Source organism: Melanaphis sacchari, unplaced genomic scaffold (assembly GCF_002803265.2).
Source record: "Melanaphis sacchari strain LSU unplaced genomic scaffold, SCAv2.0 Contig27_pilon_pilon, whole genome shotgun sequence".
Lineage (NCBI taxonomy): Eukaryota > Metazoa > Arthropoda > Insecta > Hemiptera > Aphididae > Melanaphis > Melanaphis sacchari.
Window position 1 is genome coordinate 2,876,674 of NW_020271152.1, and position 72,089 is coordinate 2,948,762.

The 72,089-nt window shown below is 24.3% G+C and overlaps 2 protein-coding genes across 4 annotated transcripts; both read right to left on the reverse strand.

The window, feature by feature from the left end:
- Positions 1–2,927: 2,927 nt before the first annotated feature.
- Positions 2,928–8,825, reverse strand: LOC112595504. Its single transcript, XM_025340751.1, has 7 exons — positions 8,692–8,825; positions 6,768–6,870; positions 6,604–6,668; positions 4,569–4,604; positions 4,356–4,470; positions 3,260–3,324; positions 2,928–3,138 (listed from the first exon to the last, which is right to left on the reverse strand). Exons 1-7 carry the CDS (start codon positions 8,725–8,727, stop codon positions 3,046–3,048), a joined length of 513 nt encoding a protein of 170 aa, XP_025196536.1. The 5' UTR covers positions 8,728–8,825; the 3' UTR covers positions 2,928–3,045.
- A 7,851-nt stretch (positions 8,826–16,676) lies between these two features.
- LOC112595467 lies at positions 16,677–48,963 on the reverse strand. Of its 3 annotated transcripts, XM_025340695.1 has the most exons (9): positions 47,924–48,963; positions 37,779–37,974; positions 36,662–36,779; positions 35,845–35,933; positions 33,314–33,384; positions 33,103–33,205; positions 32,694–33,024; positions 31,855–31,974; positions 25,773–30,741 (listed from the first exon to the last, which is right to left on the reverse strand). In XM_025340695.1, exons 1-9 carry the CDS (start codon positions 48,033–48,035, stop codon positions 25,789–25,791), a joined length of 6,093 nt encoding a protein of 2,030 aa, XP_025196480.1. In that variant the 5' UTR covers positions 48,036–48,963; the 3' UTR covers positions 25,773–25,788. The 3 variants fall into 3 exon arrangements, 1 of the variants encoding a protein (XP_025196480.1); XR_003114724.1 differs by lacking the exons at positions 25,773–30,741; positions 31,855–31,974; positions 32,694–33,024; ... (3 more) ...; positions 36,662–36,779; positions 37,779–37,974 and adding exons at positions 16,677–17,190; positions 18,234–18,372; positions 21,208–21,402 and having other exon boundaries at positions 47,924–48,001; XR_003114723.1 differs by lacking the exons at positions 25,773–30,741; positions 31,855–31,974; positions 32,694–33,024; ... (4 more) ...; positions 37,779–37,974; positions 47,924–48,963 and adding exons at positions 16,678–17,190; positions 18,234–18,372; positions 21,208–21,402; positions 24,910–25,440.
- Positions 48,964–72,089: the final 23,126 nt, after the last annotated feature.

The window sequence follows — 72,089 nt, forward strand, 5'->3', positions numbered from 1 at the left end:
TTAGAAAATAAAAGTTTATTAAAAAGCGCGCTAATTTCGTATATTACACATAATAATAGCTACATAATTTTAGTCATTTAGTGTATATGTTACGGGTAAAGTATAGAATTTGGGCATTTTCTACAACGCCCGGGAATCTTGTACAATTCCTGAGTAGGTATTATATGAAATGGCCATCTTTTATTGGGCAATATAGATAATATAATATTTAATAGTAAATTATTATCAAAATATTAGAGTCAGATTAAGCACTGATTATTATTTGTAGATTTGGATTAGTTAGTATTTTTTTCCGTTTGTTCTTGTCGGTTTTCTTACAATGGGAACGTTTTAGAGGTCTAGTTACGCCTATGAGATTAATTCTCATAAAATTAACTTTTTTAGTAACGACGAATCATTTGTATAGCGTAGTTCTAGTTTTTCTACAATTTGAATTTTAAATATTGTGTTCTCTGTATAATCATAGGTACAATACTACGCAGTATATTCCCAAGTCGAATTATTATTATAAACTCAATATGTAGTATACTTTACTGAAACTTTAACCTTATCTTTATTAAACTGTTTATCTTATATAGTAGTTCAATTATTAAATATATTTTTAAACTTATAAAATTGATGTTTATTCTTTATAGTTAAGTTCATTTCATTTTTTATAAAATATCTGAGTTCTACATCACATTTCTAAGATTTTATACGGGTGATTTTTGATTTTCAATTTTTTTTAGTATGACGTATAAAAACATTAAAAAAAAAATGTTGTTAAAACAATTCAAATTTATTTTGTTATATACGTGGTAAATATGTTATAGTAAAACAACGAAATAACATAACAAATTTTGTTAAACATGTATACCACGAATATTTTGGTATTCATTTAGGAGATCAAAATAAATCATGGGTACCCCATATTACTTGCCGATCCTGTGTTGAAAGTTTGCAAAATTGGAAATAAGGTTAGCGTTTATCAATGCCTTTTGGAGTACCTACCAATGATTTAGCGAGAATTAAAAAATTATTTTGACGATTGCTTTTTGTATTGTTGATATTTTCGGTTATAATAAAAAAAATAAATCAAAGATAATTTATCCAAATTAACCCTCTGCTTTACGATCTATAACACTTGGCCCAGAATTACCAGTACCTACACCATCAGAAACCTTCGAAACTATTTCAAGCCACGATACTTCTATAGATTCCGATGACAATCTTAGTAATAATGGGTATAGGAATTATGAAATGGAATACAAACAATTTTTTTAAAGGAAGGATCACTTGTATTTTGTAATAATATGTCTGGGTTAATTCAATATTTAAGCAAATATTATGATGTAAATGAATGGAGTTTGTTTATAGATTCATCTAAAAGAAGTCTAAAAGATGAAACCAGTTAGCATCTATTCCTATTGTACATATTATTTATATGTAAATGTTAAACTATCTTTAAATCGTAATTATAAAAAAACTAGACCTTGATAGAACGAACTTCAGATTTGAATTTTGCAGGACTATGTAATTCATTTTTTACCTAGTTAAAAAGATTTCACGGAAGCAGTACATGCAAGAATAAATGATACAAAAATAAAAAAAAAATTATTATATTTTTTAATAATATAAATATATTTTATTCATTATATTTTGACAATATTTTATTTATAAATATTATATTATCTATAACGCCCAATATAAGAAAACCATTTTATATAATGTCCGAGCGTTGTAGAAATTTCCAAATTGTATACTTTACCCGTAACAAATACATATTCAATGATTCATTATAGGTAGAATTTTCAAAAAAAAAATGAACTAGTTTTAAATGTTTTATAAATTCATAAGGCTTCTATGTACGACAATAAACGTAAAATATTAAGTGACATGTGAACATTAGTTCTAGTACATGAAATACATTATTAGTTATTAGTAATAACTTATTACATATGTATTAATGGATACAATAACACAAATAATAATTAAGCGACGAGTTTTATTTAGAAAATTCAGAAAATTATCATAATAGTATTACATTTTTTTATACTTATAAAAAAAAAAGTATACTTATGTTTACATAGGACTAACAGGATTATAGTGTATTACTTAATTTAGTGCCTACTTGTGATATACCTAAAGTATAAAATTGTTTTAATAAGGTTCAATGTTTTATTGAACTTATCGACTGTTACCCAAATCTAAATTTTAAGAATTCACTTGCATACTTGTTATGCGGTTTTCCTTGATTAAAGCATCGATGCATTCGATGACCAACGACAGTTCCTCAGAGATCTCGAAGTATCTGGTCATCGGCCAATAGAATACTGTCATAAAAACAAGTGTCCACATTTCCATGACCGACTTTATGGATCGCCGTCTCATCAGTTTACAGATACTCCTCAGATAATGTCATAACTGTCACACATATTTCTACTCCTGTGGCCCATCGAACCTGTGCATTACCTCCCAAACATTGACCATCAATGACTAGTAATGAACTGGTTTGATGACCAGGATTTTAATTTTCATCATGCCGTTAACATATACAAAACAGCACAATATTTAGTCAGTTTTCAGACGAAATTCGCAGCGGTTGCCGTGGCAGGTAGAGTGCGCCGTATTATTTACGGTTTGCGTACAAATCCGTCACGACGACTTCGGCACTACCGTGAAAACGCACATTGATTGTCTTGTAGTTTAGTGAATGACAAACGCATCTGAATAGAACACGGTTAACGTTAAACATATTTAAATGGTTTTTAAAAAATATTTATAGCTGAGATGATAATGTGTCAGGTCAAAACACAAATCGATAATTCACATAAAACCAATGTGTATTATGTTTAAGAACAATTTTATTATACGTCAGAGTATCCATAGTGTTAAATAAATTTAGAAATAAATACAATCATTAATACTATTATAGAATTTAACCCAAATTTACTGAAAACAATTACAATAAATAATGTGTGTATATGTGCATATTAATAATAATATAAGTACACCGACAATCCATTTTATGTGACTCGGTTATAGTAAATGGATTAGTTGATTATTTTAATCATCTTCTGTGTCATTGAAAGTTGCAGAGTTTATAGCTTCGATTTCTGCTTGTTTTTGAATCATATAATTCTTTGCAATATTTTGAAGCTATTATTTGTAACACAAATAAAAACGAAATTATTTCAACAACTTAACTTTAATTATAAAACAAATACAAGCAGGTATATTTAAATATTTTATAAACATATTTTAAGAATAATAAAATTACCATTGTAGAATGTTTTAACGCACACTGAATTAAACGAAAACCTGCTGAACAATGTGTGTTAATATCTAAAAAAAAAAGTTAAAAAATATCATTAAATTTTTTTTACAATTGTAATACATACTATAATAAATAGTACGCTTATAATTTTAGGCACACATTTTATTGATTATATATTATATCCATTATTTAATAAAAATATCTTGTGATATGATATTTAAAAATAATAATTTTCTATCACGACTATTATAATTTTTAAATTTAATAAAAGATAATGAGATCGGCTATTAAATATATTTTTTATAGATATCGTGTGTACAATATATTATTAAATAGAGGATTAAATAGCTTTTGTACCAGACATATCAAATCTGTATACATTGCCACAATACAGATATTCTATATAATATTATGTGAAATATTTAAACTTTTAAGTAAATGCGATATCCATAATGAAATTATTACTACATTTTTTATGAATATAAACAGTAATTTTAAAATTTTCTCAAAAACATTATTTTATGTATATTTCATTGATACCCCATATTTCCTCTTTTATAATTTGAGATTGCCAACTATGCACTTAATTAATAATCAGCTTGATAGTTTCCAATTGATAGATTTCTACAAGGCTTTTTGAGTGGAGGGCTGTAGAAATACTTCCTCAACCCCTATAGGTCAAAAATTGTATGATTGGCATTTTTTTTTCATGCTATAATTTAAAACGCTATTGTTTAAATTCATTTGATAACTTATAACATTTTTTGACGTTCTTGGAGTACATATTAAAAAAAAAATTGGAAGTCGGAGCCTTCTACTTAAGAGTTTTAGATACTTAAACGCTGTGTTTTTTGAGTAATTCATTGTCATACTTTGTTAATGTTGTGTTATATTAGAATAGTTATTTTATATAGAATTGAATTATCCGATAACAAAATTATTACCTACCTAAATGATTAAATATAATCCAAGAAAATGTACTGAAAATCAAACTGAACAATTGCTAATAATTTACTTTATAAAATGTTGGCTTATTCAAGCCATAGAAATATAGAATTATTATCTAAATATTACAAAATACATAAATCAAATGTCATACTATCTTTGCAATATTTTCCAATAACTTCTGCCTCTTGTTTCCACTCCGGTATTTCGATCAACGCCGTAATTTCTTTATATCGTTTTTCATCCCACTTACCTTCACTGACGTCCATCTATATAAAACGAAATAAACACAAATACATACTATGCGGTTTAACGATATCATAAAATAATATAATAATACGATTCATAATATATTCAGGTTACTTACCGTTCCGATTAATTTAGATACGCATGGTATAAAACACTAAAACAAATATATTATGATTAGCTATCTTATATACTAAAATAATAATTATAATGTATTTAATATTTCAATGTTTTTTCAGAAAACTCTTGTTGAAATTCTAGCGTAATATAGTTATATACCTAATAAGTTATACCTGAGCAAATTTGTTTATTTATATTTTATGTATCTATTTATCTATATTTTATGTGTTACGATATCCCTAATTAGCTATTACTGTTTAAGTACTTCAAAAAGGGTAGGTATTTTATTGAGTATATTTTGTTATTTAATACATAACATTTTTATCACGAATAATGTTATCATGTTTTTGTAAGTATTTTATTTTACATAACTCGATGTCATTATAAAAAACATTTGAAAAAAATGTGCTACAATTTTTTTATCGTTATCTCTTCTCACTTTTTTGATTGGAAACATACATATTTAATTTCATATTTGAAAATATTTTTGTGAGAATTTTCATCAATAATAATCAATTATTGAACAGTAATTAATGACCTGGTTATAATTTATAAGCATCTACCTACTTAAATCTTTGATGAGTGGAGATGAATATGCCATACAGAATAAACAGGTAATCTTCATATCTTCACTTATTGATAATTTAAATACTCGTACTTATTATCAATATAAGTCACATGTTCAAAGAATAATTTCAAATTCTGAGCAAATTGATAAACGTATTAGCTAAACAATGATGTAGTTTTTTTGTGTGTCTTATTATATCATAATTATGAGTAATAAAAATATTTTATTCATCAAATTTAGAGGTAGTTTTAGGTGGAAAAAAAATGGATCTAATAGAGCTAGTAGAGATTAAAAGGAAAAAAAATCCAATACATTTTAAAATAGTAAAAAAAATAAAGGTTAGAGAGCTCATTCTGATGTATAGTAGGTATTTATCAAATGAGATATATACACAATAGCCGGACGTGGATTTAGAATTGTTTTTATAAGGGTGATATGATATTATTACTTTATAAATTTTTTAACAAAAAAAACGATAGTAAATATTGTAATTTCTTATCGAACAAGAATGAAAGTCAATCAAGGAGATGGTCGGCAGATGACTTTTATAGCACACTAACACTTCTTTAAATGTACCTCTCATTTTGAAGAATGAAACATAAAATGTATAATGTCATTCAAAAAAGTAAAAAATGGTAAATAAAGAATAAATAAATAGTTTTAATGACTTAAAAGTTTCGTAAAAAAATTTAACGTTAATAATTTTTATATTTTTAATGAGCTAACGTTTTAATGTTTAGAAAATCACATTATAGTGATCAGTAGTTTTTATTCTATATTTTATGTTAAATTCGTAAAAGAAAATAAATAAAATTTGATTTTTTAACTAAGTTATATAATTTGCACTAGTGGCGACTCGAAGGAGGTATATTTGAATCATGTAATTCACAACAATTTTCATTTTATTCAAATTTCACATTAAGATAATTTATTTATTTGTCATATAAATATATATATATATAGAGAGAGAGAATATTATACTTGGTAAAGAGATAATTCAAGGTTTCCATGATTTATTTTTGATACCAATTAAATATCCATTATTTAACCACTAAAAATTCTTGAATATACTATTGAGCCCTAATTTTAGAATAAGTGGTGTAAAAATATTAAACGTGATTCGAGGAAAAAAAGTTTAAGCCGCTACTGATTTTCACTCTTAATTACAAAGACTAATAAAGTACTTATATTTATAAATAGCTTTACAAGTATACAATTTCACTATTTTTAAAATTATATAACGTACGAAATACATGTATACCTTTTCATGAGGTAGATAAATGTACTATACATATATTATATACTCGTATATCTATAATTTGTAGCTTGTTTGACGCACTATAGTATACAAAAATTTAAATGATATTTAAAAAATTATAATATTTTATATTTTTGTAAAGGTACTGTGCTATATATTTAAATTAAATAATTTATTTTACAATATAATTTTGTAGGTATAAGTACTTACTTTACATCTGTCATATTTAATATCACTACTATTAAATGTATCGTCCAACAATTCGCTGCAAGTGTCTACAAATAGTTATTACTTTATTAGCGCACAAATAAAATATAAATATACCTAGGCATCAACAACTCGAACATTTTAATTAGGTGATGTTTAATAATTACCAATATTTATATCTAATTGTGATATGCAATTTAAGGCACTGTTAAATCCTACATCCATTAATTCCTTTTGGTTTGTTATACGGACTTCTGCATACGTCAATCCCTGTGAACATAGAAATACGTCTATACACAAATACTTAGGGCTACGATATACAAGGTGTAATACGATTGCGCAATTTTTACCTTTTTATATTTTTATATTTAAGCAAACATAACATAATTACACAAAACAAATATTTAATACTGTTGAATTTGAAGAAATTAAAAATTATGTTATAATGTCTCTTCTAATCATAAACTTTAACAACCAAAACTTTATTAGCATCATAACTATAATCAATACTTTAACGATCTATTGAGGACTTACGCTCTCATAAGACTCTCCATTTTATATTGTAAATTTGTGGGTTAATCAATTACTCCTTTAAAGGTCTCAAATATGTATACTAATAAATCATGATAATACTAATGTAGTATGTGTAGATGTTCGGAAATATTGATTGCGCATTAAACAAAAAACAAATTGTGATATAAATTTAGTTAAAAATTTTAAAAAAATTGCCAACATTAATAATAGCATAATAATTAATAAGTATAGTCAAAAATAAATAATGATACAACAATACAAATACACGTAAAAAAAAATCAAGTTCTTTTAATTTTTTAACACAAAAACATGATACGATTAGTTATAAATTAAAATTCTACTCTGAAATTCATACCCATCGTTATGTTTAAATATTATTTTCAACACAATTAATATAATTATATATATATTACTTTACAAGTTATAATATTGTTAAATATATACCTCCAATTCTACTGTTATGCAGCAAATTGGACAGGAACAATAATAAATGAAAACTATGAATTCGTTAAGTATCTATTAAATTATATAAACAACACATTTAAATAATATAATGTGTTAATTTAGGTGGTTTAGCTGTCTAACTTTAAATTATCTGTAATTACGTATTAGTGTATAACATAAATTTTATAACTTGAGTATTGAGTCATAAAAATATACAAATACAACAATAACATCGATAACATCGATAACATAAAACATCTTAATGTAAGACTAGATATGTTTTAAATTTGTTAAATTAATTCAATAACTATCAAAATGAAAGTTAAGTTAAAAGTTAGTTTTCTTTTTTTTTACTTTGAAAAATTACAAATTACTTTTATTATAAGTAACTTATATCTTGGATAGTTAAAAAATAATTTACATTTCTTTCTACAAAATATTTACAAACTATGCTCAAAACACTAATAGCAACTTTTATAAAAGTATATATATGCAAAAATAAAAATATATATATTATAGTAATTTAATGTAGTTAATATTAATATTAATTTAATCAATATATTTTTAAACTTTAAACTGGTCCATCTGGTATAGTGGTATTTATAGTAGTTATTGACTAGAGATTTTAATTTATGCGTTTTAAAAGAGATAGTAATTTTTTATGAACATTTTTATAAAATTGTATTTGTATTTTATAAAATACTTTATTTTAATCTTTATTAAAATTTATAAATAATTTATTCAATATTTCAATTGTCTAAAGTTTAGTATTCAAAATATATTAGGTATACAACAATATACTTAAATAAAATATTCAATTATTTTTTTTTTATTATTCATAAAATTAATAGTTTAAAAACTAAACCTGCTTAAGTTTTAATTCAATAATGCCTAGACTTGACTAAATGTATAACAAGTATCTCATCGTTATTAAGTGTTTATGTTTGACTGTTTGAGAATATAAACCATAACTTCAAATAAATATCAATAAATAATAACAACAATAGTGGCTACTATAATAATTAATGGTTTAAATATTATAATTTATAAAATATACACTAATATTTCATTTTACACTTACATGACCAAAAACGAAAAAGTATACATACTTACAATTAAAGCTAAACAAATTCCAAAAACAAATGACATAATTGACAAAGTTTATGCAGATGATAACAAATATTACATTAAAATGAGTTGAGTTGTTACACTGAATACTTAGAAGTTGTAATTTACGCAATTTGTTGTTAGTATACAAATATTAAACACATATTGTCAAACGAGAATTTACCATTTTTATATGTTTTATTAAAATAATCAGGAAGTGAAAGTTGCAATATAAACTTAGATACAATACATTTATGTGTTTCAAATGTTTCAATTCGCCTAATTACCTGTATAATTGATGTATTATTATAATATAAGTAGATAATCTGAATTTGACATAATTTGTAACCACTATAATTACATTATTTTGGAATATTTGAGTAAATTGCAAGCAGGATAATAGGAGATTAACACGATTGCGGGAATTTCATATTTTTATCTGAAAAAAAACACAACACGGCTGTGCATAAATCACCAATATTGTGTATTAATAAATAATAATTATTAATTTCAATGAAATTCATGATATTTTCCTTTAATTTTTTTAAAGATTTACCGGTAAATCTTTATTGTAAGCCTACAATACTATATTATAATAGTAATATAGTATATATTTATTATTAAACATACATATTGTATTACAAAGGCTAGCTGTGTAATCCGGCTTTACCTAGGAAAAAAAAGAATAAAATATAAATAATCAATTAATTAATAAAAATAATATAATACAGCATTAATATAATATGGTGTTATAACTCGGTTTTGGTATACCTCAGTCCATGGACAAATTAGCTTCGGCTCATCTCGCTATAGGTACGTGTGAAATAATTCGACTGGCGTCCAAATCATTTTAAATTGATTTTATTACTAAAAAATTTTCACAAAGTATGTAATTAATCTTTTAAAAAACAAAATTTTAATTTATGGTAACATATTATTAATTGGTTGATGGTTCCTGTCACAATATCACATTATTAGCAGTTTCTAATTTCAGAGTTCTTCATATAAATCATTAACTGTACCTGATATAGGTGAATCAAACCAAAATAATTGTTGTCTGCTTTTAGGTATAAATAGTACTATATAATATAGTACCTAATTTTATGATATTTCGTTTTTTTTGCTGTGGTTTTTTGAAATATTTTTTTAAATATGACTGTTTTAAGAAGTCAAGCAATTTATATGGAGTATACACATTATACGTACATGAATATGATACGATAAGTAAAACAGTATTATATAACTATATTAAAAATATTTAAACTATGCTTTTGATTGTATTATCATGATATAAAACGATAAAAATAAGTACAGTGATTACCACGAGACCATAAATTATTCTTACCAACCAGTTGTTTTTATTAGTAAATACTTAATTACAAAATAATATATCAAATATGAGTAATCAAATAATAATTGTTATTTTCAATTTCTAAAATGTGATTAAATTTTGTCACATCATTATATCAATACCCTTTTTTTCTAATATATGAAGTTTATGAACATAAGCTAACACATGGCAACTCCATTATTTTTTGTGATATACGAGTATTTGCTTAGTACCTACTTAGATTTACCGTATTTTCCATTACAAAACTTCAAATATAGTGGACTTATTGCATACCTATGTTATTATTTTAGATTTCATTTAAAGATAGGTTTTAATAGAAAATACGTTATTTTTACATAAAAAAATCAGTGTAAAACCACTAATTATATCTATAGGAACAAAAATCTCATTTTTTACGAAAAATGAAGTTATCCTGTTTTCTCTTAGCACGGCAATACTATCGTCTGTCTGTTCAACATCGCTATAACAAGTATGTTGTACTTTTTGATAAATACAAAAATATTTGGATATTCACAGTAGAACTAACTAGAACATCTCGTTGAACTTTGAATGAAAAGCCTCATAGCTATATATAAGTAGTTCGCATAGTAGTTGTTTAGTCGTTAATATAAATCTAACATCGATAACTTTATAATTCATAAATATATGATGAACACATTTTGAAATATCTTCTGATCAGGCTAAATCTTGAATTCAACGTAAATTATCCTGTACTGCAAATTGGATTAGACTTTTTTACCTATATTTGGGATGTAACTAAATCTAAGGGTAGTTCCCTTTTAGACCAATACAAATTTTGTTAACATTTGCAACTATAATAACTGAATACGATAATATTTATATTTAATTAAACATAACTATACCCTCCAATATGGTTTTTAATTATAAAAATTATTACTGCAATTATGTGAAAAATATACTTTTATGTATACACGTACATATGACAACAATTAAGATTAAGTTTTATTTTTTATAATTACACAAAATTTAAATATTTATTTGACAAATTTTTGTAAGAAAATATAATAAAATAAAATAGTTTGCAATAAAATGTTTAAACATGTTACCTTAATCAAATTAAAAACTAATTTTTGTTTAACACGTTTTATTATTTTTATAGACCTCAAAGCAAGTTTAATTTCGTCTATATAGTTGTTTTTTGGAAATAAAGATAAACCAGAATTATTGTTACTTGTTTGATATAAATATTAAATATAAAATTTGTCAATTTCAGTTGTTATAGTTATGAATTTTAAATACCATTGCATTAGCCAAGAAGGAAAGAGTATATTATACCCGAAAAGTGTGACGTCCAAAATCGGTAGCTAACTACAATTATTGCAGCTGTAATATTTAGTAATTAGTGGTGTGTTAAGGCCAGCCCTCGCTTTAAGTACGTCCAAGTTGAATGGGCTTATGGTACCTACTTTAATCATGGCAAAAAATAATATTTTTTTAACGAAGGATCAATAAGTAAATTTTCTATCTATTAGCTTTTAGTATATCTATTTATTACTTTTATTTCTCTGTTTAGAGGCCCTCTGTTTATAGTTTATACCTACCTACCGATATAATAAATACTACCTATTTTATCAACATCGATTATAATAAAAATACTACCTACCAATTGGTTAGGTCTTTAATTTAACCTAAATTAATCTTAGAATTTAATATATAAACCCATGTAAAGTTATTTATTTTTAAAGAAAATACGTATGATATTTTAATAATTTAAATAAATATAGATAAGCTATATTATATTCGGATTTCATATAGGTAACAATGTGTTTGGTAAAAATATTGTATAAAATAAAAAATTTGCTGAATATTATGTTGTATAATATAGATACTTAATCCCTTTAATTAGGTATATTTGTTTCAGCTTTAATAGTTATCTCTAGGGCTTGATGTGAAAACGGGTTAAGCCCCAGCTTGGCGATGAAAAAAAAAAAGCTTTAATAGTTATCTATAGGTACTAAATATTAAGTAACACATTAACCATGACAGCTTTACGTTTTATAGGTACCTACGACCAAACAACCGACTTACCTACCTAGCTATTTAAGTTTCAATATTATAATACCTATATTATTATACGAACATAATAATATGGCGCTTTATTATTGTCGTGCAATATTATAAATTTCGTTCAGAATAATTGTATTTTCGACATATAATGTATAATTAAAATAATAATATAATTATATACTAAAAAACTCTACAACATTGTCGCTATCATCGAAGGTCATCATCATCATTTACCGTAGATTATTTTTGTAAGTACTTTTGATAGATTGTACGCGTTGATTTAAAAATATTCGTTTTCATAATAAAAACCCTACGTTTAGAAAAAAAATAATAAGTAAATAAACCAGAGAAATATTCTAAAGTACATATTCTTTTTATATATCTGACAGTACTCAACAGTGAGGCTGCATAGACAATAGTCGAATGAAAATTTACTCGGGTTTAAAATCCTCACTACCCAAAAACAAAAACACGAAAATAAAAAAAGAATATCTATTTTAAGTGACAAAATTAATGTATATCAAATTTTCATTTATTATTAAATTATTGTTTTAAATACTAAACTACTAAATGGTCTGAATGAAGTGATTTATAAATATCAATTGGTTTTACAATATTTTTTTATTATTCTATGCACACGTTTTTGGTTCCAAAAGATCGTCTATTCATTTTCTTAGTTTTTGATTTTTGGTAGTATTTTAGGCAAGTAATTTTTTGAAATTCTCAATAGTTTTTAAAAATTTGGAAAAAACTATCGAGAACTGAATACAATTTTTCGCAGAGCTGTTGTCTTAAATAATTTAACTAAGCTCAACTATTAAAATTTGACTAAAAACGATAAATTTACCATATTACGAAATGTATTAAAATTATTTATACATTTTAATATGAATAATACATAATTTAATAGTTATATAAATATTAGACAACAGATTAAGACAATATCTATGTTATGTTTTAATCCTGTAAAATATTTTATTTATTACATTCAGTTCCATTGATTTCGTAAATACAACAAAAAATAAAATATTGTAATAGTAAAACGTTTGATTGGAGGGGGTGTTAAGACAGGCAGTACCTACTTATTTCCACCAACACGATTAACAAAAAATTGATTTAAAACCACTATGAAATAATGAAAAACAGTTTTATAAATGTTAATAAAATCATTTATACATATTATCTAGCAATTGTTTACATAATTAAAAAAAAAGTATTTAAAAAAAAACGAAATTTCCCCCTTGCCTTAACTCGATATTTATTCACAATATTCCTAAGACATTTTATACATCCTTATAGATACATATATATATATTAACGATACACTAATAACCGTCTTTCATAAAAACCACGCGTTAAGTATAGCTGTTGATATGATTCAAGACCATTTAAATATAATTAACCTGTGGGTGAACAGGTGGAAAATAAAAATAAACGAATCTAAATCTATCCAAATGATATTTTCACTTAAAAATCTCGATCCACCTCACCACTGTTACGTTAAACATCAAACAATTCAAGCAGCAAACGAAATTAAATATCTCGGTCTAACGCTAAAAACGCTTTAGTACTTAAAAACTTCTAGGTCGGGAAACACTGCTCAATGCCTGACCATTAATGTTAACCTCCTGTCATTTATAACCAATATTAATGATCTGCAAATGATAAAATCTACATATTATATTCTTGTGTATATAGATTGTAAATTGTTTTATTAAATAGGTATATATATAAAAAAACAACAATAATTTTAATCAATAATACGATACACATATTACTTATTTTACTTTAATTTTTATTTACTAAAAAAATTTGACGTTCCATATTTATTATTAACATTATAAATTTAAAAAGCCTATCAACTATTTATTTTTTTAGACAATTATATTTTCTATAAATATTAAACCAACCCCCGCAATTCATTATTATTGATTAACAATGCATTCTTATAGTAAAAATTATTTTATGATATACTGTTTTTTAATATTATACATGGTACCTATAGTCTATTAAATAAGTTTACTATATAATAATTAACAGATTTTAATGATATAGAAATTGTTTTAATGGAAACGTGGTCAATATCATCAGATTTAGCGGAAACCAATAGGAAACCTATTGATGATTAAAGCAGGGCTTGAATTTGAAAAAAATATTTTGTTATTCGTTATTTACAATTAAAACCGTTATACAAATTTTTAGTTTATCGTTATTCAACTTTTGCGTTTAACGTTATTCAGAGTTAAAATGTTTTTCGTTATGTTTTGTTTGATGATATATCATATATTTTGTTTTGTGTTATTTAATTATTTATGTTTATGGTTTTCCGTTATAATTACGTTTACAAATTTCAATCAGTTTTTGTCGAGTATAACGTTATAATCATAATCATGACGTTTGCAAGCCCTGGATTAAAGAAAAGGTACACTTTAGGAGAAAATGTATTATGCATGTAGAAAAAAGGTCTTACATATCCGTTGGCTACAAAATACTTAAATCTCCACCGCAATATTTTATAGAATTTATGACTATAAGTGAGCGATTGTTGGGCAATCTCCACGACTCCCTCAACTCAATCGGTGTACAATAGAGGCACAACGCATGAACGGTGTGTTCTACTTTTCATCATTTTAAAAATCTCTATTTTAAGATGACCAGTGGGTTTTACTCCCATTTAAAGAGAAACGATCTACAGTAAACAACTTACCGCTTCAGAGTCATAGGCTGACGACCTAAACATCCAATTTTTAAGGGGCAGCGTATTTTTCTGCCCAAGAAAATCATCTTTATAAAAATTCATTGTAAAACAACCAATCACCGCAGCATTTCAAAAAGCATACCGCAAACTTTGAAGAGTAATTAACTTATCGAACTTAACGTCTATACCAAAGACTGATAACGTTTTCAACCTACTATCCAATAGAAATTTAAATCAGTGAACAATGAGCAGTAAAACCCAATTTTTTATTGAAATGAAAAATTAACAAACTATTGAAACAAAACCTTTAGTTTAATTCATGAGAAGATTACAACATCAATTATAATAATAATTACACAACAATAATTAACATTTAGAACGATTATTTACAACTGATTGTAAAATATAATATAATTTATAATTATACACGAATATTGACTTTTTTGTTTTATTTTTATGTTTTATAAATTACTTATAAGGATACAAAATTATTTCTAAGTTTACACAAAATAATGTTATTAATATCATGATGGTGTAATAGGCATACATATTATATTTTTTATATGTATTAGGTATATTGAATAAAAAAATATAAAAAAAAATTATTAAAATCAATAGAAGAAAAATAGTTGATACACCATAAGATTATAATATGAAAATACAGATTTACTTTCAATTGAATAGTAAATGTCTGGCAAAGTGATCATACTGATATCAGTGACAAATCTTACACTTTATTGTAAGTTTTTTTTTTTAATTACCTCAAATTAAAATAATGACATTGATATAGAGCATGAGCTTATAAATTGACAAAAAAAACATACAGACAATAACATCAATCTAGTTATTATATACACATAGTATCGTATATTTATTAATTATTTAAACATTCACATTTTTATTGTATATGTAATAATAATATATAATATAAAACCATAAACAAGCAATATTAACGTCGAGTAAATAACATTCTTATTATTACATATAATATTAAAGATATAATGTTTTTAATATATTATGGTTTAGGTGAGAAAACATACAATTGACATGCTACGACGTTAAGGAATATATATATATAATATATATATAATATGTTAGAAGCAGAGGTCGCGAACAAAACCCTACTACATAGTTATTAATGTACAATAATTGTAAGTAAAAAAAAGAAATAAAAATAATAATAATAATAATAATAATAATAATAATAGTAATAATAATAATAATAATAATAATAAAAATAAAAATAATGAAGATGATAAAAATAATATAATATATATTTTAAAATTAGTTTATATTACATTGTTGGTGCCAAAACAATAGTCAATTGGATGATTATAAAAAAAAGATTTTGATTGTACAACGATCTTAAGTCATGTCTCATTTATAACTGCCTATTGTTTAAGCACCAACAAATATAGAAGGGACATTTGTTTACATTATAATATTATGTCACCTTTTTTTTTTTAAAAAAAAAACCGTAATACTTAAATTTTTATTTTGCAATAATTAAACGCATAATTAATTATTAAGTTTATACATAATAATAAACATTGATATCTGTTAAACAACAGCTATTTATGACTTTATAATATATTTTAATAATAATAAAGTCTTAGCAAGACCAATATGTACAAGATACACTAAAACACACAAACTTTACAATTTATAATTAAATGAGCTCATACCTTTTTTTTTGCTTTTTAAAATATGAAATAATTGGATTCATTTTCATTCTAATAGCCTATGTTATATTATAGTTCCCCTGTACAAAAAATGATGTATCGTTAGGATTATCAATTATATTAATAACAAATGAAAGCTATAACAAAAAAAAAAAAAAATATAAAATAATAATAATGAAAATAATAGTAGTATAAATAAAATTTTAAAATAATTACATTTTTGTTATTATTTACATTAAACCTCAAAGGGCAGCACAAAAAATTATAAATTATAATAATATTGAGATCAATTATGACCATAATAAATTAGGAAACATTACCACTAACATAAATTAAAAAAAAAATAACATTGTCCAAATCAATTATTTTAAAACGGAAAAAAACATTAAAAAAGTTCTATAGGTCTATTGAGTACATTTTTTAAATTTATAACTTGAAAACATTACTCAAGAAATTGATAATTTGACCAAATAATTATTTTGACACGATTGCATCATTAAATATGATTTTAGTAACCCAGTTACAATCAAACAAAACGTTTCATCAACTGATTGTTATAAACATTAAATTTTATAATTAGGTTAGGACATAATAACCCAAAAACCTTTTCTTCTGATTGTTTGATAGTGTCAATAACTGAGTTTGGTTAGGATTTTGATGAACGGTATTTCATAATATGTAAATAATTCTAAACTGCAACAGCATAACTCCTTATATAATACTCTTTCTATTATTTATTATCTGATCTGAAAACATAAAATTTAGACATTAAAATAGTAATAAGCTAAATTTTTTAATTTTAAGTTACTACGATAATTCTATTTTTAATTTAAATTTGGCTAATTCAACGCAATTATGTTTTAAGTTAAAATTAAATACAATATAAATAACTTTTAATAGATAATTTTATTAGTATTAAAAAAATTACATAAACATAAATAATTTGGAAAAAAAATATTTAAGTCATCAAAACGGTTATTTTATTCTAACAGAATTTGGTTATAAATAGGACTGCCATATTTTATTTTACTAAAACTAAAATCGAAATTATTTATATAATTTTTAAGAAATTAATGATATCATTCTTCCACAACTATCTACCAAGTTTAAGACACTATTTTTGTAACTATAATACCACATACAATGGTCAGAACTTTATATGAAATATTACAACTAAAACAGTGATATAAATCGAAATGAGTAATTAGCCAAATAATTAATTAGCAACAAAGGATAATAAAAGTTGCTAAGGAAAATAAAAACAGTGAACATATTCATCAATACTTAATTATTATCATCAAGCCAGGAAAAATATTTTATAAGTTATCAAAACAATATTGTTTTTTTACATGTTTAGTAAACATAAATTATTGAAGTTTGATTTTGAAAAATTAATGATGCAAAAATACTTTATCAAGACAATGAAACATTAAAATCAAAACCAGGATGTATGGCAAATATAACTAAAGATGATATTTTCAATTTTGGGCTAGTTAATTAAATAAAACCTAAATTAGTTTTTAAGATAATAAAAACAACATGAGATTAAATTGTGTTTGAAAGTGTTGAGAAATGTTAGTTTTTAATACTTTTTAAAGTAAAAATGTATTTAACAGGAATTAAAATAAATTGAAAATTATAGTTTAAGTTAACTATCTAAAAAATAGTTATAACAAATGTTGATGATTCTTTCCAATATTAATTTTAATAAGATTTTAATTATAAAATTAATTTTTATTTTCAAACTTTTAAGTAGGTACATGAATTAATATTTTTATTATTAACTTACATAACATGATTTCAACTACTTTTTAAATTGATGCCAATTTGACAATAAGTATCTTCTTTGAATAATATTAATTACATTTTGCAATTTCAACACATGTATTTTAATACTTCTTCAGATTTAACCCTATAGTATCCTTCTTCTGAAAATAAATTATACATACATACAATTATATTAAATTGTCATAAAAATATTATACTAAATATAGCTAGTAAGCTTATTAAATTATAAAATTCAAGAAACTTGTTTGCGCTGTATAATTGTTTTTAGGTTTACCATATCATTAAGTAATTCAAAGTAATGGATTGTTAAATTTTTTTACTAAAAAATTTTTGAGCAAAAGAGAATATTTATATAACTTATGTCAATATCAACATACACCACCCATATAATTGTGCATATAGGTTCATGGAATAAATAACTTAATATTAGTCTTTAAAAGTTTTGAAAATGTAATTGTATGAAGGAAATAATAGGATGATGGTATTAAAATTTGAAACCTGGCAATTCTAAAAGTAACTGTTATCACGTTCACATAATAGACTAATGTAACAGGGTTTCAAGTTTTCAAATCAAAAATCTCAGTGCATCATTTTCATTAAAAGTAATGGCTAAAACATACCAAAATTCAAATTTTCGGGAAAAGAAGATATACCATTTAATAATACAGTTAAAATTCATGAGATCTATTTCATAGCAAAATGAACTGGATTGGTACCTAACTCAACTATAAAGAAATAATCAAATCTGCTATGAAAGTAAAGATCCAACTTAATAAAAACCTTGAGGACGTCATACCCACATGTGTTCTCTCCGTCTTACACACGTACGACATAGATAAAGCTCGTTTACACAGTCTAGGTAGAACTCGCTCAAATTTGGTTCTAGAGTAAATTGCCTATTATAAAATTTAAATTTTGAAATGTTTAAATTATTTTGAAAGTTTTGAAAATGTTGACATTTTTGATACTTTTAAACGGTTCTAATGAATGTTTTTATTGGGAATAATGAAAAAAAACTTGGGATCTTGTCCTCCGAAATATTGTCATCTTTTAATTTTAAAATAGGTATATTTACTCTAGAATCAAAATTGAGAGAGTTCTACTCAGAAAGCGTAAATTCATATTGTTTATGTCGTACGTGTGTAAGACGGAGACAACCATGCGGGTATGACGTCCACTTAAACATCTCAACAAAATATTGAATATAAACTCAAAAATATACAAATACTGCTTAAAAACCATCTTTACATAATATATCAAAATAAAATATTGTATAGAGCTACAACAAAATGTGAGTATCATGTACATTTTTAAAATTTTAAAATTAATAACCTTTTTTGTTGATGTTTTTAAAAGAATAAAAAAAAAAACATACATGAATGAATGGAAGCCAGTACCTTCAAATAGTAATTTTTAATTTATTATAATCTAAAATAATATTAATTTTTATAAGATAATTTATAATTTAATATTAAGGAATATATAAAATTATTTTGCTTTATTCATTCATTTATTGACAAATTAAAGCTCCTCAAAGTTCTTTTTAGGAGATGCTGTAAGGATTTATAAAAAGTAAATATCAGTAGTTAAAAGTCTTAAATTATTGAAAATAATAAAAACAGTTATATATATTTTTTGTATTGGGTATAAGAATTATTTAATTAATAATATAGTGGGAATCGAAATTATTAAGCTGTAATATACATATAAAAAATATGAGATGAAATATTTAGATTTTAATATACACAATGTAAATACTGATATCAACATTTTTCTGAAAAAAAAAAATCTATTTTTAAATATTAAATCAAATTATAAATTCTTAATACGATATATTTTTCTAATTTTGTATAAAAACAATTAAAAACCCAAATTTGTAGCATGAGCTACGTACTAATAACTAATTACATTAAATTGTACCTGGAAATCTTGAACTTTTGTTTAATTAGTAGAAAATAATTTTGTTAAAATTCTAACCCAGTTATACATAAACCTTATTATATAAAATATTATAATAAATGTAAGTTTAAGCTCCTCACAAATAAATTTTCAAATACCTATAACAATATAATGAAAATCATTATTCATAGTGTATTAAGGTAATTTCTATAGATTTGTTTATTTCAGTATGAAATAGACAATATGAGGAACTTTGTATTACATTGCCAAGCCTTTATTAAAAAATTGTATATTTTATAAATATTAAACAATTAGCAAATGTTCATGATTTTAACAAATTTTATCAAAATTTGAACTTAAAATGCACGTAAAAAAAAATTATCCCTTTTATTTTCTTTTTCATTTTTATATAAATATAAGAATAATTTTGTACAAAATTTTTAAGAATTTTTACACAATGAATAATTTTAAATCAACATTTATAAAAATTGAAAATTTCAAATGTCTACAAACAGCTCAAAATGGTTCAAAATTTTGAAAATTAAAAAATGACCATAAAACACATTTGGTAAAAATTACAAGTATTTAGTGGGAGTTATTTGCTTTCAAATTACATCAAAAAATCAAAATCAGTTTTTGAAAAAAACTGGATTTTCATTCAAATTTTTGGTTTTCCTTAATTTTCCGAAATATTTAAAAAATAAAAAAAATTTTAATTTTGATCTCTCTAAAATACATATTAAATCCAATTTTTTATCTTAAGCCACCTTTAAGATTGTAAATCATATTCATAACCTTGCTCAGAATTTAAAAATATATCATGTGAATTTAATTGCTTCACGTATAACCAAACACGCTATATAAATGAGCTAAATTATTATTGTTATAAATCCTAGTTTTGTTGAATATTTTTTAAAAACAATTTTGACTTTAGGTTGGAATTTAATAAAATACAACACCTAAAATGTTAACATATAACCCATAGCTAGTAAACATTGGTACAAATTGCTAATAAATATAGTAATACTTTAACTCCCTAATTATACAAATAAATAATATTTTATTAAGTACCATACCTTTGAATGTTTCCTTCTTCGGATCCATTATTCTATCGTCAACTTGGTATATTTATTCAAATAAAACTCGTTCCTTAGTAGGACAATTCCAAATTGGCTCATTATGTTATACTGACATATATTGTGGCGATTTTTCAAATACTACTAATTCTTCTCCAAATAGCCATGATATACAAATCAACAGTTTATGTTTTTCTGTAAAAATATAAGTAAAAAGAACATCAGTTAATTAAAACAAAAAGTAACTAAAAATAAACATACATCAGGTTCATAAGTAATAATAAATATACACGGTAAAATACTTTGAATCAATAAGTCGAAGTCAATATCGCTGATTTGTGGTGCAACCAGGATTAATTTATATAAGAGTTGGTGGAGGAAATCTGAATTAAAAAAGTTACGCTTACCTATCTGAAACTTTAACATAAGTTATGCAACCAAAATACTATATATTAAGTAGAATTTGTAAAAAACATTTCAAATTTTGTAGAGGAATGGCAAATTATCAAATTATCAATCCCAACTCCTAACCACCTCTCTCATCGGCGTTACTAATTCTAATAACAAAATTTCACTAAAATCTAAAGAAATAATACAGTAAAAATGAAGTTTAAAAATAAAATTTAAATCACTAAATAAAATTGTTGAAAACGGTCGAGGTGAAAAACAAAAAAAAGTTCGCTAACTATGAAATTTACTACTTTTTACAGTGTAAATATTTGATTATACTATAATATTCAAGAAAACCAAAACACCGATAAAAGTATGTTGGTACTATTCCAGTGCATTAGGCATGAAAAATCTCTAGTTGAAAACAATAAAGAATAGGACAATTATAAAATATACACGAAACACGTAACAATAAAAACGGATAGGTTTATGCTGAACGCACAACACAAATACAAATAATACGTGAAAAATAAACTTGTCGTCAAATTTTTTTTATAGTGTATAAGTACCTACATAAATCACCAGATATGCCATCGATAAGTGAAGATTTAAAGAAAGTAAGCAAACACATCATAAATAATCTAAGTATAAACAGTGACGTATTTTGGTTTTTTAGCTTATTCAGGATTACACTTAAAATAATAAAACTATCAAATCGGTATAAAATAAAAACTACTGTTCAAAATTCGAATAGTTTTGGTTGCCTAATGCCTATGTTAAGTTGAACAAAAATATAATTATCTGGCTCTTGATGGAACTTCAGGTACTGAGCATCAAAATTAATTTTGATACCACATCAAAACTATCATACTTTTCAAGCTACATAATTTATCTATATATAGATGATTAAAGAAACAATATACAGTAGTGAAGTCGGGTGTTTCGAGAAGCACCTCTACGACCTTCAACAATTGAGTAGTGCATAAACAATTTCTAATTAGTATAATGTGTGTAGGTACATATTCTATGTAAAACCAAATCTTTAATTTCGTTAAATATCAAATCACAGTAGTTAAATCCACCATCAACACGTAAAACGTATATCATATACTCGTATATTATTTATATGTACCTAATTCTGCGGCATATTATATCCTAAGACTTTAATCAGTATTTTTTTTCATTTAAAAAAATCTATACTCGATACCACATTAGTCAAATTACATAGACAAACCTCATTCGATATCATTGGCCATTGCTTGATATTATAATATTGTATGGCATGAAAAACCTCAAGATTATTTATCGATCGGTTCCGAAGGACGATGATTTTTATAATGTCAACATTTTTTTTTATCGTACATGACAAAGTGATAATCGCGGAAACACGAATATTATTACTATTATTAGTATTGTTTTTAATCTGTGATAAATTGTCACTGACAACGATTCATAGGTATATACAGTTAAAGTTAGTCTCTAATATAATAAAATGATCAATAGATAGGTATCTATATACTTATTGATTAAAATCATGGGATACAGATAACTATTTATTTAACTAAGAAATATTTCATTAAAATATTTTTTGATTCGCGAGAATCACCAGATTTTTGTTTTTATAAATATAATTAATCGAAAATCGATAGGAAAAAAGGGGATTTAGTATTTAATACAACACTAAACTATCAATACGTCGGTAAAAATCTCCGATATACAAATAGACCATATTTCCATTCAAACCATACGATACAGTGAATTGGTTACTCACATATCGCAATCTTGATACAAAATCGTGGCGAACAACTCAAAAAACAGTTTTGAGAAAATTCAATTTTAAAATTTTATCTGCTCACAAATAGTTTAAGTTTTTTAAAATTTTGCACTTATCTATGTTACCTAAAGCTTATTATTTTTTATATTACTTAATTAAATCTAAATCAGACACAGAAAAATGAGGTTATGGCAGTTAAGCAAAAGGAATCAGAATAACAAAACTACCACATTTAATTTTGTGTCAATTTTCCATTTCAAATCAAATATTTTATACGCCACTATATGAAACGAGGCAGTTTTATTTTTCTTAAGAATTTAATGACACAATTCAAATTGAAGCAGTTATAATTTTTTATATTACCCAATAAAACAAACATGTAACTATGCAAAAGTAAAAATATGGCAATATTATTTTTCTTTTACTGCAAAAATTAATAAATTCAATACAGACACAAATATATTACGGATGCGTTAATTGTTCTACAAATTGTGGCAATATAGAATTTTGTAGAGACAAAATAATAGTTATTGAACTGTACCCTCAGCTCAAAACATCAAAACTTTAAGTTGTGGGAGTTTTATACAAAGAATGTGATATGCTTTTTTGCCTAAAAATGTTTTAGTAAAAAAAAAAAAAAATTAAAAATTTATAAACAGTGGTAAACATTCTATCTGCGAATTTTAATTTAATTTACACATTTATAGTTAATAAGATCAATAATTTATATTAGTTGGCTAATTACTTAATGGACGATGTAAATATTATATTCTACCATATTGCTCGTAAATAAAGTTTTAATCAATTAAAACGGTTTTATGTAATGATCAAGTGTACAATTTATTCTTATTTATTTTTGAATATAGATATTTAGTATAATAATTTATTTGAATCATATATGTTCATCGAACTTCAATTTAAAATATTAAAATCATAATAGGCGTGAGACATTAATAAATTATCCATTAATAATTTAATCATGAATTATTCTTACATAAAACTTTAACAATCATTAAAAAAAAAAATGATTCTTGGTTACTATTTAACATTCAATACTAAAATACAAATACACAACAGTTTAAAAATGACTTGAAGATAAATAGCAACTTTTTTTTATTTTATACATCAAGTAAGCTCGTTTTTTTTTTTTTTTTTTTGCTTAATTTAATTATAATTTTTATTTATAAAATAAATTAGTGATCATATTTACTACATATTTTAATTTTATGTTTAAGGAACCTCTATACAATTTGGTCGGGTTTATATATTTTTCTCATTTCATGCAATATTTTATAAATTTGAGTACAATAGGTATTGAATATATTAATAATTTACAAATAAATTATATGCCAAAAACGACTTTTGAAAATTCAAAAATACAATAAAATAAAATAGGAAGTTCAATCATCAAAAAGAATCCTCAATAGGAAAATACTTGATATTATAGTTTCAACTTAACCTTACTTATTAACTATAGTGGCTTAAATTGAACTTATTTAATATATATATATACACGCAAATAAAAATAATGTTCTTACCTAAATTATTTACAGGCGGTTGTTCGATGCAATGTGATCAAATATTAGTCTTACAAATTACATTAAATTAATAATTTTAGACTAATTACGTATGTTTCAAAGAATTTTAATACAAATTTACTTTTAAAAATTTTTAGGTACCTAATGAAATAAAGTTGTGTTTGAAATTTTAGTAGGTACCACAGAGTTACATTAGTGACTTAAATCTTATATAATACTTAACAGACTGGTAATATAACTATTTTAACAATTAATTCTAACTTTAGTACTTACTCAGAGTTATTAACATTTTTTTATGATAAAAACAGAAAAAAAATTTCTTAGATAATAATATTTGAACTAATTAAATTTCAACAAGTTTGACATTTTTTTTCTCTTAATGTTGTATTTAACTGAATAGATCAACATTAACAGTCAATGTCCACTTTCACTTATTTCTCTTAATGTGATCGACTTTTTTGTTAGGAATATATGATGATATATATTAGAAAACATTGTATTTTAAGACTGTGATAAATTTGTTTAAAACAAAATATAGATAATAAATGCAAAAATGTTATTGCAGAGTTTTAAAAATAAACTGTATACAGAAAAAATATTTTTATTTAGAAAAACAGTTCTAATTTTTTTTAAATTTAAATGAATCTTATGTTTTAAAACATAATAAATTGTAGTGTAAATTTTATTAAGTAAATATGAAGAAAGAAAGAAAATGAGCAATCTTAAATTATCACAGTTTGTTAAAAAGTAAATAAAAATCACAGTTTGTTATAAAAAACAATTTTTAAATAATCTGTTGGTTTTAATATTGTTTAAAATTATATAAGCTTGGAATGTTAAGCTTAGATGGAAAAATAAAACTTAAATTAATAAATATCATCAACGTTTTCCCTTTTTTTTCTTATCCTTTTTTTTATCATGCTTCTTTTTCTTTTTTCTTCGACTATTGTGGACAAAATCTGTTTCTTGATCCTCTGGTTCAGTTATAGCAGGTTGTACAGTCTCACTCAAATTACAAGTTGTGGAAATATTGTTATTAGTAGAATCGATGAGTGAAATATTATTAGCAGTAGTATCAGCTGGAGAAATATTATTAACTGTAGTATCAGCTGTGGAAATTTTATTAGCTTTAATATCAGCTGTATTAATACTAGAATTTTTAACAGTTTTATAATTAGTATTTGCAGTACTTGTGACTGTAATAGTGTCGGTAGTTTTAGTATTTGTAATTGAAGTAGTACTGTTGTACCTATGGCGGTTTGAGATCAACATTAAGTTATGAGCAGCATTAACCGCTTCTAAACTATCATCTAACAAAGCATGCTCAGGTACAGCAGTAGCAATAGTTTCAACCAAGGATGGTATGCTGCAATCTGATGACGGTGAATGAGGCACAGAGTTAATTGATAAACTTGGAGAACAAAATGGCACAGAATTATCTGATGGCATATTTACAGGTGAGCTATAGTATGAATTTGTCGAAGAATTTGGAAACTGAGCATTAGGAACTTGAAGATATGTTTGAGGAAATTCTGTATACATTTGTCCATCAGAATAATAACGAGACATATGATTATGTTTTGAACCTTTATCATTTAAAGAAGAACAAGTATCCAGAGAGATCCCATGTGATGTTGTAGGAAAATTATTTAAAATGGGTTGATGAGAAGAACTGGTTAGATTTCCAATTGATGATTGATGTGATGTACTAGGTGAATTCTCTACAGCAGCTTGATGTGATGTATTTGATAAATTTTCATGAACATATTTTAAAGACTGATTAGGTAAATTCAGGTTTATTGATTGATATGAAGGACTATGTGAATTCTTTACAAAATATCTATTTATTTCATTAGGAAAATGTTCTTCATCAAACTGATGTGAAGTAGCTAATAAGTTTTGATTAGGTGGCTGGTACGATGAACTGGATAATTCTTCCAAAACATGTTTTGGTATAACTTTATTAGGTACTTGTAAATATTGATAATAATGAAGAATTAAGTCTTTGTTAAAATATTTATGCCCAATATCAAGTTTTTCTTTACATTCAGGATTCAATGATTTATTATTATCATTAGCTGTATCTGAATAACTTTCGCATGCATTTTGTAAATTTTGTAAATTGTTTTTTACATCTTTATTTAATGGAAAAATAATTGTGAAAGCATATACAAAATGTTTTATATGTCTTTCCATATCCTCTATCATCTGAGAAATAGACTGTTTTTCAACATCTTCTGAAGTAAAACGATGTGCCAAATGTTTTTTCCAACTCAATGTTATTAGTGTATTTGTAGGCTGTTCATTTTCACAATTATCTTCTTCAATACTTGGCCTTTTTCCTTCAACATATGTATATAACATATCTTGATTTTGATTTAATTTAGAATCAAAATCACCACAAATTTCACACAGGCACCGTTTAGGTAACTGTACTAATTCAGGTACACTAGGCCATGTTCTTGGGTTTGAAGTTAATAACTGTTTATACTTATACTGTATATTAAAACGAAAGTCATCAAATGGTACAGTGAACTCATGCCGCAGCATTTCAGCATTGGAAGGTATAACACGGAAATGATGTCTGTTGGTACATTTTGAATACATGCATAAAAATAACTTACCACAATTGAATAAGTAGTTAGCTGCTTCAAAAGCATCAATGCTATATGATATGCTCGACTCTTTACTTTGACTTGATATTTTGGTATTTCTATACATTTCTCGATGCTCAGTTGGTTCAATTCTCAAATTACTTTCAAAATTTGGAATTGCTCGAGATTGAATTTGTGTGTTTTCATCAATGGAATCAGATCCAGATTGAATGGTAGGTGAAAGATGATCTGGTGCAATGTAATTAGGTAAGTCTTGGAACTGTTGGTTGGGCTGAATTGAAGTGTTGTTGTTTATTCTTTCATTAAATGACAAAGTATTGCATTGGTTTGGAATTTCATTTGGTGACAATTTTTGATTTAATTCATCATCAGTGTATTTATATAAAACATTTGAATTTCTTTTGTAATCCTGACTTTGAAAAGATTTTGGAAGTACTCCGTGTGAAGAAGTTTGACTTTTGTTTTTATTTAAAGGCCATTTATAATGCACTTTACAATTTTTACTAGACTGTAGCATTAAATGTGTCATATTGATTATTGACTGTTCTTCTTTTTGATTTGGGTCTTCCAACAAACTTGATCCTAGCATCTGATCATAACTTGAATATTGTAACCCATTGTGTGGTGATATGCATTCTGGATTTTTATTTTGTAGTAAAAGAGGATTTTCGTATCTAACAGATGTGTTACTGTCAGATCTTGGGTATTTGTATAGAAGTCCATTGTTTATAATTGATGAATTTTGATTAAGAACTCCATCATAGCCATTTATTAGTGTTTGTTTTATATTTGGATCATTATCAGTTTGTTGTAACATAGGATGAATATATTTATCATTTGAACACATGTTTACACAACTTCTCTGCCTATTCTTAAAATGAATTAAATTGGGATCTTCTATATTTCCATGATTTATCATATCTATATCTGATGAAACACGGAAATCAGCAATTGGACTGTAATATACTTGTGGAGGACTTTTATTTCCTAAAAACACCTTTTGTACATGTGCTTCATTCAAATTAATCGGCATTACAGACTGTGTATTCAGATTAATTGGTACTGAAATCATTTCTGTTGGATCTGTATATATTTTTAATTTTTGCTTTTGATGGTGGTTAGATGTATCAGATGGATTTTTAATAGTAGACCAATTACCACACTTTTCAAAATTATTAATTGTATTAATAGATTTTAAGTCAGTTGATATTAGACTAGACATTGATAAATTATTTGCGCACGATTTAATATCTTTGGGTTCAGCACTGTTAATTCTTAAGTCCATTGAATCAACATCACTAAATTCATCCGAAACAACTACATCAATAACATCATGTTTACCTCGTTCTATAATATCAGTTGGTCTAGATTTATTCATTGCAAAATTATAAGACTGTTCTATAATAGATTTTGTCTTCAACTCATTAAAACACACGTTCATTGTACTATTGTGATAAATGCTACTACTCGAATCATTTAATTCATGTGCTACATCTTTTGGAGACACAGTAACAGGAATAGGTTTAACAGAAGCTGCCAAAGGTATTCGATTTACATCATACAAAGTACCATATGCTGAATTTGAAACTGAACTTTCACTAGGAGACAAAGCAGCTGTATATGAATCGTCAGGAAATATTCTTGGTTCAATTCGATTGTAAGAACATGGCCTTGACATAACTGGAGTTTCCAACTGCATATTATTTACATGTTCAACTTCACTATTTTGATTAGTAACACGACTGGTGTTAATGTTAATTGAATTACATAAACCATTCAATTGTTGTAATGAAGACTGAGAATGATCACAGTCAATATCATTATGATCATTATGTGCATGTACCAATGATATATCAGGAACCCATGAACTTTTATTCATAGGGATATCAGTTGAGTTAATAGAAACAGGAGATAACACATTTACTACTTCCAAGTCTCGTGTATTTGAATTGATGGTATTTTCAACATAAGGATGTTCTACATGAGATAATTTCTGTTCCATAGGCAAAGCATAAATTTGAGTATTTTCATTTTCATTGATAGATCGTCTGGATGAAATTAATTTAGATATTATTTCTTTGGACTTTCTTATAAATGAACTTTCAGCCTTTGGACTATTGTTACCTTCAGTATCTGAACTTGTTTCAATTTCCATTTGCTCAGAATTATCAACCATTGGTTTAGATTCTGGGGAATATGGATCAGAATGAGATAACTTTATAGGCCACTGAATGTCACTCGAAGGGGAAGCAGTATCATCCTGATCACTACTTAGATCAATAATTTTAGAAGTACAATTTCTTAGGATTTCGTCTTTGTCACTGACAGTAAAATTAGTCTGTGGATGTTTCAAATTTAAGACGGCAGTTATAGACAATTCAGGATGTGATGCTTTTGTTATCCAATTATTTTCTTTGGTTAAAGATTTATTCATTAGATGAGAAACTCCATTTATGTCTTGAGAATTTTTTAGATTTTCAAGCACTGAATTATCAGTAGTGTCATGACTAATATTTTCAATTTTCAAGTTCTGACAATCAGAATCAACAATTTGGTTTGATACATTTTTTTCATGCTTAGACTTTGTTCTGCAAATTTTTTTGTTTTTACTATTTTCACTACATGATGAATATTGATTTCTTTTAGTTCCTTTGGCAAAGGAACATCCAGGTCCATAGGAGTGATGAACAGCACTTGTAATTTCAGACATGTAATTTAGTCTACTTTCATTATTAGATAATGTAGGATCAAATCTTTCTTCACTATTGTGTAATGCATGTTTTTCAGATGATTTTGATTTTTTCTCAACGATTTGAATTTCATCATCGACCTGTATTACATCATCGACTTGAATTTCATCATCGCTTGGTAGTTGTACAAGATTAATTGGAACAGAAGATCTCTCAGTTTCATCATTTTTGCTTTCAGCATTTACTTTATTCTTTGATGAATTTAAAGGATTGGTTTTTTCCATACATTTTTTATCAGAATGTTTGTTATCTTTCACCGGTAACGGAAAACCTTCTGAACTTTCTCCTAAGTGATTTAAATTGGTTAAATCATCAATGTTTGCAATAGAACTAATTTGATCGGTTTCATCATCAAGAAATTCATACTTTTCTGAGGAATAAAAATTATACTTGATTTTTCTCAACAAGCTATTACAAGAACGTGTAGTTGGAATAAGTGGTTTTAGAGTGTCATCAAAATTTTCATTCTGCAAAAAATTAAAATAAATTAAAATCACAATAGTATACAAAATTCAAGAATTAATATTTATTACTACCAATCAACACTTACATAAAGCCCTAGATTAAAATAATAAAATGTATTAATATTATTTGATTATAAAAAATTAAGTAACTTATTTCTTTGTTAATATATTGCCACAACAAGTGATATAAAATTTTGTTGCTTTTGCTAAAAAGATAAAAGTAATTATTTTTATATACCTAATAAAATATTAATTATAATTAAATTAGCCTACACTTTGTAAGTGGAAAAAAAATATTAAAAACCATCTAAAATAAAAAAAGTTTAGTTTATTTTGGTGTTTTTTAATTTGTAAATATAAAACAATATTTTATCCTTTCAATGATATGAAAATAATTAACACAAATTGAAGAAAAATAGAGTAGATAGTATTTTAACTGAAAAATCGATAATTGAATAATAATTACAGTAGAACTTTTCAAATCTGTCACCTTTGGGACTGGGGGTGTGGTCAAAACGCGAAAAAGGTCGGATTATCAGAATATACAAACATTTTTTTATTTACATATTACATACAAGATTATATCAGAAATTTATTATGTTTTACATTACTTAGAAAAAAAGTCAGTTATAGATTTTTATTTAACAAACGACATTCTAGATTTAGCTGCAATATTCCAAAATACGCACACTGATAGAAACGATATGAGAGAGGTCGGAATACTAAAGCAGACAAGCAATAAGGGAAATATTAAACTAGCAATTAATTTTATATAATATCTTCTATAAAGTAGAAAATCCAAATTGTATTTTTAAATTATATAGTATTCATATCGATAATACTATGGTCAGATCAACCGGAGCGGCGGACCAGCCGAAGGTGGATGAGAGGGGTTTTACTGTAATAAATAATAATTTTTTATTATAAATATATAATTATTAATTTCAGTTTTGATATTATACTTAAGAATTTAATAAGTATAATGTCTTAAATTATATAATATTAAAAAAATTTATTTATTTTTCAAATAATTCTTAGTATGTAATAACAATAAATAGTTTAATTATTCAAGTAACATTATAGAAATAATTACAAAAAAATAAAATACTGTCTTACCCAATTTTTCAATACTTCTTTTCCTGGAATTGCAAATAATTCTGGTCGTAATATTTTTAAATGTTCTTCAATTGGTTTAAATAATATTGGGATATCTTTTCTTGAAGCGTCCAATATATCCTAAAAGAAATAATAATTATAAAACCGATTTTTATGGGCAAGTAAATAATTGTACATACTAACAGAAAAAGTATATAAAAATAAAATTATTAACCATATCATACTATAGCCTTTTTATTTAAAATATATGTACTGAAAACTAATAGCAGTTCAAGTTTAACATTAAAAGTATTAAATATTGTTACATAAATAATAAATATCTTTCCAAGCTAAATAACTAACTTTATATTAGTGATTAAGAACTGCAGTATTCTAATACTCAAATACAATTTCATAGAATAAAGGCGTTAAAATTATTAGATTTTTAATCTACGTTTGTTTAGTTACCAATTTAACTTAACTAACAATTTTTACTGATATTATTTATAATTAATAATGCATTTGGCCTATCAAATGATCAAGAATAATTTGTCTAAATGTACAATTAAAAATATCAAACAATGATAGTATATGTTAATATTTTTTTTTTTTTTATGTTTACTAAAATAATTAATTAATTTAAAATGCAATGAATGAAAAGTAAAATTTAAAATAATTTTCATTTAGCATATAGTTAATATAAAAAAAATTATCAGGTAAACATGGCATGATTCATTTAACATAAGACAAAATTAACTATACTGTACTACATACTAAATTAAATAAGCTTATATAAGTATTTAGTGTGAACAATGGATACTATCTTTAAATAGGTTTATAACATTTAAATCAAAATTTACCTTGTAACACTCTTTGAGTGATAAATTTGCACCATACAAAATAAAAGTAACATTTTTTAAATCTCTTTGTATTGTATCTGGTGTTCCGTTTGGAGACATTGTCAATTTTGGCCAATTAGACCAATTATATTTTTCATGTTGACTCATAAAATCATATGGAACATTCAACCCTCTTAATAATAATCTTATATTGTCCAATTCCTTTCTCTTAACAGAACTAGCCATGCCCGAGGAGTGGATTATTTTTTTCCACAGTTTAAAACATAAAATATATCGCAAGTAAGTTAAAAACTTCACATTTTTAGGCATTGGATGTTCAGATAGTAACTTTCTGTAAATAACACATTTATAAATAAATTAAAAAGAAATATTGTAAATGAGTACTAATTATTAATAATAAAATACTAACTTAAAAACTGGAAGCATTGTTGATCCTAAATTAATATTAACAGAACCATAAAATACATAGTATAATTGAAATACTGAATCAAACATATAATCAAGTTTCTGATCTAAAAATAGAAAAATAAAATAAATGCATAAAAATTATATAATACATTTTATATAAATTAATGAATTAAAAAGGTTTAGGTACATTAATATTTTGTTTAATATCATACCTAAAAAAACAAATATCATCGTATTTATTTTACTTGAAGTTTTTTTGTGTGATGAGTTTCCTCTATAACGCCTACAACATAAAATAATGCAATAGGTAATTATAAATCACAAAATTTAAATTAATGATAAAATTTTAAATTTCCAAATTTTTTAAAATAGGTATTTTTAAGATTAGCAATTATTACTTATAATTTAAAATGGTCAATTATTTGATACTTTCTTTTTATTAATCAGTGTAAATAAAAAATATTATAGAAATACTAGATAATATTATATAAGCCATCAGGCACGTATACAAAATACAATTTGGGGTGGGGGGGGGGGGGGTTTACAAAATATAGTAATACAAATTGTACCACAACATAATAAAACAATTTTTTCCTCGTTACTCATTATTTTTTTAATATGACAATTATTATGCTAAGTATCTAAATTGTATGTAAGTCATTTGTTCAGAAGTAAGTTTATAAAAACAATTATAATAATAATAAATAAAACTTTAAATGTTATAAACAGAACAGACATTTATTTTATTAGTACCTATGCACATAAAATTACCTAAGTGTATTATACTATTAAGTACCGAGATAGAAGAAAAAAATCAAACAATTTATATATAATAAATTAAAAAATTACAAATTAAAGTATAAAATCTTATTTTCGTGGTAACTTAGTAAATCTATCGATAATTTCTACCACATTTAAATCAAAATTTCGGTATATGTTTAGTAATGCCAATCCAGTAAGTCTAATTTCTCTTATATTGTTTCGTAAGTACGTTTTAAGTCTTCGTAGAGTTGAGAATGATCGTTCGCAGTAACAGTTGTAACAGATGTGGTTAAAATATACCGTGCAGTATTGATTTAATAATACATAAATTAGCAATTTAATAGGGATTTTTAGTCATCGATTGAGATATAAGAAAAGATTATTGACAAAATGTGAATTTTCTAGGTATATAAAGGCTTATATCGCAATGTTCAGTTTTCACACATGCGTAATTCTCAGTAATCAGTTATCACTTCATTTGACTATAATACTAGATTATAAACTTGTATTTCGTACCCGACTAATATAAACAAAAGAAAACTAACCAATAGCTAATAATAAAAGTATTTTATAATAATAGGTATATAATTTGACTTTATTTTCAAAGAAATTTCAGGTGGGGGGGGGGGACCTGTAAGCCATAAGAGATAACCAGGTTAACCAATAACATTTGTATCACAAAATTCAAAATATTCAAAACAATTTTTTATGTTAAATATGTTTCTATATTTATATTGTTAGTTAACTTTAATTTTAAATTATTTAAAATTTATAAATCTCATAATTTATCATATCAATGGCAACTCATGAACTGTTCGAGGGGTGAGGCAGATATTTTCAAAATGTATGTGAGAAAAAAATGCTGTTAAAATATAATAATGAGTTTCAAGTTAATTTTCAAAATAATTAATTTAATATTTAATTCTAACCATTAACAACATATAAATAATTAACCATGAATAAAACATATATTATTTATATTAAATGTTAAAATAAAATTAACTATAAAAAAAAAAATCTTTTTTATACCATGTTTTATAAATTAGATCTATCCTTTTGTCTTTGAGTAATGCAAACTACATGACTTATGACAACCTCCCTATTCTTATTTCTATTAATAAAAGTTATGTCGCTTTAATAAATAACAAATGGAGAGAATGTTGACAAACTCTGAGGCCCGTATTGTTCAGCCTCATTTCATAATGAAATTCTGACTTCCCCTTTATCATGAAATATTTTATAATCGTAGGGCTGTTCAGCTTGCCTGAGGCTAAAAATTACTAGCCTCTCAGCACTCGTTGACTTTTATCGAGAATACTTGATCATTTCACGAAAATCTTTGTCGTGTTTTTTGATAATTATGACAAAATATGTATTATCATTAAAATAATATATAATAACAAAAAACTTATGTATTTTAAAATGTTTATTATATTATTGAATATAATATTCTTAAAGTCAACTATAATTATAGTATATACCTCCTTTTCCTTTACAATACTTAGGTGAGTCTGAGCCTCACTTGCCTCCCCTGACGAGCCGCCACTGTATTATATAGTTTAAAAATAAATTTACTAAAATACTTTTAGAGTAGAGGTTTTCTCTTTTAAAACATTCACACTTAATATTTTAAATACTTAAAAATATATTTTATTTCATATTCAGCATAGTTTTATTTTAAATTGGCTTAAAAAGAGAATAAAATAAAATGTAATTGATCATATAAACACTATCCATTTCTAATTTTATTGAAAATAATAGATTGTAGATTTAAAAAAAAAAAAAAATCATAAAATGAAATTTATTTTATTATTATTAATGTCAATTATACTTAATCTAATGCTCTTTGATTTAAATTGATTAATTAACAATAAAATTATGTAAAAATCATTAATCAATAAATAAAATATATTCAAAGTAAATGTAAAGGTTGTCTTACAGTTTCAAGATCTCAAAATTGAGTACTTAAGCTAGAACTTACTGAGATGACATTAGTTTCAAATCAATGTAATATGCCAACATTGAACTCATTCTATCATAATATAAAATATCCAAAGTATCCCCTTTTATCTGAAAAATAAACAATTATTATAGCCTAGTAAATAAATAATAAATACAAATAAAAATAGATTAAATAATATACATTTTTCATAATTTATGATACAGAAAAAGTAAAAATAAAATTAATTATAGTTAGTAGAGTTAATATACATAATAGTTATATATATATATATATATATATAATGAATAAATTATAATATTTAAGAGATTGACCCAACAAATATAATTTCTGTATCTTACAAACCTTAACTATAACAAATAAGTTATTAGTAATTAGTTATTTTTTTTAAATAAAATACAGACAATATTTTTAATCTTTAAGTTTGCTAATAGGTCAATTTTCTTCAGTATTAGTTAACACAAAATTTGTTCTGTTGAACACACATTTGCTATGTTACATATTTGAAATATTGAGACATCACATGTGGGTATAAAACTGAATAGCATATTATTAAAGCTTGAACTGTTTGGTACTTTCTTTATAAAATAATTTGAAAAGGGAATAGATCTAAAACTTAATATTTTATAGATATTTAAAAATGTGAAAAAAAGTTTTTTTAAATGTTTAATTACAAACTGTATATATTTTTACCATATCACTAACACATTAAGTTTCAATATCAAATAAAATATAAAAAACATACTTTGAAATAATTATTAAATTAATTACACTATGTATTTTTCAATTTTAAAAATAATTAGGTTATTTTTATTAATGAAAAAATATGTATATTTACTTTTTTTATGCGTTTATAGTATCCTCGAAAAAACATCATAGTTTGTTCTAGATAAGATTTCAAAAGAGTTGATTTATTTATTTTATTTCTGCAGTCAACCATTTCTGGCCCTATATTCCTGTTAAAAAATAGTCTTATTATAAATAAAATACATGTAGAATTACAATATATTTTTATAAATACTTAATTTACAACAAGCAAGGTTAAAAAAAATAATATATCAATTTATATGAAAAATAAATATTTTTCTTTATGCTGCAGCTTAATTTTTTTCTTTTTTTATTGATCTCATTTAACCCCGGCATTACAGTCATTAGCTGTAGATAGCAACAGTAGGTTATTTTTTTGTGCAAGGTTTGTTTGTAAAGTTTGATTAGTACGGTTGGAACATATGTGTGTATGTGCGTGCATCAGGGATTCGTCACTAAGAACTTGGATGGTCACCTTTTCGAGAACTAGCAACGCCGGCCAATGCTTGACTTTAGAACACATTAGTGACTGAGGTCAACCACTGTGTCACACCAGGCCATCAACTTAATTTGAGAAATTAATTACATAGGTAATTTTTTTATTTGTGTTTTATAACTTATGTGAAACCATAAATTAAATTTCACCTAAAGTAGTGATTTTCCTATGCTAATATTTTTAAAATAATTTTAAGAATATTAAACCAGAAAATTTACATTAATTTAAGTAAAAATTGATCAAAATCCTCAACAGCCCAGAAAAAATTCTAATAGTTTAATTTACAATAAGAAGAAATCTTGGCATCAATCATTTTTTGTCTTTAATGGTCAAGCTATGCTTGCCCATTACTCTAACTTAGTCTACCAACTACCATCTATATGCCAGGTTATATAGTGAAGCCTTATTCCTGCATACAAGTTGGTAACTTCTTATTGTAAACAAAGTAGGTATAGTATATTATAAAATACTTAAAAAATAAAAAAAATAATCATAAGTGTTATAATTTTTTTAGATAACAACCAACTACATAAATCAGTGAAATATTAATATGTTTAACTTTTGAAACATATTATTCTATTTAAAATAGAGCATAAAAATGTACACACATTATTTCTAATTAAATACCTAATTTTATATTCTAAGTACTTACAGACAAAAAAAATTGAATAATCCAATGAAGAGTTCTGTATGTGTACTGCATGAAATCATGCGACATTCCAACCGAAAACCAGCTAACCATTTAATAAATGACATTTCCACCAACGTTTCTTGACAATCCACATACTTAGGAAATTTGTTTGAACTTATATGTGTGTTCTTAGTATTTTCATCGATATCCAAATCAACTACAATAATAAAAAAATTATAATACATATAATTAAAAATGTAATATATAAAATTGCATTGTATGCATTTATAGAGTTAAACAATGCATTTTTAAGAAATAGGTATATCACAAGTAACTGTTTTAAGACAATAAATCATGATTTCACAAAAACATAAAGTTAAATTATCGTAAACAGAATATTTTTTTTCTCATAAATATAATAAATTTATTGGTATCCATTAGTATAAAATACCCAATAGTTACTGTTATAGTATGTATACAAAAAAATAATAATTTAACTAATTGGTGTTTTTTTCCAATAATACATTCTTAGTTAATTTTATTTTTAAAATGTCTAGATACTATACTAGTTAAATATTTTTTTTCATTTTAACTGTCATAAAATGTATTCTTGAAATATAATATTATATGTTTATACATTGAAATTGTTCATAGATGCAAATTAAATTAAGTTTACTCTAGTAACCAATACTTTTCTTGGATGTAAAATATTTAAGTTTATAACTGTTATTCATTTTTTATTGATTTTAAAAAAGTAAGTCAAAGTTTGATTATACACATAATTGATAATCATTTAATACAATGAAAATTTTATCACAAAATTTTGAAATCGCAGATTGAAAAAAAAAATAGAACAAAATGTTATGCTGTAATAACTTTTAAAATGTTGATCAGAAAACCACAATAATGATATATAATTGAAATATAATGCTAAACAGTAGATAACTTACAATTATTATTAATATAAAATAAAATAATAAAAAATACTAGATAAATACCAAGTTATTAATAAATGCATAACTGTGGCATACTTAGTTAAAGGTTTTATAACAAATCTACAATCTACCATAAATATTCTGAAGACCTTAACATGTTTACTGTGAATGACACTATTTGGAGCCATCTATATTGTTATTAAATGCAAAAGATTTGGTCAGAGTTATGATTAAACTATTGATTTTAGGTTGACATCCACAACAAATATTATTTTATGAGTGTGTGCAAATCATTGATATTTTTATTTTTTAAATTCTAATTTTTTTTAGTATTACAACCAATATAGATACTCAAATATATACACTTAACATATTAAAAAATCATAATTAGGATTTCAAAGTTGTAGGAGTAAAATACTTTTTTTATGCTCTTGATTTATAACAGAGCTAGCTAAAATCCATTTAATACTACAATGACATATTTTCCATTTTTTTAATCTTTGTATAAAAAATGTATAATTTTATAAGTACATATTTATTTTTAAGTTTTCTAAAAATACTGATGTTTCTCCTTCATAACTTGTATTTTATTATAAAATTTTCCAAATATAGAAAATATATTTCATAAATACTATTCAGGAACTGATAATATATTTCCAGTGCAATAATTAACAATGTCAACTGGCAACCAATTATCCACAAATAAGATCTTTCTTTCTTTTTAATTTTTAAATTACTTGATAAAACAATTTTAGTATAGTTATATCAGAGGTCAACAAATAAAGTCTATGGCAGTCTAGATAAGTTAAAAAAACTTTAATACCTAATAGTTAATAATTATTGAGTTATTATGACTATTATCGTAAACAGCGATAAACAATGAATGCCATTACAATCTTTAAATCACAAAAATTTATCAAATATCTATTATGTGCGGAAAACCAGCAATAAAAAAAAGATACTTTTGTTTCCCCTCCATAGGCCGGATTTAGTCCGCGAGCCACCTATTGCCGACCCTTGATTTATTTATGCTAATAATATAACAATTTAAATTAATAATATTTAAATAGATACATAATGTATGCAGTAAAATAAGTATACATTTATTTTGCTTCTACTTCTATAACTTTCAAGCTCTAATCAAAATACATAATTTATTTTGTTTACTATTCTTTTTTCTGAATGATCATTTTGAAAAACAAAAAACCTAAATTAATTTATTTTATTTTAATAAATTATTATTAGATAAAAGGTAGGTATATGTATGTATATATTTAATAATATAGAATAGAGTTTATGTAAGCAAACTATCATTGCACTGAATTACAAAAAGAACAATTTGGTACAGAAATTGAAATTTTTGAATTTGGTTAGTAATAAGGTGAAATCTGACACAAAAAAAAAAAAAAAAAATTTTCAATACTTAAAATACAAGGGGAAATAACAAATTTAGATTACTTTTATTAACAATAACATACATTGTAATACTATAAATACATTTAATATTTATTACCTACATTTTGATCTTAAAAATTTGTTTTTTGTATACATTCAAATAAATCAGTACATTTATTCATAATTAATTGTCTATACATTGAATTTACAATACTTTATTAACATTACATTAGAAAGATGTAAAACTGTAATTTTTTTTTTAATATTAATATATATATTATTAGGTATACCCTTATGATTTTCTGGAGAAAATGGATTTACTGAAAAATGTTCAGATACTATTTAATATCAGTTATAATCTTACCTAATCAAGTAAAATGAAATTTTAAATGGTCAATACTACAGCTTCCAATATAGTTTCTATCAATTTAAAAAAAAACAATCATAAATCTAGCATTCGCCTAGGTAAATAGCCTCGTAAATAGCTTAAACATATAATACATAATTGAATATGTTATAATTGCAAAAGAAATTTCTAAAACTGAATAATTTTAAACAGTAACTTCCTAATACTTTATATGGAAACCAAATAAGTATTTTTGTTTTGTTTAAACTATGTTACTAAGTTTAATTTTAAATTAATGAAGCATTACTCTAAGTTAATTTCAAATCTCACTTAATAAAAACAAACTCTAAATTGTTCATAACCCTTAAATCAATATGACATTATGAATGGTTAATTTAAAAATACTAGTTTTCGTCAATTGATCACTATTAAAATCTTCTTTAGTTCATTATTAAATTAGCCTTGGAAATAGACTTATAGAAGATAACATAATAATATATTATATTATTTCTGAATTATCCTTATAAAAAAATTAATATTATTTAAAACCAGAAATACAGTTACTATAGTTTTTATAAACATTTTAAAAACTGAAAAACTTCAAAATTGAACACCAAGGTTTTAAAAATAGCTTGGTACCTCATTGTTAGTTTTGAAATTATGACATTTTGTTCATTAGTTACCATTTTAGGTAGACAGATAACTTAAACACGTATAACTACTTAACTTTCGGATAAATGGGTAACCTATAATAGTTGTAACTTTGCCATTAAATGATAAGTAGTATTTTTCAATAGTCACTGGCTTTAGTTACTAAACTTGAGGCTCTACACACTTTCATTAGGTGGAGGTTCAACCATTAAGCCCTCTCACGTGTGGAAATAGCTAACATTAATGGGCTAATATAAATCATATCCTAATCGTTAAATTTTATAATAATTTAACTTTGGAAATATGTATACTCAATTTGAACTAAAATGTTGTAGTGAACTAAAATTTTTACTTATACTTAAAAAAAAACTTGTTTCCTACCAAACAATTATTTTAATAACAATAAAAAGTGTACCTAAAGTATATATATATTTTTTTTTTTTTTGGAACTTTCTATCATTTTGAAAAGTAGGCACTGAGAATTTTTAATTAAGACTTTTTTAAGTACAAACTAGATCAAATATACTATCATTACTACCATCAAAGTTAAAAATTGAACCATTTATCTAATATTAGGTAAGTGTTTTCAAACAAAAATTTTAAAAAATTATATTAAAATCAATACATTTATCATTTAGTTTAAAATCTAAAATTAAAAAAATTGATTGATACCTAGCTTAACTGCAGTTATGCTGAAAAAAAAATAAAAGTTAAAATGGTGAAATAAATTAATTTTAAATTTTTACAGATTCACAGATTCCAACAAATAATACAAACACAACGTAGTACAATTAGAATGCCATCCCAGATTAGATAAGTGTAAAATTAAATGAACATAAAAAGTGTTAAATGAGTAACAACAAATTATTAAATAAATAGGTTTACTATTATACTTTATTTATTTGATAGATAAATAAACACTTCATGATTTTTTCTATAGGGATGTTATGTGACACTTGATCACCAAAGCATTTAAATTCTTGACACTCAAGAATTGTTTTTAACTCTCTATCAAATACAAAACAACTGCAATATTATTTTATTTGATAAAAAAATATTTTGAAAATAGATTTATAATTAATAATTGTGAGCCACTAGAAATGTTTTTACATAAAAACCAGCTGCGCATTATGCCTATATTCTAAAATCTATTTATATAAATTAAGCTATACATATGGAATTTAGTCAATAGTTTTATTTTTTTTTTTTTTTATGTAAAGATTCACTAAGAAAGGATTTTTCAAAATGTATCACCAAATGAGCTAAAAGATGTAATGGGATAAAAATGAAAAATGTTATTTCTTGGCCAGCCTTTTTTTAAACTTAAAAGTACATACTTTGTAATCAAATAATCAAATATCTTCTACCTTAAAAATATATGTAGCTTATATTTAACAAAGTTTAAGGATGTGTAAATTCATGATCAATACAGTGCAAAATCAGCTAGTCACTAAGATGTTCACAAAGAAGTTAAAAACTACAACTCACTATTTAGTAGAACAAAGTCTTATTTTTTCAAAAAAGCCTTAGTCATCTGTACATTTTACTTCAATAATTATAAAATAGCATAAAGAAACTTATTTGTTAATAGCAGTTAAGAAAAAATTAAAATCAAAAACTTTTTTAATTAATTAAATTACTGTCATTGTATTTGCAAGCCAGTTGTATCAAGATTAAATGATTGAATTATGAATCAATTACTAAATTGAGTTATTTAAAAAAAAACAATAAGTTAATAATGATTTTCATAGTGAATTCTCAGTAGAAAAAGTAGAACACTTGTTAAGAATATTATTCTTAAATTTATTTAAGTGTTTTAAGTAAATAATTAAATGACTAATAAATAAATAAAATTTAGGTGTATACTCATCATAAGTTAAGAACATGACTGAGCAACAGCCAATTTGCATCAGTTATACGTACTAAACTTCTAATTAGTTTTCCAAACTCTCATCCACTATCTAAAATGATATAGAAGTTGTTTTGGATGCGTTACTGATCACACTCTTAGCATAAGGTAAGTATAGGTATGTTGCACATGCAAAATCAGACTTAAAAATTGATACAATGGTACCTAATACTATTTAATTATGATTATAAGTACACTGTTAATAATCTGCTAAAATATATCCATATAATTAATATGATACCTATGTTGATCAATAAAATAAAAACATAGTTCCATTCTACCTAAAAACTATATATTATAGGTCTTTAAGTTGCCAAATTTTGAAATCCCAAAATCAGGACATCATATTATGACCTTTTTATTTTTCTAATGTAACACTTATAGTATACTCGTATAGCGACAGATAAACCTAAAACCACACTGATTACATTTAATCATTTAGATAACATAATATAAGATAATAATATGATACAGTGGGCAATATTATTCTGTGTTTTATTATTATATAATACAATATTAAATTTTATTTTCTCTTAGTTTCTATTAACCAAGAGAAACTAAATGACAGACCAGGACCGTTAAAACTGGAACTAAAACCAAGACGAATGATAAGCCTACCTATAAACAATATCTGTGATTAAAAAATTGATATTTTAAGCTAATGTCAACAATCATCTTATACTAAATCATATTTTCTAGAAACTATTTTATAATAGGACATTTATATTTAATTTTAGAATATAATTAACTATTTAATACCAGTGGTGAATTTTAAAGAAAGATCAATACTATTTGGTGTTTGACCTAAAGCTTAAAAAAAGATGGTTAGTAAATATAAGATTGATATAAACATTATATTTAAATTATTATGCTAACCTCAATTCTAACACTTACAAATTAAACCATTATGGTCTAATTAGGTATTGCTAATAAGGTACTTTTCGGTTATCACGACTACCTAGCAAGACGTATTGAGTGGTGGTTATTATTAACATTGGTGTGGAGATTTGTTTTAGATAAGTAACATGAGTAATATGTTTTACTTGACATTTGCCAACACAGTTAATGTTAGACTATTGTCATGTCATATTATTACAATTTAGTTGAATAAACCTTTGCCCAAACGGTCTATTACTTTGTACTTGTTTTATTTGAACTAATAAGCTTAGATTTACTTGTTAAGTCAACTGGCTGCCCTAAGAGCAGATATACTCTCCCCTCGCAACACTAAAGGTTCGTTCCTCGCCTCTCCCCCAGGTTAACTATTTTGGTGCCAGGAAGTTTGGGGGCTGAGCCTCCATCAAAAAAGAGGTCTGGAGAATCTCGAGTCTGGCAACCAGAGCTGGCAGACAAAGGGAGTCATTATAAAAAGTACTTATATTACTCATAAATTAGTGAAAAAATAAGACATCAATATTCTTGATAGGCACAATAGACTAGAAAGTGATGCGTGAATGCCAAATTGCTAACTTCCAAAGGCCATAACTTCAAAACTAATTCTGAACAAAAAATTCTGATTGCACCATTGTTCTTAAATAGTTTACATAAGTTTAAACAAAAAAAAAATCAAAAAATTTACATAGGTTGGTAATAATAATCACAATTCAATATGTCTCGCTAGGTAATCATGATAACTGATAAGTACCGTTATCAATATTAACATATATATTAATTTTATTAATTACAAACTAAAGCAATGAACATAAAATTAACTTTCTAATCATTTTAAATAGTGTCAAAATATCTTTCCTATTTATGTGATGAAAAACTATCAACATAATAAAGGAATGATTTTAAACTCAGTAACAAGTTTAGGTTTCATTTACTTAAATTTTTTACAATCAATTTACGTAATTACAACCAACAAGTTTAATATTTTTCATAAAACAGTACCTATCACATTACCTACAATTAGATAATTTATAATAATTTATTTCATTTATTTTGAAGATAACAATTTTTTTTTTTTTTTAATGCTTACCAGAATGGTGACTATTAAAAGCCTAGTATTATAATAATGTAGGTAGATACCCAGTAGTGTTCCCATAGGGTATACTACATATACGCCGTATACTCTCAAGCTTTTTCTAAAATATCATGGTTATACTACATATACTCTCAAACAAACCATACAAAAAGAAAAAAGAAAAACTTAAAAGTATAGTATAATGTTTTTCTAATCCGTCACGCGACGCTCAATAACGACACTACGACAGTAACAATAGTCACGGGCATCTAGTTGATTAATACGTCGACAAATAAACGTTATTGGTGGTATTTCCCATAATCGTTGTCGTCGTTGTCAGTATACGACGATAATAATAAAAAATAACACCAATTACAAATTTTTATTAATTTACAAAACAATTTTTTATCAATTTATTTAAATAATTCATTTTTATAATTTTGTTTTGATTTATTAAAAATGTAATAGTAATTTTTTTGGTTATTAATTAAACCTCTCCACCACTTTTATCGTAAAAAAAAATGAAATATCTATATTTTGGCATTCTTCAGCGTAGTATAGGTACTCTCATAAAAAATTATGAGAACATCACTGTAGATACCCACTAATATTATACCTAATTGTACCATTTATATTAAATAAAACAAAATGTTTTGAACTATATTTGGTTGAAAAATAAATTGAAAAATTATAGGATGTTAATTATATTAATACTCTTCTCAATATTAACACTTTTAAGCATTAGATATTATTATTTTGAGTAAAATTCAAGGTATACAATAATTACTTAAATATATCCAATTTAAAACATTAAAATAAGTAAAAAATTGTTCATTAAACAATTAATAATAAAACACTTATAATTAAAGTCCAAAATAAATAAATTTAAATAGATAGGCGGGTACATATTTCTAAGCAATGCATTAAAAAAAAAAATTACAAATTGTGAATACACATTCATACATTAATGTAATTTGAACATACAATTTGATTTTGTATGTTTTTACAAGTACTTTGATAGGTACTTATCTACTTAATTTATAGCATAAAAATACATAAGAAGATAATATTTAGATGCATTTTAATAATGTTTGAATCATAATTTAATTTGTTTCAAATTAAGATTATAATTAGGATTTTTAATTTTTTTTTTTTTTGTTATTTGACCTTGGTAAAAATTTGAACGACTTTCAAATATATATTTAAAAAGTTATAAAATATTTATTTATTTAAATACCTTTTTTCTTTTTTTAATAGTAAATCTTAAACACATACTTTATTTATGCATAGATAAAAAAATTATTAAATGCAAAACGAGTTATGAAATATTTATGGAACATTTCATTAAGACAAACAAATGTTATTTTATGTCAGTATAAAGATTATGCTATTTAGACAATACATTTTAAATTGATTCTTATTGCCCAATAAATTTAAAATAACAGCCCACTTGTCATTAATTAGGGCGAATGTTTCTGAGACTATCAACACATGTAAATTTAAGCAATAAAAATTGAAATATCATTATATTCACACATATGAATTCAGGGTCTGTGAAGCATTATTTTTAATATTTTCATGGCATATAAATTAAATGTCTATTTAATACCATTTACTTTCAATTATAACAAAAATATCCTGAGTACTAAAATATTTATATTGTAAATATAATTATTTCTAATGTTTATAATAAGGTAATAACCCCTGTAATAACTATTGAAAATATACCAAACTGATTATACTTACTATAGGTATTTCTTCTATTTTATTACATACTTATGACAAAATTGTTCAAAACAAATGTAAAAATAAACTTATGATTTCAATTTAAATTGTTAAAATAATTACCCGGGTAGTGGTTATAAAATCAAAACCTTACCTGGGCCTACGAAGAATGAATTATTTTTTAGGACTTCAGTCCTCCTAAATTTCAGCCCTTAGTTGCACCACTGAAAATATTACTTATCTAGTTATCTACATATCTACTAATGGTAAATACTATAACTATGATTGACAAATAAACAGCTACATCAAAATTAAAATGTCACGATGTTATTTTTATTTTTAATTAATAAATTATTTAAAGTAATTAAGTTTTCATTTCTAAATGTTTATCAACAAGATAACAATAAAGAATAATTATTGTTGATCAATTGACAGACACTTAAGCACAATTTATATTAGGTATAAATTATCAAAATAATACAGTACCAAAGTCCATAGCATATTTTATACTAGGCACTGTTTCTTAAGGACACAAACAAAAAATGTTAAAATGCATGTCTAATGTCAAACAATCATTCACCATAATTAGCTTTAAATGAACAGAACTGCTCTACTGAGACCATGTGTATATTGATAATTCTCAGCAAGCAGTACCAAAAAAAATAGAACAATGGTTGACTATAAAAGTGAAACAACAATAAATAAATGGGTAGGTACTTCAAAAGAAATTTGAGGCAATAAACTATATATATATTACTTTGTAAAATTTATAGTGGGACTTCCACCAGGATTGTTCTCAGTAAATACAATAAGTAAAATAATAATTTTTTTTTAATATACATACCCAAGTAATACCTACCTATATTATGAATATATATGCCTGATATAGAAATTTAATAAGACAGTAAAAATGGTAGTTTTTACAAAATAATTCCTTAACTAGGTAAAACCAAAAGGTATGAGTGCATATATACAATATACAATAAGTATTGATAAATAAAACATTAAACGTTACACGATAGAATGTTTAAGCACAAGTGTACAACACGAACAAGTTATAAAACTATGCTTGTGCAGCATCATCAGTAGACGTAGAACAGATGTATTCACTGAGAAACCACCTAGACAACTGTACAGTTCAGCGTCTGGCATGACATATTGTCAATAAAACTTTAGCCAACCAGGAGTAACGGTGAAATCATGTTTTCATAGACTGAGCATAACATAAAAAACACTTACCTGTTTCACTGTGAATCCTCTTCCGACTACAATCAATCGTTGTCATGGGCTCGATGGTACCGATGGACATTGACGACGATGTAGATCCTTCTTCGTGTCGATGAACAGCCATTGCGTCTTCGGTGACGTGCGCAACACCACTCTTTAATGGATACTAGTAGTGGATGTCAACAGCATTTGTTCGCTGTGCAAACGAACGATCAGGGCTCGGCAACAAGCTGTAGCAGCGGTCAACGTCGCTGGTGAAGAATATTGTCTCTGACTGACTGTCTATCCGACTGAGCACAACCTATCGGTACGTGCGCAGAACAGTCATTGCTCGCTATTAGTCTCCGTCACTCCGGGTCGCTTATGAAGTAATGGCCGACGAATTGCTGCTGCTGCTGCGGCGGCGGCGGTGGCGGCGGTGGCGGCGGCGGAACAGTGGACATTGGGGTCCAACGTGCGCGGCGACTAACAATTATTGTTTCGGCGCACGACGGCGGCAGCGACGGCGACAATTCGCTCCATCGCAAACTAATAAGACCGAAACGTTCTGTTTTACCGAAAAGGCGAACAAGAACAATAGTAAAAACTAATAATAATAATAACAGCCAGCGACATCGGGGGACGGGACACCACTTATACCAGAACCAGACGTACGTATAAAGATATCAGATATACCATGAACACAAATATATATATACATATACAAGCAATAACGTGATAGTGTATATGCTCGTTTTTACATATATATATATATATATATGTATACAAATCGCGAACGCGCCCTCTACAATATGCGTGTGTGCAAGAACATTTATATAATAATAATAAAGTGTATACTTCTTAGTGAACCTCAAGTATTTGCATGTGTGTGTGTGTGTGTGTGTAAATGAACATTATTTTTCCAAGGCACTACGGTCGTATCGAATACAGACGCGCACGCACACGCAAACACTGTCAAACACGGCGCTAGTGCGCTACGGTCCTACTACTCCTACTACGTATACGAGCAGTCGACGGTTGTCGTCGGTGGGGGCGAAAAATATCTCGATCGTACATGCGCAGTGCAGCCTCAGCAGGAATCAGCTGTTGCCAATGGCAACAGCGAATGGCGTTACTCCGCTGCACGACGTCACACTGCTCTTTCGATAAACGCGCGAGGTTGATTTGATATTTATTGTTATTATTATTATTATTATTAATAATATGATTATTATTATTGTTACAGTCCCTGGGACATAAAAATAAAAATAAATATATACCATACAATATTATATCGAAAAACATTCTCGATAACGAAGGGGATGGTTCTGGGAATTGTGTTCGTTATCGAGCGGCGGAGGCAGTGGCGGCTTATTTGACACAACGTCGTCTCCGTTACTTGGCGGCGCCGAATACCGATCGTTATCCTCGAATATAATATTTATTTTTATTGACAACATACGCCTCTGCCGAAATAGAGATACAATTTTTGGTTTCCAAGCTTAGCAATTAATGTATTTATATTGGATTTTACGATAATAATGGATTTTTTTGTGTGTTATCGTATTTTGGAACACTAAAAATGCTCCAATCTTAAACTTTAAAAGTAGTTTCAAGTTCTACCAAATTGGATATAGTGTTGGTTCTTTGATCACTTCGAGTAGTCAAAATTTTTAGTATTTATACTAAATACTTAAAATAATTAGAAGAAACTATAAAAAATAAAGGAATATTTACTCAATTACAGTTTTTTTTAAAGTGAATAACTCTATATAAGACTACATAATTTTTAAATATTTTATCATATTGAATCATTTTAAACTTTTTGAAGTTGTCTAACTATTGTATTTAATCGAACGGATTATGATAAAACATGTAATTTCTAAGTTAAAAGCTTTAAAAAATCCATATAATTATAACGTTATTATGTTTCTCGTGTTTTGCTTTATTATAGAAGCAATCCAAAAATATCAGATACCTACAATATAAACACAACTTTTTTTTCAAAAAATATAAATAATAGAAACTTGAAACATTTCATTATTAAAATTTATCATTATCTATAATATATACAAACAATGAGGATTTTAAAATATTTAGACTAATTTTATACTGTTTGTTATTGACATTTTCAGAGTTTTATTTTTATAAATGTTTTTATGCTTTGAATTTTTCAGATAAAAGATTTGTAACTTAAAGGTTCTTTTTAAGTTAATCTAATAAAGATTTTGAAATATCGATAATACATAACTATAATTTTTTTTATGGCTGTTTACATTTTGAAAAATGTGTTAAACGCAAGAAAATAATTCACGAATAAGTTTGTTTATTTAAAATATATTAGTTATTAAATAATCAATTTTTCTAGCCAAAACTAGAAAATTGTATACAAAGTTTCTCGTAAGTTTTAACAACTATATCTAAAGTATCAATACATAATAAATATAAGCATTTTTTTTTTTGACATTTGAAGTACTAAATACTTGATAAAATTGATTATATTTAAAATACTAAAAAATAATCTTTCCTTTAATAAACAGTTTTAGTTGATTTAATATATAATAAATTTAATAATGTGATAACGATAAAAAATACTACCTAGTTACCTGCAAGCAAGCAACCGAATAACATAAGAATATTAAATTTTCAAATAATAAATTTATATTAAGCTATTTTATTAAATTATATTGGATGTTGATACATCATTAGTACTGTAATAGATAGTACTGTATTAGTCTTACACCATGACATTCGTGTATGAAGTTTTCTTTATTTATATACCTGCTCAAACTTTTACAAAATATAGCTTTTAAACAATATATAATATATACAATATAAATATAAGTACATATTACCTTGCTACACTAAACGTTAATCTCATTTCTTATAGGATTTAATAAGCAGATAAGTAGGTTCCTATAAGTATCTACCTAAATTTCCGAACCCTAAATTTATGCATTTTATACATCATACTTATAACGGGTATGACTGTTTTTGACCAAGATCGTAACCTTTTCTTTTCGGCCGATTCATTTATCGACTAAAACAAAATTTTATATAATATATGTAAAAAAATAAAATATTTGATATATAATTTTCGTAAAATTAGAACAAAAAAATAAGATATAATTATATAACTTTGAAAATGATTAAAAGTATAAAATGCATAAAATGTAGAAAATTATTTAAAATTTAAGAATATTAATATGCTAACTTTATTTTTATATATTAATATGTCACAGTATGTAATATGTATAATATTATATAAAAAAAAAATAAAATTTCAGAACAAGACAAGGTAGATGTGAATACTTTTTAAATAAATGGAAGTATTAAGATGACCATTCGTGCGATTATGAATAGATTAAGCAATCAATGAATTGCACATAATGATGGAGTATCCAGAAATACTTTATTCGCAAGGTCTAGCTGGTATCCACAACATCACACCAGAAACTATAGAATGGATCAAATTACTAAACATAAATTTATGATTAATAAGTTATAACATTTAATGTAAATTTTAATTTTAAGTCAAAATGTGACATTTATTGTGATAACTGTGATTTTTATTTGTGATATTATTATTAAAATATTATGCATGATATGTGTTTTCAGTTTTGTTAGTATGGCATACGAAATAAATAAATACATTGCTCATTGTTGTATTTATGTTTTCTTCAAAACGTTTTAAAAGATACCTACCATTAACAAATATGTTATTTTCACTTTTTGGAACATTTGCAGACTACGATCAATAAAACTTGTACGTTAACAACAGCTAACCGAAAACACTATATGTATACAATAATATACCACCTACCTATTTATAATATAGTATATGCATACAACGATCTATGATTTTTCTTAGTAAGTACGTATTACATGTATAATTTAGTCAAACACTTCCACATTATACTTTTTTTATGTTTAGATTGATAAAATATTCAAATAAAATAAAAATAAATTTCCGTTTTATAGCTAAGTTTTTAATTAAACGACAAAGGTTTTTTGGGCACATTCCTTAGTGTTCATACATTGATACATGTATACTATTATATGTTTATGTAGGTAGTTTATACATATATGAACTGTTTCTTTTTCATTTAAACATGTAATTTTTCATAATGTTATAAAAATAATTTGCTTTAAGTAATCAAACCAAATATGTATATAACGCTTTATAGTAAATATTAAATATTTACGTATTTTTATTTTATGCTTCGCTAACAATATGTGGGTCTGGTTAACAATTATAACTATAGGTACGTAATATCTAATTATTTATTTAAAATTGAATATATAGGCGTATTAAAAAAAAAAAAACTATTAATCTTAAATTATAATTTGAATTAACTTTTTTTTAAATTATAGGTACTTGTAATATTAGAACTATAATACAATTTAATATTAAAACATTTAAAACATTTAAAACCATAAAAGAGAACATTTTAACTACTCTTATTTTTTGAATTAATGCATATTCGATGGTATTAAAACATGACCTTATCAAAGTATTAAATATTTAAATACCTATTAACCATTAATATAAAAATAACTATATTATTACTTATAGTTTATATCCATATGTATTAAGAGATACCTAAATGGCTAAATAGTAAGTTTTATTTTTATGATACTTATTTATCACTAAAAACCTAACTTATCCTTCATTTTTTACGTTAAAATATTATAAATTCAACAAATAATTTTTTTATTTAATTAAGAAATCTTAAAAAAAATTAAACGATAAATAATGAACATTTTCGCTTATTGTTTAAAACTTAAATATTTATAAAGTTCGATCTAAGAAAATCATTATGTTAATTATTGTTAACTTTTATTTTGAGGTCATAATTCAACTTGATAAAATAATAATTTGAATACTATTTTATCAGCATGTAGCCTTATATTAATAAATATATTTTCAGATAAATATTTTATATACCTATAATATTATGTATAGTAAAATAAAAACAAGTAATGATAAAGAGCCAGTAGGTATTGTATTAAAATTACAAATTGTTTTAAAAGAAACGTAATAAAGCAGTTTAATATTTTTAAAATATTTCATAAAATTATGAAAAATTATTTTGTAAACTAAATATTCAATCTTATAACCTATCTTAAAAATGGATACGTTTATTTCTTAAAAATTTTAACAACTTTTTTTTTAAAGGGTTTTGAGTATATAATTTTGAGTTTTTCTAAATAATTTCTTATAATCATATACTATTCCTTTTTTTTTTAAACTAAATAAACACATGCCTACTTATTAGTTAAATTTATCTACCTACAACTTAATAATAAATTATACTTATTTAGTAAATATAGTGCAGTTTGGCTTACGTTATAATTTATATAAAGGTGCTTATTCATATCATAAATTCATAATAATGAATTCAAATTATTGATATTCATTAAAAAAATAAAATTGTGATGTATTTATATTATACGAATAACGTATGTCAGTATTGAGTGTTGACAGTCAAATATTTGAATAATCGAACTCTATATTATTTAGAGTTCTAGACTGTTATTCAAAGTTCGCAGAATATGTCAATATAATGTAATATACTTATTATATATTATATACGCAATGCGTATATCTACCTAAATATAGTACCTACCTACACCCTCAAAACCGAACCAAATGGCACAACCCTAAGTTAAACAAACATAGCTATAGTGTTGTAAAATCAATACTTATACAGAATAGTATATATATATATATATTTAGCAACATGAGATCATTCGGGAAAAATAATTATATTTGTAAAATTAGGCGATTCAATTAATAATGTAATCATGTAAGTACCTTCGGTGTTTTAGTTTCATTATAATTTAACAAAACTGTTTTACTAAATTATCTCAGATTTTTTATAAACGCGCTTATATTTAACTCGAGTGGTCTTGTAATAATTTTAACTTTATCTTACTTTTGATAATGGAATTTTACTGTTTAATGCGGTGTTTATAAAATATGAATATAATAGACAATATAGCTTGTAATACTTTAATACCAGCGTAATAAATGATAATCGTTGAACATTGCTATTTGCTTGGTATATATAATAATTCAGTTAATATTTACTATAGCTGTTGTAAGCAGATATTATTTTACGTTTTAGGCATTAATTATAAGTACAAAGAGTTTACATTATCTTTATTACTGAAATAAACGTCTAAACAGAGTTTAAAACTTTTGAAGATAATTGATAATGTATTAATACCATAATATTATTGTATCATAAATCAAAGACACTCATTATTGTCTGTGCATTTATTATTTAGACATGTAGGTAGTAGATATATATACTTATATATCCATATTATAGGTATAACAAAATTAATCGTAAAAACTCTAATTACAAATTTACAATTTCTTGAACAGTATAAAAAGATATTCCCATACATTTCAAATAAGGAAATACATTTAAGCCTTTAAAATAACTAGGTATATAAAAATTTGTTATTTTTAAAAAATCTAAAATTTTGAAATTAATGATATACTACGGTGGTCGGCAATCAGCAGCCCTCACATCTATTTTATATGGCCCTCTTGACGAAATTTAATTTCATATTATATAACTATATATATATAACGAAATTTCAAACATAGTTAATCAAAATAATTTTACTGCACATTTTATTTAATCTGTCATGTTAAAATATAACATTAAGTGTGTAATATTGTGTGTATGCTATTTGTCGTTCATATATTGAAGTATATGAATAACTACAAGGTAAAAGTATCATATTAAATCTTTAAAACTAAGTTAAAACTTTTACGGTCTTATATTGAAATAAATGAACTAACATATTTTTTAGCATGTATATAAGCCTGTTTGAATTGTCGAAATTCTCATTTTCGATAGTTAAGCTTGTTGAAGGTATTTCGACACTTCAATAGGGATTTAATAAAAGCTTTCAAGATTTTAAACAAAGTTCACAGTATTTAACATTATTCTCAAATACATTTAATATCTATAGAATTAATGAAGTTCCTGTTGATCTTCAAATGGAAATGATAGATTTTAAATCACAAGATACTCTTAAAAATTCATTTAAACTTTCACCTTCATTGTATTTTGCTGAACTCCCTTCAGAATTTGCAAAACTAAAAATGATAGCTATAAAATACTTAAGCATGTTTGGATCAATGTACATATTATGTAAACAGATCTTTTCTCACATGAAAAAACTCACTTCGGTCATGATTAACTGGTGACCATCTTCATGGGCGTAGCTAGGATTTCAATCAGGGGGGAGGCAAATTAAAACAAGATTACAAAAATGTCAATAATAAATATATTAATACTTCTTATCATCTATCAGCTTTATATGCACGCTAAGTATGCAGAAACCTAAAATAATTTACATTATATATAATTAATATAATTTTCATTGATATGAAAAAAAACTATTTTAATTTACCATTTAGACGATTTTCTTTTTTTTTTTTGTAGCTAAAAAATTTAAATTAGTGTCTAGATAAATTTTAGTCGATATATAAAAAACTGCAGTTATTAACATTATACATAATATGTAAAAGATTGCATTATATTTGTATTATTTATTGTTGTAATATAAGATAATATTTACTGTACCTACTACCACCAAAAAACTTTCGTATGTCCATCGTGTACAATATAATATTAAATTTAAACGTTATTCGTTAGGGTTTATTTACCGGGTTTAGTAAATTGGGTCCCGGAAAAAAATATATAAATTAAAATATATATGGTTTTTATAATATTATGTTCTCAATAAATGATTAAAAAATTTTGTACCGGGAAAAAAATGTCAATACGCTAAATAATATAATAGGTACATCAATTTATGTGGTATAAATAATATTAAAAATTTTAATAAGCTAAATAATAAAGTACGTCAAATTTTAAAATATATGCAATATAACACTGTATGCAATATGACGTACTATTGTAACAATTATTCAAAAGTAAATTATATAAATATGAAATATTAAAGTTTTAAGTTTTTAATATTTTAGACCTAATTGCGCCAATGATTTATACCCGGGACCCAACTTACCTATTACCTTTTTATAGCAGGGACCCAACTTACCTACTATCATTTTATACCCGAGACTCAACTTACCGCTTTCAAAACGAACCCAAATTATCGCGGACCCAATTCACCTAACTCCTTATTTACGCTAACACAGAACGGCATGCACTGTTGCACTATATTATTAGCAGTATGCGTTTTGAAAAAATGATTGTTATAAAATTCTATAATATCGACATTATCACAGTCAGTTTGAGTAAAAGTTTATATTAATGTATAAAGTACAAAATGATTAGCGTTAAAACTCGTAATTCAAATAATCTTCACATAGACCAAATGATAAAATATAAAATGATTACACGAGTAGATTACACTTGGTCCCACTAAACTATTTTTAGACTTGAATGTTCTTATATCGCATTTAATTTTTTCAATTTTCATGTAAAACTTAATTATTACAAATTAAAAATAAATTGTTTTAATTCATTTTGAGGCACAGGGGTGGGCAAGTGCCCCCCTGCCCCACCCTCACTACGCCCATGACCATCTTCATCATTTAATAGAGCTGGTACAAGTAATTTTGATGTAGAAATTGAAAAAAATCGTGAGCAAAATCCAACAGCAAAAATCGCATTAAATATGTTTTCATACAGTTATTATTTCCATGCTGTTATAAAACATCATTTTATTTTATTCAATATTAAAATTTTATTCTAAAAAATTACAAACTAAATAAATATAGCAGTATTTTTTTCTTCATAATAAATAAATAATATAAGTATGAAAATGAAATTTTTATTTTTGTGCGGCCCGCGAAACTTTTTACATTTGTGAATGTAGCTCGAGACTCCAAAAAGGTTGCCGACCACTGATACATTACATTTGTTAACATTTAAAATGATGTATCTGTACTGAATAATATAAATCGTAAGTTAACTAATAACTTATACATCTAATTGTTAACATCGCTGTACATGTAAAATGAATATAAATTATGTACCTATACAATATATTAATATTAATTATCTATATAATGTAAGTATACACATATATTTACACACAGTGGTACCTCAAGTATAAAAGCATTTTTGAAAATTATTTTTCTATATATTTACTTAAATTTATTAATATTATCTTTTCATGAAAAGATGACCATTTCATGAAATGGAAACGAATTTTTTACACTTCGTGAAATTCGAAAATATTTCACAATATGGTCACTTTTTCATGAAATGGTCACTCTAATTTAACATCGTGTAATTTTTTTCACAATGTGGTCGTTCACTTTGTGTACTAAAAATTGAAATACAATATTTATTACACACGTAAATGTACAAGCTTTGATAAACTAGCTTTTATATAAATGATAGATAGGTCGATAGATCACATTATAGTCACACTATATTTACAGAACATAAGTAAAATACATTACATAAAATTTACCTACCTATTGTACCTATACAATTTTTAATTTTTAACTAGATAGTAGATGTATGTGATATGTTTTTGTTCAATAAGTAAAAACAGTATAGTATGAAAAATACATAGTTTAAGTGAGCCATCAAAATATGTATCGTATGAACTAAATTTAAAAGCATATTCATTACTTTTGAAAGACCAAAATAAAATTAATTTTAATGAATGTGGAGGTATTTGAAATATGTACAATACAATTTTGATATTAAGACAAATTATTTAGTGCATTATAGTATAAAATAAGCAACCTATCAAGCATTAACACTGATTAGAAATAAATAAATTTGAATTTTAACAAACTTTGAAAATTGTTTGAAAATCAATGATTTAACCTAATTCAAAGTCTTAAACGCTAAAATTATTTTTAAAAATTTATTGATAAAATAAAATAATTATCTAAAAATATTTATAAAATATAGCTATGATAGATATAAATATATTATGTAATACCTATATAATAACTTCAGTTAACTTTAGATAAAAATAACTTACATTTATGTTTATCAAAGTTTGTACATTTACGTGTATAATAAATATTGTATTTCAATTTTCAATACACAAAATGAACGACCACATTGTGAAAAAATTACACGATGTTGAATTAGAGTGACCATTTCATGAAAAAGTGACCATATTGTGAAATATTTTCGAATTTCACGAAGTGTAAAAAATCCGTTTCCATTTCATGAAATGGTCATCTTTTCATGAAAAGATCAATTTCATTAAATAGTTACGACATATATATATATTTATAATTTTAACAATTTTTACTAATTATTATTATTTTTTTCATGATTTTTAGTTTTTTTGATAAATTATACATACGATTTATATTTCATATTAGCAACATTATATACAATTTATATAGAATATTATATTGTGAATTTTGATACATGTAAAAATCGAATTTTGAATGAGTAATTATTAGTAATAAGCAGTAAATTTACTTTAAATATATTATATAGTGTCAAAAAAGTTTTAGTTAGTCCACAACTATTCATTAATTTAACGTTAAAACCCTAATCAATTATAATTATTATTTAATATAGTTAATTAATAATATTTATTATTATTATTATTGATTTAAAATTATAAAATTGTTTTGATTTAAGTATTTATTATATTATATGGTAATATAATAATATACCTATCTATCGATAAGTATGAACTTAATACTTAAAATTAATAATTCTATGAATTATTGTTGTGGTAAAATAAAAAAAATGTTAGCCTCTTAAATAATGTTTATTATTTAATTTAATTAGTTTTTCAGTTTTTTATACAATATCATAATTCATTTCATAAGCTGTTATTTGTTAATATGTAATATGTTCATTAAGCTATATACCTAATATCAAATAACCTCGACACGAGGAATGAGCCGTAATTCCGGTAAAGACTTTTCAATGACACGCTTGGCATTTGCCATTATTTTAATGTGAACACTGAACAAAGTTCAACTTCAGACATCCATTTTCTAAAAAGTTTATCAAAACGCTTGTATAGGTTTTATATTATTTTCGATAATTGTTGCATAATTAAGTAAAAATTGAAAATTTTAACAAATCGTATCAGTATGGTGGTTGTTATAGGCCATAGGGCATAGGCAACATGAACAAAATCATAGCTTAATAATAGTAATAATACAATATATTATACTAAAGAATAAAACATTTTACTAAATAATTTAATTAATAAGTTATATATTTACACCTACACCTAATATTTGTGAGTCTGACACATTATCAGTGTTTAGATAATCATTTTCTATACCTACATGATAAAAATTTACAAAATATTTTGAAATTTTTTGCGTTCGTTATAGCTTTTTAAAATTTTCCATTTTTATTTATTTATTTGTTTTTTGAATTGTTAATAAATATTATTTGCTGGGTAAATTGCTTGAAAATGTATAGTCACAATCTTTTTTAAGCATTTCAATTTACAATTTCGATGACATTCGTATAATTTCGAAAAATTTTAAATTATTTTATAGTTAGAACTTCATAATGATTTTTTTTTTTTATATCAAAGATTCGAAAAATGTATAAGTGGTATTTTAGAAGTTTTTAAACATAAATAATTACAAAAAAAAATTTCTAATAAAATTCATATCAATTTCTTATATAAATGTTTGAAATTCGAATTTTCATGGTATTTTATATTCACCTATAAAATAAGTATTTTTACCCAAATGGTTTTTAAATTTTTTTTGTAATTAAAAAACAAATGACTGAAAATAGATGAAATTTTTACCAAATATTTTTATAGAAATATAAAAATATTTAAAATAAACACAATTTATTTTTATATGTAATTAAATTTCAAATTTTGACAAAAATTCGTCAAAATCCTGAAAATTTTCAAATTGTGTTGTCGTTGAAAATGTATAATATATTGAATTTTTATAGTTAATACTTGAAAATTTAATACAAAATTCTTCATAAGTAATTCATACTGAAATAAAAAAATCTAAATATCTGTATACATTATTTTTGTTATGGAATTTTAAGTTCAAATTTAGACGAAATTGCATACCTCTTTATTTAAAATATAATAGATAACGGTATTCGTTAATTTTAAGTTAAAACGTTATTCGCGAGGACATACAATTTTTATGTATATTATTATATTTTAAGCATACATATTTTAAAATGTTTTATTAAATTAATAAATTACTTCATTAGGAACATCACTACACAACATATCATGAAATATACTTAGTTTTATAGGTATGAGAAATTTTCATTTTTTTTTTTTTAGTTTTTTTGTCAAATTTTTTTTATGCCAATTAAAAATTATTTGCTGGGTAGAAATGCTTGAAAACGTAATACGAATCTTTTCATAATTTAATAATTTCTCAATAAAATATATTTAATTTAGTATCGAAAATTTGTAGTCACAATATTTTACATTAGCATTTAAAGTTAGAATTTTTTAAAATTCGTAAAAATTTACCAATTATTTTATGTGAGAAATCCATAAAAAAATTACTTTTTTATCTAAGGTTTAAAAAATTAATATAAGTTGAAATATGTAAAAAAAAAGTCTACTGAAATTAATTTTTTATGAGCATTTGAAGTTCAATTTTTTTTTCTTGATTACATTGAATTATTTCTTTTTACTTATATCATAGGTACTGCATATAACTTATAAAAAAATGTCTTTTTATCAATCAACAGTTTATACTCCGGAGAAGTACATCATCAAAAAAAAAAAAAAAGTTGACACGTTTTATAAATTATCATAATGATATTATCAATCATTATTTATAAAAATGCTTATATAATTATATTTTATATAAAAAATAAAAATATGTTTTATTATATAAAATAAGTATATGATTATATATCGTTATAAAAATTTAATAAATTTAATAATGAATGATAATTATACAATATGAATATAATACATTTATAAAGAGATAAAAATATTTTAATTTTATTACAATCTTTATATAGATCAACAAATAATTTAAAAATTTTTAATATGTACGTGAATAAATTATGAATGAAAGTTTTACCATTTTTTCAGTTAATTCGATTATTATTAATTTATGTTTATAATTTATGTTACATTTAGTTTATTTAATTATAAATTTAGTATAGATTTACATAAAATATAGTTATTATCTGTCAGTTAAGAAATTTTTAGTATTTCTTATTTTGTAAAATTATCAATGAAATAACCAAAAGGTGTTCACTGTTTTGTAAACAGTGTTATTACGTTAGTAAAGTTTTTATTTTATAAGTTGTACAAAGTGATCTTCTTAAAATCTTAAAAGTTAACACTTATTTTGTAAATATTTTATTTACAGTATTTTTAATCATCTAAGAAACAACATTCTTAAAATTTATAATTTAATCGCTTCTAAACAATATAAAAAAAAAAAGATTAAAAAAGTATTTAGGTTGGTAAACCATGAACATTAATAATTAAGTTTACCTTAACATTGCAGTTAAAATGAAAACCCATCAAAACGTAATAAATTATGGGCGTTGTCGTAATTTTTTTCATGGAATTGAAGATTGCTGGCGCCAATATAACGTCGAACCGTCATCACACATATTATTATCATTATGTACACACAATACACGTCCCTTAAAATAATAAATATATTTTTTTAATATTTTAACTAAACTTAATTAAGTTTAAGTTTTTTTTTGATAAAATAACATTTACTTAAATTATAATTTATAGCTTTCTGTCAATATGTTCCATTACACAGATGTATTTATACAAGTAGATAATAGTGTGAGTAGGTTCATAATAAATCATATTATTAAGCATTTATTATGTATACGAATATTATAATTTCAAGGAAATTTTAGTATAGGTATGTAATATTAAAAGAATTCAAGTATTTACAATTAATATTTTTAAATTCCAACCAAATAACTAAAATCATCTATGAAAAATTATTATCTTTCATTAAAATCACTCATTTTATACAAATTTCTAACGATTATGAATAAAAATTAAAACTATCTATTAATGATGGATTTTAAATTACTGTGAAAATCACTAAATATATGAGGAACCTTGTATTGCATTTTTAAGTCTTCAATTCAAGAATTAAAAACGTTATTAAACATAAACTGACAAAAAACTAAAAAGATTGATAATTATAATATCACATCTAGAAAATGTTAGTATAAATAATTAGTAATTGTTCCCTGTGGTTATTTATTTTTAAATTACAAAAAAAAAAAATCAATTTTTTCAAACACAGTTGTTGCACGAATATTCTTATTATTTTACCGATTTTTTTTTTGTTATATTTTTCTTTATAATTATTAAAAAAAATACCGATATTTTTCTACTTTTTACTGAATCAAATTTGATATCAGACACCATTCTTAATCAGCATTGAAAATGAATCAAATTCTCTGTTCGATAACATTATGATTGATATCGAAAAAAATACATCATTGCAATAAATTCAATTAATTCTTAAATCCACTCAAAAATACTAAAACTACTATATTTATTAACATAGTTAAATTTTTTAATGAAATAGACTTCATCATTACTATATTTATAATGACGGTTAAATTTGATCCACTCTCTAAAATAATAATAAAAATAAAACATGACGCATTATAATTTTTCATTAATGAACGAATTACAAATAAAGTAATGAAAATTTCCTTATTTGATAAGGCTATAGACTTGTCAATCATTGAAAAGTACTCAGTGAAATAGGTGTATAGTTAAGATGTTTGAACATGATTGACATACACTTAAAAATATCGAACTGGCCAAACAAACACGATTGGATGTGTCCACAACTTATGGACATTTTTACAATAGAATTGAGCTGAAAATTCAAGTTTGAATGGATCTGCTTAAGATAATGATGAAAAATATATTGGCGTTATTATAAAGAACTTTAAAAAAATAGTACTTCAAAAAATACGTTACAAAAATACTTTAACTCGCGTTAAATAATATTAAACTTTTGGTTAGGTTTTGGAATTGGAATAATCATCAAATTTAATTTCAAGTGGTAAATTATAATATATTGATTAAGAACGAATAGTTATGAATAGCTGTTATAGCATATTATATAGGCATTTAGTCAAAGAGTACTATACTCGTAAACAATTTTTGGAAATATAATATGTTTAATAATAAAAATAAAATAATCAACTTGATACTTTCAAAATTTTAATATACAAAAATATAAGTTTACAATTCTAAAATATAATTAAATTTATAAATATATATTTTTTTCAAAGTTTTTATTATAAATGTTTTTAAGTTATACAAAATTGTACGAGTTAAGAGTTTAATTAAAACTATATTAAACCGATGGAATAAAGTATGACGTAAAACTTAAAATGTTGATGAGACCCACGTATTTAATTTATATTTCGTGGGAACCAAACATATAACTAATTGCATTGAACAGCGAAATCGATATTACATTTAGAGCAAACTCAGATTTCACTAACATACGTATCCACCATTTTCAACCTATAGAATTGTGGTTTCAATCACCTAAATGTCCTGTAATATCAATAGGTGTATAAAATAAATATATTAAGTATTATTATATACTATACTAATTGAAGATAATTATTTATTGTTAGTTTTGTATTAAACAATACACTTTATAAATGTATTTAGTATAATATAATTTATAAAAACATCATAAACATATATTTTTAAAAATATATTTCTAGTTATCAAGTTTACGAATTATGAATACTAAATAATAATTATAGTCGCGTACTTTTGTATCAATATATTTTTCTATTGCAGTCTATAATGTAATACATAGACAAAAAAACAAGTGTAATTTATATAGGTATACTTTTATACTACTGCAGTTTATACATGTATATATATTTATATATCATATATAGATACCTACTGCTGTGGCTGTTTTAATCTGCTGAATTAATGCTCTACTAAACTATTTGAAAAGTTCTCAATTGATAACATGAAAATTTAATTTTATAAATGAGGTTGATAACATTAATTTGTAACTATTTTTATTATTTTAAATTTAAAAAATGTATAATGTTATCCGTGTTATCTTCTGTCCGTCACACGTTATGAGTTGTTGCCGCAAAATTAAAATCATTGATTAATACATTAAAATTATTTTTGGAGTTATAATTAGAATTATATCACGATATTAAACACACTATCGCAAAATCAAGTCGGTAATTCTTATTTCTTCTCTCTTTCACTATCATATATTTTTAGTCGAGATATGAACTATACTATATTTTAACTTGAACCAAATCACATACATGAGCAAAATAGGAGCAAACCCGTTACGCTTAATTTTCACATATAAAGATTATATTATATATAATATAAATTACTGATAAAAATGAATAGGTAAATTATAAACTATTTAATTTTATTATTTTTATTTTTAAATAGTAGATACCCATAACCCATTATATTTATCCGGTTATCATTATGGAATATTCTTTATTATACTATACTTAATAAAATTTAAATAGAAAAATAGATATAACGTATTACTCGTTGAAAATGTATTTAATTGTATTAGATATAAGCTACCTAATGAAAAAATAAATAAGTACATCAATATAAATAGTCAGTAAAAATGTAGTATTTTCGTAAGATTTTTTTGTGAAATCTTATTTCTAAAATATTTTTAATCTGGTCACCCAAACTATTGATTAAATGTATAATGCGTTACCTAAAGCTGTCTGCGCAACACGCAGCATCAGTTCAACCCACTGGGAGTTTTATTGATTTCTCACTTTACTCCTCTACTTGGTCTCCAAAATATACGTTTACTGATGTTAGAATGAAACCATTTACACTAATATTTTATTATTATAAAAATGTAAATTTATTTGTTTTCATTATTCTATAACTCAACTGACGCACAATTTATTATGTATAGTACTTGTATAACTTTACATAAATTATGTTCATGTATATAATATATATTATATTATATCATTTAATCTGCTCTATAAAAACTCTATAAGTATACTGCTTTTATAAAATATATAAATTTAACGAATAGAGCATTATATTTTAGCTAAGGTAAATTAATAGATATTAAAATAGTTTATAAATTTATAATTAAAATATGTATAGGAAAACTATAGTAACATTAAAAAAAAAAAAAACCTTGATATAGACCCAAATGTCTGTATAATATGGCCTTTAATATACTAATGATAGATTTCTATAATTTTTATGATATTAAAAATCATAACTTAATACTTAGGTACATTACATTATTCAAAATAATATCCTCAAAAAGTAAATATTATCATGAATATATTATATATATATATTTCTTTTAAGATTGTTAGAAAATAAAAACGTGAATAAAATATGATTATTTAATGTAAATATGTTGTTTTAAAATAAGATAGTATACCGAAACATTCACGAATGACTTACCTTAAAATTAAAAAAGATCTTGCAGCATTCCTAGTGTGTTTTAAAACGATTTACTATATTATAATCATATTTTATACATTTATTTATTGGTACTAGTATACTACAACAATTGAACAGTTCATTTAAAAATATTCAAAATAGTGTAATAATAACTATGGACATTAGACAATAGACTTATTCATTCTTAAATTAAATATTTTCATTTCAATTTTCTATGGAGACAAGACTTAATACTTTATAGAAATCCATTACTCACTCAAGTCACCACAGTTTCTTTTCCTTACCTAAAATATATTTTATAGATTTATTATAAACACATAATGGGATTTCAACTTTTTAATAACTTACAAATTTAATCTTTTTATTTTTGTAAAGTTGTGAAATTTTAAAGATTTTATAAATTTATAAATGTTTAATATAATTTTAATAACAATAATATAGATATATAAGCTGTATGTAGTATAATCTTAGGCTAAGATTCATAGCCAGCAATACGAATTATTTAATATATACATATACATTAATTTTGACTAATTGTGTTAGAATTTATTTGTTGTTTAAAATAAACTATTAAAACAATAATCAAATGTAACACGAAGTCAACAATTAAAAGTAAAATTAAAATTAATTAAAAGTTTAGGTTTGGAAAAAGTTAGTCAAAATGCCCGAGCTCATTATTTTTACTCCTAATAAAAAGTGCTAGAAATTACCAATTAGTCAAATCACAAAATTTAAATTTAAAAAAAATTAAATATTTATTCAATATTATTATTCCTTTTAGGTATCTACAATGTACGAATATTGTGTTCAATATAAAAATTAAAAAAGTATAATATTTTACTATGCATTATATAATATATAGTCAAAATACGAAGTCCGAAAATAAAAATTACAATAGAAATCCTTTACCCTTTATATATTTATATAAATCTGATGTTTATTGCTTATATGTTAACATACAATTGTTAAAACTGTATACCTACATTTTATCTACCTACGTATACATACTGAAACCAAAACTATTATTTATCTATCACATAAAATTTTATTTTTATTTTATGAATTGAATAATAATTTGTATTTTTGGACTTTGTATTTGTTTTAAATGTTTATATTTTATTAAATTTTAAATGGAATTATAATATTTGTAAATTTTAGGTATAAGGAATAATAATCAAATACAACATTGTATAAGAAAATTAAATGTGTATTTTAATTTTTTTTTTTTATGAATTTAATAACTTGTGTTTTCGGACTCTTTGTCAAACTAAAAAAATGCGCATGGAATTTTATTGCAATAGTAAAATTGAGTTTATATTTTTTGTTCTCGGACTTTTAGTCCGGAATTTGTGTAAAATAGTGTTAGCGTAATTCTCAGTTCTCGACCGTATTGAATGTTAAATTACAATACTTATAAAGAATTTCATTGTACTATAATATTATATTCGTTATAATAGTTTGTCCAATATGTTACTTTGATTATCAAATGATAAGCTTAAGTGGAATGAAAGGAAGCTTATTAATTGCGCTTAAAATTATTTTATTATATGTTAATCTGTGTTCAAAACATTTAAGGTTGATAGACCAATTATTGCAGTTTTCACTGTTTTCAGGGTAAATCAATTGATTAAGTAATATAACAGTTGGTAATTTAAATTTAAAATATCTACAAATAAATGTACTACATTTAGTACAAATTTAGTCCCTATTCCCTGTAATTGAAATTTGAATCAAATAAAATTACCTATTCAATAAGTACAAATAACACTTTTTATGATATAATACAAATAAATGACAATTGTATATAATTTAAAAGTATCTAATAGAGTGCCATCATTGTATTTATATTTAATTCATATTATCCTAAAAAGTATTTTTTTATGTAGTGCAACGGTGAATGAGTTGATTATGCTAATAAATAAATTTACAATTGTACAATTGGTACACTGTTCTTAAAATATAAATTTTATTTTAGACACAACTGATAAACCTTTTTTTATATGCCTCAATATTTTTAAATAATTTAAATTACATTAAAATGTCCTGTTTTCTACAGAAAGTAGGCTGAAATAACGAAAATAATGTTTTGTTAATGAATAATTTTAATATCTACTTATTTTATATTTATATTATAAGAATATAGAACAGTTAACCAGAAAATAAAAAAAAAGATAAAAATTAATATTATAATCACTATACGATATTAGCATTCACCGCCAACACATTTAATTATTCTTGTTCGAAATAGTTTTTTATCTTGATTTAATCTAAAACGTAATGTATGGTCGTCTTATCCATACTCGAATAAAATACCTATATACATACAACACATATCTATTACTGATATAAAATTAGGTACTCATAGAACATTGAACGTATTACCGTTCATAATAAATAATTATCAATCGGCTATAAATATTAAATATAATATATCCTAGATCTTTGGAAGATATTTTATTCATATGATTGCCTAATTGATATTTGATACTACAATTATTCGTAAACTAAAAAATAATAATTAGAAATAAGTAAAATTAATAACATAAAATTAATATGTTAAAATAGAATTATATTATTATGAAAATTATATTATTATGCTATTGTTAATAGCATAATATTGTATTTAACTGAACAAATAAATCTGGCACTTAATACCTCTTAAATGATAAATGTATAGTCGGTAAAATATTGGAAATATCTTAAAAATATAATTGTCGTTTTCAAAAAATAGTTTTTATTCTTAAAATTTATAAATTCAAATGAAAGCGATAATTTATAAAATATTAATGTCATCAGGACCGCCGAACTCAATCAAATAGGTTGGGTATATCATGTGGATCCAGGAATATGTATTTTATATTCTATAACAAGAATAAAACATTAATTGTAAAGCAAAAAGTATTTTGGGTTTTGGACGAAAAAAATCGTTTTTGAACAACGTGGGTATGACATTTTTTTTCATATATTTATGAGGATTGAGGATACAGAAATATTCCGTTTGGCCGAATAGATAAGATTTATAATATATAACACATATATATGTATAGGTGTATACTTAACTAAAATTACCCCATACTGTTACAGTGTTATTATAGAATGTACATACTCGTACAAATATAATGTATATTTTATACAGGGTCGTAGAGCAACTGTAACGAATTCAAAGCAATATGAATTATAAGAATACGCACATATGAGTATAAATCGTAAAAACTGTGTAGATATCAATGGAAGGGAAAGGGACCCGAAGCAGGTGGTTGTCGTATAGGCTATTGAGCATTTGGTCGGACAAAAACACGATTTGTATCGTATATTTATTGTTTGGGTGTGTCTCGGCGACATCAGGAATTTCGTGCGGGACAAAAACATATTATACATATATACCTATGTCCTATATATTATGTACCTACACGCGTGTGGTACGAGCGTTGTATTTTTGAGAATAAAAACCGGCAGACAGCTACAACCCGGCCACAAAAATGTTATAATAACAATGATATTCCTATATAATAATAATATTATAATATTTTAGTAGGGAGTATCCAAAAATTCGGGTTACTATAATACACCACGCACACAGCTATACTGCTATAGCGACGTACCCACTCGTACAATACGACAATATAATATATATAAAATACAAAAATTCACACTCACTCCTACATCTTAAACGTGAATTCTACAAATCATAATATATATAATTTTATATATAATACATTATTAATACTATTATATTATGTTACAATCTGAAAAAATACGTATATTTTAAATCATAGACAATTTACATAGTCAGCGTCTACATATCTTGAGAAATCCCTAAATAACTTTCTTTTTCTCATACACACATATACATATACGCTCTCGTACCAGTACTCATGACGTATTTGGAATATTAGTCTTTATGACTATACATAATACAGTGCACTAGCACAGGATCAATCACCACCCAAAAAGGGTAGGTACAATTTTATTTTTTACTTCATACTTTTCACTGTTTAATTGTATTATGTTATACACTATGACGAAATGGCATTTGAATTGGCTGGTATTCTAAAAATATAAAACAAAAAACAAATGGTAAAAATATGTATGATCTAATGCACTATTAAGTAATATTTATTATTATTATTTTTATTGGAAAACGTATTTACAATCTATTTAAAAGTTTATAATTAAAAAAATGAGAAGAGTTAGATAACTATATATTATTTAGAAGACGACATAAAAATTGAAAATTATCTCGAACGAGACGACAACTAACTTTGTCACAATGTTATCCAACTACATAAGGATTTTTTTTATGTTATTACTCAAGGAAATCCTTATGCAGATCATTGTCTTTTAAGTATCTTAGTAATATTTTCAGGATAAAAAATGAAAGATAATTTCTTGATTGAAGGATTGGTGTGGATTTTTAGTTTTGAATGAAATTTGATGTACTTACTTAATGTATTTGAGCAAGTTTGTTTACTATAAGTAGGTAGTTGTAACTTATAGGTCGTGGTGGATATAGTACTAGCGGAATTTACATATATTTTCCAGATAAAAAAATCATATTGGTGAAACGTACAAATAAAAAAGATATAATCAATAGAATTTACAATCACTCAATAACTCTTTTCAAATATAAGTACAATATACCAAATACACGTAAATATATTAAATATATTTTATGTTAATAAACAGCTATAGATAAATGTCAACTTACTCGTCTTCCTAATATACATATTTATGTATCAAGAATCAAGATCTCTTAACTATTGTAATACCTATGTATTATTTTTTACACACACATTTTATTAATTTTATCATAATGCCCATTCACTCTATACTGCAGACACTGTCTACCAGACAATTTGTTTGGTTGTTATATTTTGTCGTTCTCAATGTCTACAGTCTACACGTGTCAGAATTATATTATTCTCCAATAGTCTTTCCTTCGGATTTTTCTTTCGATATACAACTTATTCTCAGCACTCGTTTACCACTTTCAATTAGGTATTTATATGAATCTCCCATATTAAGTATATTCAAGATAAATTATAAGATATTACATAACTTTCCAATAGTTTACCATTTATTTTTTGAATCTTGTTTTTAATGGTTAAATGCTCTTCTTAATTTTGATACCTATTGGCTATACGTAGTCATAATACATTGCTACCTATGTTATAATAATTTGTAAAATAACAGATCAAAATATATAAAATTAAATAAATTAATAAAAATACCTAATAATTTATACACCTATAAATACTAATTAAGTTAATATAAATAGGTAATAGGTATAGTATTTTTTAACGCTTCATTTTCAATTATATGATACTTATTATTTTTTAATGTAGACTTTTATTTTAAAACGTATTAATGTTACGCAAATCCCGAAAATAGTTTTCATTTATTAATACTAGATTTAATTCGGTTGACTTTTACTTTATTTTTTTGAAATAATATTCGATAAGCATCGACCTCACGCCATGCCATCGAACAACGTCTGTTCACTGTTGAAAATGTCTAATCGTTTATTGTGTTTAAATAATTACCAGCCAGCTTATCGCTATAATTATGTATCAAATGTAAATACAGACCTTGCTGATAAGAAATGTCAAGTGTCAAGACTTCAATTATAATGGGAAATAACTAATCAGCTATCCAAATGACTAAATAGTTGTTCTATGTTTTAGTTGTATTCACATAAGAATATTTATTTTTCTTTAAAACATATAAAGCCAAGTACGGAGTTTTCGGTTCTAGGATATTTAACTACCGAAAGCAAAGAACGATGGTCACAAAAAAAAAAAAAACAGTCTGCATTTCATTAAAATTAGTCCCCAGTTCCCCACTCATCACGCCCACTGAAGTCTACGCCTCTGTTTCAAGTTTCAACACGTGTGAGGTTTAGTTGACGACCCAAATTACTTCAATATCCGTGACGTCAATTATTTATTATAAGCATAAAACGTTGAAGGTACAATTGAATTGTGAACCTGATGTAATATTATAGCAGTCTTAACTCTTGTTTTAAATAGTACTAATGTCTAATAAATACTAATTCTAGTTCCAATTTCGTTCAATTACTTATAAAATTTAATTAATGCGATAAAATAACGATTAGTCAAACACGATTCATCAATCATCAAATAGTATTTATACGTTAGTCACAGTTGAAAATAAAAGAATGTATTAGTTAAATACAATTTTGCTTAATTGAAGATGTTTAATTTATTTTTAAAGCTAAAAAGCATTTTTGAAGACAAAAAATGTAGGTACAGGTATCTTTATTTTTCTAATACTTTTATGGAATATTTTGATGATATGCACTTAAGGAGATTTGATAACGATAATTTTTTTATGGAAAAATATTACTAGGTATTACATAACTTTTCTTTTCAGTTTTGAATATCTTATCTTGTTGAGCAATCATCAAGATTTCAAAATAAAAATGTTGAATAGGTATTAAATATTCAAATGATAAATAAATAATAAATACAAGCGTTTGCAGGTTATTTATATTTAACAACTTTACATTTATTATGTCTTACTATTATATCTAAGCATCGTTAAGTATACTCAAAATGTCTTCAATGTATTTTTGGGAATAAAATTAAATTCCAACTCTTAAGCTATAAGTTGTTATTTATGGTTAAAATAGAAAGAGTGTGCTCTATGGACTATGATATATGAATATTAGCCAACATTTTAGTTGAAAGCAGCTGCATTATCTTGATAGAAAATGCATGCATTGCTCTCTACTCAAGTTGGGAAAAATTATTTAAACTTCTTA

Excerpts from the sequence above, each read along its gene's own strand:
- LOC112595504 (XM_025340751.1), bottom strand. The coding sequence starts at position 8,727 with ATGTCATTTGTTTTTGGAATTTGTTTAGCTTTAATT. Across the intron at positions 4,471-4,568 it reads TATCTAAATTAATCGGAACG|ATGGACGTCAGTGAAGGTAA; the intron begins GTAAGTAACCTG and ends CGTTTTATATAG. Across the intron at positions 3,325-4,355 it reads TGGAAAATATTGCAAAGATA|ATATTAACACACATTGTTCA; the intron begins GTATGACATTTG and ends TTTTTTTTTTAG.
- LOC112595467 (XM_025340695.1), bottom strand. The coding sequence starts at position 48,035 with ATGGCTGTTCATCGACACGAAGAAGGATCTACATCGTCGTCAATGTCC. Across the intron at positions 33,385-35,844 it reads TTGAAACTAATGTCATCTCA|GCGTTATAGAGGAAACTCAT; the intron begins GTAAGTTCTAGC and ends TTTATGTTGTAG. Across the intron at positions 33,025-33,102 it reads ACAATGCTTCCAGTTTTTAA|AAAGTTACTATCTGAACATC; the intron begins GTTAGTATTTTA and ends TGTTATTTACAG.